This window comes from Camelus ferus, chromosome 19 (assembly GCF_009834535.1).
Source record: "Camelus ferus isolate YT-003-E chromosome 19, BCGSAC_Cfer_1.0, whole genome shotgun sequence".
NCBI classification, from domain to species: Eukaryota; Metazoa; Chordata; class Mammalia; order Artiodactyla; family Camelidae; genus Camelus; species Camelus ferus.
The window spans coordinates 35,246,743-35,307,227 of NC_045714.1; the positions used below are offsets into that span (position 1 = coordinate 35,246,743).

General features: G+C 43.9%; 4 protein-coding genes and 1 non-coding gene across 9 annotated transcripts; 3 read left to right on the forward strand and 2 right to left on the reverse strand.

Annotated features, from left to right (window-relative positions):
• Positions 1 to 11,487: 11,487 nt before the first annotated feature.
• On the reverse strand, positions 11,488 to 12,652 carry DEFB121 (defensin beta 121). Its single transcript, XM_032461191.1, has 2 exons — positions 12,595 to 12,652; positions 11,488 to 11,648 (listed from the first exon to the last, which is right to left on the reverse strand). Exons 1-2 carry the CDS (start codon positions 12,650 to 12,652, stop codon positions 11,488 to 11,490), a joined length of 219 nt encoding a protein of 72 aa, XP_032317082.1.
• Positions 12,653 to 28,749: 16,097 nt separating this feature from the next.
• DEFB123 (defensin beta 123) lies at positions 28,750 to 32,915 on the forward strand. Its single transcript, XM_032461192.1, has 2 exons — positions 28,750 to 28,865; positions 32,770 to 32,915. The coding sequence occupies exons 1-2, from the start codon at positions 28,808 to 28,810 to the stop codon at positions 32,913 to 32,915; spliced, it is 204 nt and encodes a 67-aa protein (XP_032317083.1). The 5' UTR covers positions 28,750 to 28,807.
• On the forward strand, positions 29,868 to 29,939 carry TRNAP-AGG. Its single transcript has one exon. It is a non-coding gene; the product is annotated as a tRNA-Pro (tRNA).
• An 11,053-nt stretch (positions 32,916 to 43,968) lies between the features above and the next one.
• DEFB124 (defensin beta 124) lies at positions 43,969 to 52,238 on the reverse strand. 3 transcript variants are annotated; one of them, XM_032462055.1, is made up of 3 exons: positions 52,181 to 52,238; positions 46,993 to 47,073; positions 43,969 to 45,162 (listed from the first exon to the last, which is right to left on the reverse strand). In XM_032462055.1, exons 2-3 carry the CDS (start codon positions 47,048 to 47,050, stop codon positions 45,014 to 45,016), a joined length of 207 nt encoding a protein of 68 aa, XP_032317946.1. In that variant the 5' UTR covers positions 47,051 to 47,073; positions 52,181 to 52,238; the 3' UTR covers positions 43,969 to 45,013. The 3 variants fall into 3 exon arrangements, with proteins under 3 accessions (XP_032317946.1, XP_032317945.1, XP_032317947.1); XM_032462054.1 differs by lacking the exon at positions 52,181 to 52,238 and adding an exon at positions 50,259 to 50,272; XM_032462056.1 differs by lacking the exon at positions 52,181 to 52,238 and adding an exon at positions 48,782 to 49,670.
• REM1 (RRAD and GEM like GTPase 1) lies at positions 49,807 to 57,874 on the forward strand. Of its 3 annotated transcripts, none has more exons than XM_032462052.1 (5): positions 49,807 to 49,945; positions 50,958 to 51,332; positions 52,384 to 52,466; positions 55,800 to 56,001; positions 57,264 to 57,874. In XM_032462052.1, the coding sequence occupies exons 2-5, from the start codon at positions 50,993 to 50,995 to the stop codon at positions 57,533 to 57,535; spliced, it is 897 nt and encodes a 298-aa protein (XP_032317943.1). In that variant the 5' UTR covers positions 49,807 to 49,945; positions 50,958 to 50,992; the 3' UTR covers positions 57,536 to 57,874. The 3 variants fall into 3 exon arrangements, with proteins under 3 accessions (XP_032317943.1, XP_032317944.1, XP_032317942.1); XM_032462053.1 differs by having other exon boundaries at positions 49,881 to 50,059; positions 52,387 to 52,466; XM_032462051.1 differs by having other exon boundaries at positions 49,884 to 50,059.
• Positions 57,875 to 60,485: the final 2,611 nt, after the last annotated feature.

Sequence of the window (60,485 nt, forward strand, 5' to 3'; positions counted from 1 at the left end):
GGGCTCAGCGTCAGGCAGAATTTAAGAGACTATGAGGGGAGACAGAGAGAGAAGAGAATTCCAGAATCTTAGACTACTGGAGTAAGGTAAACATTCTGATCCTCCTATGAAAAAATACCAATCATAATAGCTCCTGATTTAATTAAATGCAATAACTTTTGTAAACTATTTAGCAAAGGATCTGACACATAGTAGTGCTGAACCATGATTCACTATCATTATTATTATTTTTCATCACTGTTATTATTGTCATCCTCAGAACCAGCCTCAGAAGTGGAAGTCACACGCCTCCATCTCACGCGTGACAAGATTGAGACTTACGTGACGTGAACTGCTCAATGGCCTCCTGGATGGGGAGAAGAACGGAGAGCAGAAAGCAGATTTTTCAAAGAGGAATGTCAGGGGAGTGGTCGGCAGGCAGCTGTGGCTGTGAACGTTGGAGACAGACGGGGAGGTGAGGCAGATGCCAAATCATCCTATGGGGCCTTCGATGCCATGCTCAGGGCTTTGGAATCCATCTCTAAGCAATGGGAAATAGGAAGCTCTTTTAGAGAGAACCATGGTGGCATGGTCAGATTTCTTTTTACCCAGAAAAATCTGTCTTCAGCCTGTGTTGAAAATAATTGCCAGGGTGGAGGCAAGCAAGGGAAGATTAATAAGAAGGCTGTTGCTTCCCTAGGGAATTACAAGGTCTGCATCACAACTGAGAAAAATCAATGTAAAGGATGTGAGAGAAGAAAATCATCACTGTGAGCTGGAACCCACAGAGATGAACCTCTCCCCCATGCTGTGGGAGTAGCCACCATAACCCGCTCATGAGCACTGACTGTCTGTCAAGTTGGTGACAAGTCTTTCACAGGTCTAGTCTCACTTCATCCTCACAGCAGCCAGGTATGGTTTCCCCCCTATTGTACTGCTTTGAAATCAAAAGCTCAGAAGCATAAGCATTTTGCTCAACTGTCCAAATGGGAAATCCAGGATTTGAACCCATGTCTGACTGGCTTCTGTCCGCAACCTGGTCTCCCATTGTTTCTTCGGACTTGGCCTCACAGGGGTCCCAGCCAAGGGAGGAAGCCAGTCAGAAAGCAACCTCTAGTGATGCTTGCCTAGAAAATTTTGAGGAGTCTCTGCAGAAAGAAGATGCAGGTAAGATCAGAAAACTGAAGGTCACCTGTTTGTGACCTTTGTTATTTTATAACAGGTTTACTGAAGTATAATTTACATGTTATAAAATCCACTCATTACGTGTACAAGGCAGTGAATTTTAGTAAATTCACAGTACCACTATCACTACAATCCAATCTTGAATGTTTCCATCACCCCCAAAATATCCCTCCTACCCATTTGTTGTCATTACCCATTCCCACCCCCAGCCATGATGGAAATAATATTTATAATAATACCATCGACTATGTATTAAGCATCACCTGAGGTTAATCCTTACAAGGAGGGATGTCTGACCCAGGAGGAAGCCGTGGCTTAGAGAAATAAAATGACTGAACCAGGGCCACTGAGGGGATCAGGATTCAAACTCACAACTCTCTCCAAAAGAGCCCTGACCATGAGGAAGGTCCTGAGAAAATGTGTTTGTAAAGATGTGGGAGATACCACATTTTTTAAGCCAAGGGGAAATACACTGCATAATCAGATATAGGGGATATAAAAGAAAGAGGAGCTGGTCAGAGAAAAATTCAAGAGAAGCAGAAGGAGATGGAGTCAAAGAATTAATAGAAAACACAGGACCTCAACAGAGGGAGATCTCCTCTGAGAAGGGGGTTTATAGAGTGACTTTATAGCATTGCACTTAAAATCTCATACTTTTATGTCAAACAGACCTGAATTCAAATCTTACCTCAGAGACTTGCTATTTCTGTGGCTGCTGTAGATATCCATCTGTTTTGTTGTTTTGTTTTGCTTTTGTCTAACATCTGAATCTATCTTCCATTTGGAATAAATCCCCTCACCCTAGAGGTTTTGGGGACCTGCAGTGCCGCCTCCCATAATTCACTTGTGTTCCTGCCCCTCTGGGATGTGAGCACGTGGCCTAGGTTCAGCCAATCAGATGCCCCCTTTCTGTTCTTTGAATCAGGCGCTCGTAATTCCTGAAAGCAGGAACAGTGGAGGATTCATCTTAGCAAAAGAACCCACCCACAGTGCTAGCCAGTGTCCAGGGCAGCAGGGAAGCAGGGCAGGTAGGGGTGGAGCTCAGGGTCCCAAGCAGGGGGTTCAGTGGCAGCTGTGTCCTCACTGAACTGGGTCTGTAGGCTGACCCTTCACTCTGACTCTACCTACCCCATCGTTTTCTCAGCGTGACTCTCTATTCTTTCTCTGAGCTGCCCAACAGCCAAAGTTTTCCTTCGCTAAAAACCATAGTGGATACAGCAACCCTGGGCAAGTTGTTTAACCAATTTGGGGATAACAATCATAGCTCCCTGGTGGTTTGTTGTAACCTTTAAGTGATTAAAAAAAAAACAAAACTGTGTATCCAGTGTTCAGGACAGTGCCTGGCGGGTAGTAAGTAGTCAATACATTTTAGTTACAATTCTTTGTTTTTGAGGTGAGAGAGAAGGAGATGGGAACCCTGAGCAGATTTGGCCTCTGCTGCCTCAGTGAATGTGGAGTTAAGTTCCTCTGCTGGCTGGAGGGACTAGGGCTTGGAGAAAATGGACAGTCTAGAGAAGCCACAGTGGGTGACACAGGAGAACAACCAGAGAGCTGGGAGGGAAAAACCTGTGAGGGAATTTGGGCCAACAGGAAAACCCAGGCAGGCTCGGGACCCCCAGCAAAGCACAGGGCAAAAATAAAGTCAGAAAATCTGAAAACTCATTTTAATTTCAGCATGAAAAAAATGCTTTGTATCATTTCACGAAAGTACATTTTTATTTCAGATTGCGTGTTGCTTTATTACTTGGACAGCCCCGTGAACTTCTGTGTTGTTTAAGGTCAGTCACTGTGTTCTCCGGACCTGCACGGTGTACAGTAGAGCTGATCAAGATGAGGGAGTGTGGGGGGCACCATCCAGCCGTGTGATGGAGATGCCGGGGGGTTGGTTTGGTCCAGGACTGGGGGCTGAGCACCTTACCATGTGTCCTTGAGTATGTCACCCAGCATCTGCAGGACTCAGTATGGAATGAGACAACTTAGCAAAATGTTGACCAGCCTATATTCTGAAGTTAGTCTCCAGCTGTGTTACCTTGGAAATTTTAATTAACTCTGTACCATGTCCTCAGCGGGGTAATGATAGTATTTACTTCATAGGGTTATTAATGAGGATCAAATGAGTGAATACCCATAAAGCCCTTAGAATAATACCCAACACTTAGTGACAGTGATGTAAGTATCTGCTGGCATTACTGTAATAGACCAGAAGTTCCCAGCCTGGAGATGCCAGGCCCTTCCTGATTACAGCTCTTTGCAATATTTTATAAGCCCCTTATGAATCCTTTATACACAGATTACCTTAGAAGCCCTACTGTGATTCAGAGAAATGGCCTGGACTGAGACAAGGAGAAATTGAAAAAGATGGTTTAATTGCTATGGCGCATTTAACTTTAGGTGTCTGGGTTTATGTTTGTATTGCATTTTGGTTTTTTGTGCTTATGTTTATGTGTATAAATTTGAGCAGAGCAGTGTACGCTCAAATATTGTATATTTCATGTATATTTTGTGCACGTGTTATTTGTAAGTATTTTGTGTACATGAGTACTTGAGTGCATATGTGTATGTTTATATCTACATATAGTTTGTGTGTAGAGGTGTAATTAGTGTGTGTCAGGGGGGACGTCTGTGGATTTTTGAGTACCTATGTGCATGTGTGTTTGTTCTTCGATCATCAAATGCCATGACCCGAACTCTGTACAGCTCAGTCCCTTTCTTCCCCTCAAGCCCCTACATTCTATGACTCTGGAACATGACAGTTGCACGGTGATTTTTCTGTTAAGCTGGGAATTCTGGGCCAAAGCTAAGGGAAGAGGCTGAAAAGGGAGAGTAAGGAGCAGGGGCTTCCAAGGTGGCCAGTAAGCAGAAGCCACTGTGGGCGAAGCAGCCAGGAGACAGGGAAAGAGGCAGACTTTGGTCAGAGAGCCAACTCGGCCCCTGGTTATTGCATGGTATCACCTGGGACCCATCAAGACCAGAACAGACTGTAGCCTTGGCCTTTGTAGTGCTTCCCACATGGGTACAGCCTGGCCCAGTCAGTGGCTCTGAGACTGGCACCACCCACCCCTGAAATCTTTACAAGTTACACTCTGAAGTTCTTGAAGGGACTACCCATTTCTACAGCCTGAATCCCACAGTGCAGAGGAGGAGGGAAGTACTGATTACCAAGTTCTCAGGGTAGGGATTTGTACCTTATTTACTCCTCCCATCAACCTGTGAGGTAAAAACAGGGCAAGAAGGTAATAGAAAGGAGAACCATAAAATCAGTCTTTTGTAGGCATCTCTCACTCGCATGCATTCACGTCATTGCCTCACTTTCCCAGCAACGTGGGAAAAGTATCCAGGTGAGGGTCTGCGGCTCCAAGAAAGGTGATACAGGGGCCAAGGTCACATGAAAGATGAAAGTAGGGTGGGACAATTAAAGAGGGTCTGGATGGTAGAGAAACCCCTACACCAGGGTGTCCCCAGCTGTGCCTTGTTTCAAGCAATGTTCTGTGAAAGAAACAGATGCTAGTAAAAGTATTTCTTCTAAATCATTAAAATATTAATAGTGACATGCCAGTTATGAATGTCCCCACCACATTCAAGCCTCAGGAAATGCTAGATTTCTTTTCTTTTTTTATTTATCTCCAAGATACCGCTCTCAAAGTTGGTGAGATGTCCAGGGTCAGTTATTGCTGGGGTTTCCTGACTTTCTCCACTTGTTCCTTCTGGTTCTGGGAAATGAAGAAGGACCTGATGCTTATTCCATGATGATGATACTTATTTCTCTTGCTCCTTCCTCATGCTCAGGATACTGCCGATGGGCTTTGCTGGCCACTCACCTGGCAGTTCTGGGCAGCTGGAAAATCACTCCTCACCGTAGCTTTCTCCACCGACCACAAGCCCAGCCATAAAGGTCTTTGCTTTTCTCCCAGGACCACGGTCATAGTGGTTGTGTCCACGGTAGTTGCCTTCCATGCCTACAACCCCATCTGAGTACCTGTCACCCTGGGGGCTTTATCAAACGCTCTTGAAATCAAACCCCATCTCTTCTCCCAGTTGTGGAAATTCAAAACCCCCAAATACAAGGCTACTCCTCCTGTCTTGAACCTGAAGCAAAAAAACCTTCATCCCATTCCTGAGACAATCCAGTCTAACTGCCCTTCTTGTACCTGACCTCCCTAATGAAGATAAGGATGGGGGAGAGAAAGGATTGGCATCAGGGCACAAACTCTCTCTCTCTCTCTCTCTCTCTCTCACACACACACACACACACACACACACACACATTGTCAATTCCCCAGTGGAAAAGGGAGAATACAAAGTATCCTGGCCTTCCTTCCAATACCTAGGCAGAAAAAATTATCTTTTTTACTCTTTTTTGCTGATGCTTCTTCAAATAAAACAGAAAAAGAAATTATCAGATAATTACTACATTAAATTCATACTATATCAACAGTGCTTGTTTAAAAAATACTAAATACACTTGTATCACTGACTCATTAATATGCAATAATTTCACTCTTGGGGCAAGGCAGGATATCCTCAAGAACTCCAGATATTCAGAGATGACTTCGCCTGACTCACAAAAGCATGCCTTTCAGTCTCCTCAGCAGTAATGGAAGCGCTGACCAGTGCACCACAGTGATGGATGGTGTGACTGTCACCCATCCCTGCTAAGTGTCCTGTCTTATCATCTATAAATGTATTTTCAGTATCATCCCGTAGTTATTGAATATCAAACACTTACAATTTTCCAATGTGAATCAACCCCTGAAAGATGGAATTTTCTCGTGAGGCCATTTCTGCTGCCTATTTGAAGCCAAACATACAAGTCATTAAGTCAGACAATTGCTAAACTGATCTTGATTGAATCCCCAGTTTGTGCCAAATTCTGTTCTGGGATGCAGGAAATAAATCGGCCGTGGTCTCTGTCTTCGTGGAGATTACAGCCTATCACAAAGACAGACGTTTAACAAACGTACGTACAGGTGTGGTGGGTGCTACAAAGGGGAAATGCAGGATGCAGTTGGCAAGGTCAGGACTAGGGTGAGCGAAGGAGGTGCCTGGGGTTCAGCATTTAAGGAGACCCTTGCACAGTCTTGAGAGTGAGTGCCTCCTTATATGTTGCACCCTGGGCACCCCCACTTCCTCTTCCTCGTCCTGGCCATGGCAATCAGAAAGGTCGAAGTGGAAGGAGAAACACTCCAGGTGAAGACAAAGGCTTTAGCGTAATATTCCATGGTAGTGATTATTTGCTGCATCTTCGGCCACTCAGCATCTGAACCCCTTTCCATCTGGGAACCATTCTCCATTCTTTGGGTCTTGATGGAAAAGAGGGCTGACTTCCCACTGTAGAAAGCACTAAAGGCAAATATTTTGGGTGCCACCTTGGGTGTTAACAGGCAGGCACACAACCCAGACTCAGCCAACTGGGAGCTCAAAAAAAACTTTGAATAATAGAGGACTAAATCCAAACCACAGGGCAAGTGGAGAAAATACTCACACGGTGGCCCACAGACAGAGCCACCACAGGAGCAGTTCAGGCGAGAGTCCAGGTGTGGTGCTGGTGTCCAGTGCCAGGATGGCAGTGCTGGTGGTGGGATCCTGGTAGATTATTTCTGCTGCCCACTCCCCCTTAGTCCTTCCAAGTCCACTTGTCTAGACTTCCAGTCAGTTCTATGAGCTACATGTTATCCTTCCAAGAAATGCCCTTTCTGCTGAAGTTGGTCTCTGATGAATGCTAACCATTACATCCAGGAAAATTTAAGGTGTTTCATCGTCAAATATGTCGAGAAAAGCCACATTTTTTAAAGTTCATTTATTTTTAAATTTATTTGGGGGGGGAGGTAATTAGGTTTACTTGTTTATTTATTTTTAGAGGAGGTACTGCGGATTGAACCCAGGACCTTGTGTATGCTAAGCATACACTCTACCAATTGAGCTATACACTCCCTACAAGGGTAACATTTAAATTTAAAGCCTGAACACCTGTGGCCATTGGCATTGTTGGTGTGAGTGTTGACCTCAGTGATGAGTGATTAAGGAGGACCAGTACCTGCCCAAAGTTAAGGTCATGACTGGAGCAAGTATATTCCTGGTTCAGGCTTGGCCAGGGCTGGGGTGTGGGAGCTGGGGTTAATTGCAAATGAGTACAAAGGAAATATGGGGGACGATGGAAATGTTTTGAAACCAAAAATCAATGAACTGTATCGCTTAGCATGGGCATGGGTAAACTTTATATGAAATGTAAATATCAATAAAAGAATTTTTTTAACTATATACAAAAAGGAAAACTTGCTAGGGTGGAAAACAAAAAGTCTCGATCTTAGAGCTCTAATGAGTTCACCATGTCCCTGGCAAAAATTAATTTAATGTTACTCTGTCTTCAACTTGTCTTGGTAACAGTTTTATTTTTATGATAAAAGTTGTCTAAGAAATGTGATCTTATCCACCCAGGAAAAGAAAGCCAAACAGATTACTCACAAAGGAAGAGCAATCACACTGAACCCAAGCTTCCCCTGTGCAAAAGTAAATGTCATAATAATGAAAGGAAGAAATTTTTACAGAATTTCAATAGGTCAAATGGAGCTCTCAGAATTACATGCTAAGCTGTAGCTCTTATCAAGGCAATAGAAAAATAACCAAGAGTGCTTACTTGATGTAAAAAAAGAGGTAGTTGACAGTTGATTCCTCTGAATAGGAAACCACATGCGTTTCAGATGGAGTTTGATTTGTAAATGATACTTCCCCCCAGTACCTCATAGAAACACATCAATTGCAAATATGAAGCCTCAAGTTCACTTGCCTTCAGTGACTGGCAGGTCAGGCAAGTAACACAAATGAAGGCGGAAGGCCAGGTGTACTACCATGGTCTGCCACAGTCATCATTTGGGGGGTTTTAGTGCTGCTCCTGATACTGAACTTCTGCACCAGGAAAACTTTAGGGAGTGGTGAGGACTATGGCAAACTGGAGAAGGTTCCAGAAGATTGACACTTTTCAAGAATGAGTAACCGTGTTGCTGGGCCTTTTAATTTTTTTTTAATCAGATTACTTAGATTTTTATATTAAAAATCTTCAGTTTACTGATCTGAAAATAAAGAATTTGTCCAGGAAAAAAAATTTAAGGCCTGGAGGATGGGACAAAAACAACTACATAGATATCAGAGGAAGGGCTTTCTTAGGCGGAAGGAATGGCATTCACAAGGCCCTAAGGCAGGAAAGAGCTTGTTGACATGAAGGAACAGAAAGGAGGCTAGAGTGACCTGTGAGGATGAAGGAAGACGCCACAGAGGTGAGCAAAGCCAGGTCAGGCAAAGTCTCACAGGCCATGGAAGGGGGTCTGGATTTTACTGTTAGGGAAACGGGAAGCCATAGTTTGGTGTTAAACCAAGCAGTGACAGGACATGATTTACCTTTTGGCTGCTGTATTGAAAATTAGAGGATTAAACAAGAAACCAGTTAGGAGACTACTGTAGAAATTCAGATTAAGGTAACAGTGGCTTGAACTAGATGGAAAGGCATGGATGGTCTTGAGATATATTTTGAAGGTAGAGCCACAGGACTTGTTGATAAATTGAATGAAATGATGCCAAGTAAGGAACCAAGGATGACCTCTTGGTTTGGAGCAACTGGGTCTGTGTTGTTACTATTTACTGAAAAGGGAAATAAGAGGGTAGTTTGGCGAAGTGAGGTCCCCAACAATAGTCCCATTCTGGGTACTTTAGGCATCCAAATGGAGATGTCACTTGAGGAGGCGGATCTATCAGTCTAGAAGTTTGAGAAAGTCTGGGGTTGGAGATATGAATTTGGAAGTGATCTGCACATGGAAGGTATTCAAAGCACCCAGTGGGGGGAAAAATAGAGAGAAAAGAGCCCAGAAACAAGCCCTGGTGACCGGGAAGGAGGGAAGGAGGAGCCTATCTAGAAGACTGAAAAGAAATTGTCCAGCCAATTAAAGGAAAATTAAGAGTCTGGTAACTTAGAAGTCAAGAGAAGAAAGCATTTCAATATGACGTAGTGGCCCCTCTGTCAACTGCTCAGAAGTCAATGAAAAGAAAATCGGTGTGCCTCTACTGAGCTTGGCAACACTGGAGATAGTTAATGACCTTTACAAGATAGGTTTCAATGGCAAAGTTAAAGCCAAATTGAACTGAGTTGAAAACTGGATGGGAAATGAGAAACTAGAGAAGTGAAGGCAAACAACATTTTGAGAAATTTTTCTTTAAAGAATTGCAAAGAAATGGGGCATAGTCCAGAGAGGGAGGCGGGATTAAGGGATGTTTTGTTTTAAGATGGGAGGTACTAGAACTTTGTATAATGATAGAAATGGTCCAGTAGAGAGGGAGAGAGTGAAGAGAATAACTGAAGAAGAAGTCCCTGAGTAAGGGAGAAAGGAGGGATGTGGACAAGAGCAAGGGTTGGTCTCTCAGGAGTAGGCACCATTGTTCCATCATAAACCAAAGGAAGACAGGAGGTGTAGGACCAGGGGAAAGAATATGTAGACTTAGTAAAGAGAAGATGAAGGAATTGTTTCAGTTTTCTCAAAATATGAATCAAGGAGTAATATTTTAGAGAGAAGAATTAATCGAAAATTGAGGAGACAGGATAAAGCATGGAATAGTGACTTCAAAGAGTAAGAAATCAAGCTTCCTAGAAGAAACAAGAGATCAGGTGGAGAAATATTGAGGGCTATTTGAGGTTTGAGGCCCTGAGTTTCCCATGCAATCGATGAGGCCAGCTAGATAGTTTTCTCCTAGAAAAATCAGCTGCTAAAGCATACATATGGAGAAGCCAAGCAAGCGGTCGCATTCCACCAGATTGGGAATTTAACAGGCAGCTTGGAACATGGGCGTTGAGATTTTCTGCAGAAGAATTGTTACAGGGCTAAATCATGATATCCAGCCTGAGTACAGAGGGAAGTGGAGTCAGGAGGTTGAGATGAGAGGTTGAGTGAAAAAGTAATGAAATCAATGGCTTCATTTACTTTTAAGAGTGATTCAATCTGGCAAGTAGGAGTTGGGACAAATTGGGGAAGGAGGATCTATAATTTTTTACAGGCAGGGTATTTCTATACAGGGTCTAAAAGGAGAAAATTGGGGGGGGGGGTCAGATCAATCTAGATTCAACTCACATTTATTGGAATCAAATGTATGCTAGACTCTGTACTGGGCACTTTCCTGTTTCATTTAATTCTCATGATAACCCTGTACTTTGGGTAGGATAAGTCCTTGTTTTGGAGATGATAAAATAAAACAGAAGGGAATTAAATGGTTTGCCTAGGCTGAGGCCAGGTTCACTGTTCTCATATTGAAGGGACTAGATAGTAGACAGGTGACTCCAAACAGAACTTTCCAACTCAGGATAAAGAATCAAGTTCTCTTTGATTAGTCAGATAAGTAACAATGGGTTGGGAACACTTGGGGCTGTGACCCAAATCATGGAGCTGGATACAGTAAAACCCCTGTTGTCTCAGTTCAGGACCAGTCCTGGAAAAGTACCAACTAGCAGTTCAATATCATGCAGCCCTGACAAGGGGGAGAGAAAAGAGATGAAGCATGAATCTACACGGGGCCTGATACCAACTCTCTCCAGGGTGAATTCCACAATCCTGGAGTCTCTAACAGGACAAAACTCCAAGTGTTATCAGGGGAGAGTTGCAGCCTTTGGTGTGAAAGTAGAGAAGGAGAACCAGCAGGCTAAGAACAGATTCTTGCGTTCATCGCAGGTCCTTCCTTGCCTCCTTGACTTCCCCTAAAATACCCTAAGATGGAGCCCTAGGGCCTGCCTCAGCCTTACATCTCTAGACTGTAATGCTACACTGTCCAATATAGTGACCACTAGCCACATTAGCTATATAAATTTAAGTGTAGGTAAAATGAAAAATTCAGTTCCCCAGGCACACAAGCCACCCTTCAAGTGCTTAACAGCCAGAAGTGGCTAGTAGTTACTATATTGGACAACAAGATAGAACAATTCTACTGTCGCAAAAAGTTCTATTGGCAGTGCTGGCCTAGAAACAAAGATCAAATGGATAGAATGAACATTCCTTATTTACACCATCTGGGAGCAGCTGTGGGCCAGCAGACTAGGAGCTATGTATAAGACTGCAGTTATGACCACCTACTAGTCCATCCTGTTCTCCCTAATACCCATGTGCACCCTTCTTCCTTAATTATTTCTTATATTATTTATTTATTATATATATATATATAATATTTCTAAATATAATATAACTGGGTAGAACTGCCAGGCACAAACAGGGTAGAGTCAAGAATGATTTCACAGAACCATAGGGTCCAATGATGATAGACTCAACTTTGGATGAGGTGTCAGGCCACAGAAGTTTATGCCAATCTTCCAGATGCATTTGAGGATTTACCCTTTTTCTCAGGTACGTACTTGGGATCTACACAGCACATAGTCTCATCCCTGCATAATATATAGAACAGTTCATTCTCTTCACACTTTGTTCTGCAGCTTCCCAGCTTACTCCAACACTTCATGGCTGAAATTTAAAAAAAGAAGGAGAGGGCAGGTCAGTCTTGAAGTAAGCAGAGGGCTGGGGAAGGGGGAGGTCAAAGCCCCGTAGAAGAGACAGTAATATGGGAAATTAGGAGGCACATGAGAAGCCCCCACAAGACATCCTCCGGGTTTAAGGGAGATTATAGGCACTATCTTTTCTTTTCCCACTTGTGTCCCCAGGCACAATCCCGAAGTTCTCCCCACTCCATGGCCTGGGACCTGCTAGGCAGCTTCCCCTCCCTGGCCAGCTCCCTCTGGGCAGGCAAGAGGGGATCCTCTCTCCAGGGTTTCATCTCCCGCATATTATAAGGTACACAGGTGCTCAGGTATTAATCCTTTCCCTTTGCCTTTGGGAACCTTTTTCTGACCCTATCAACAAAAGAGGACAGGAATCTGAAATACACCCATCAGGACATCCTCAAGTCTTCTTGAGTATCTGTAAAACTCTTCTCCACAACATCCCAGGGCTTTTTACTGGTCTTCACAAGCCAAGATAATTAGGAATCATTGCTCTGGGGAACCTACAACCTAAAGTAGCACAGATACATTGAGAGTGGAATCCGAATCCTCAATCAGAAATTCAGGAACCATTTCTATAGAGGCAACAATCGATCAAAATTCAAATTCCCCCAAGGAATGTTCTTGGAAAAGCTCCCATTTCCCCTATAGTCTATGTCCAGGTCTGTCTTCTCCATGTACCCTCCTGCCACTCCATTATCATATTCAGCTTCACCAGAGCCAACCAGAAAGAGGTTAGAGTGGTCACCCAATGACACTAGAAAAATCAGTACTAGGGAATGCAAACGTCCCCTTGGCTGGAGAGCTATCCAAAGGCCATTCTCCCAGCCCAAGCTGTTAGAGCTCCCAGAGTTTCCTGAATATGCATCAGGTTCCCTGACCCACTCTCCCTTGGGAGAGATCCTGGTTACCTGGGGTGACCTGGGCCAGGAGCAGGGTAACAGTCAAAATCAGAAGAAGGAATTTCATGAATGATGAGGGCTCAGGTAGAGATAGGAGGCTTCTAGGCTGGCAAGACAGACAGAGGTCTCCATTCTGGGCAGTCCAGACTGGTATTTATTGCCCCAGGGAGCGTGGCAGAGCCATGATCAGTGAACCAGCAAGGGAACAGTCATCTACAATTAGGTAGACAAGTAATCAACCACACTGGTTGAATGGCTGTTGGACACACCACCCTCCTCTGCGCTTCCAGGGGAGGCCAGGAGATGGGGAAGAGAAGTTAAAGAGAAGACACAGTCTTGCCTTTGAAGTTTTATAATGTAACTGGGGAGCCAAGAAGGGGGAAATGCTTTTACTATTTTTTAATTTTTTTAAGTTTTATTTTTCATACAATTTTAAAAGGTTACCTTCCATTTACAGTTATTACAGAATGTTGGCTATATTCCCAGTGTTGTACAATACAGCCTTGAGCCTGTCTTATACCCAGTAGTCTGTGCCTCCACTCCCCCACCCCTATATTGCTCCTCCCCACCCTCCCCACCTGTAAACATTAGCTTGTTCTCTGTATCTCTGAGTCTGCTTCTTTTTTGTTATAGTTACTAGTTTGCTGTATTTTTTTAGATTCTACATATAAGTGATATCATGCAGTAAGTGTCTTTCCATGTCTGATTTATTTCATTTAGTATAATGCCCTCCTAGTCCATCCATGTTGCTACAAATAGCAAATTTTCATTCTTTTTTACGGCTGAGTGGTATTTAGTGTGTACACACACTGCCTCTTTTTTTATCCATTCACCTGTGATAGATGCTTAGGTTGCTTGCATATCTTGGCAATTGTAAATAATGCTGCTATGAACATTGGGGTGCATAGATTTTTTTGAATTAATATTTTTGGTTTTTTTCAGATGTATAGCCAGGAGTGGAATTGCTAGGTCATATGGTAGGTGATTTTTTTTTTACTTTATTATTATTTTTTTAATTGGGGGAAGGTAATTAGGTTTGTTTATTTTTTTTTAATGGAGGTACTGGGGATTGAACCCAGGACCCTGTGCATGCTAGGCATGCACTCTACCACTGAGCTGTACCCTCCCACTGTGGTAGTTCTGTTTTTAATTTTTTGAGACAATTCGTAGTGTTTTCTACAGTAGCCGCACCAATTTACATTCCCACCACCAGTGTACAAGGGCTCCCTTTTCTCTACATCCTTGCCAACATTTGTTATTTATGTTCTTTTTGATGATAGCCATTCTGACAGGTGTGAGGTGTTATCCCATGGCTTTAATTTGCATTTCCCTGATGATTAGTGATGCTGAGCATCTTTTCCTGTGCCTGTTGGCCATCTATATGTCTTCTTTGGAGAAATGTCTATTTAGATCTTCTGCCCATGTTTTTGCCTGGGTTATTTGGTTTGTTTGTTTGTTTTTATTGAATTGTATGAGCTGTTGTATATTCTAAAAATTAAGCCTTTGTCAGTCTCACTGTTTACATTTTCTCCCAATCTGTAAGTCGTCTTTTCATTTCGTTTAGCTTCACAAGCTAAAAAGGAACTCCCCCACACCTGAGCCATAGACAGTCATCTCCATCTCTGGGGTGTCCGCCATTCTTAAGCTTCAGCATCTCCACTTCCTCATTTCTGCTGAAACCAACTATTTTGCCGTGGCTCTCATTCAAAGCTCTCCAAGTAAATAATCTGACTGGGGAAAAAGGATCTGATTCATTAGCTAATAGAGAGAAACCACTGTAAAACGATAGGAAACAATATAACTACCTCCCTTGCTGATATCTACAAATCTGAGCTTTTCTGTTTTGCCAAGCGTGAAGTCACATACACTTGATGAGTGAGGTGAATGCCTATAAAGTAAGAAAAGAAAAGGAGCAAAGAAAATTATGCAAGCAGAGCGGGGGTGGGGGGGAAATGAGTAGATTAGAGATAATCTCTGTGGGAATGTGTGCTTTCCAGACAAGGTTGCAGGAAGTCCACTGATGAATGGATTTTGCTGTGAAATATGCAGGAGCCCAAAGTCCCCATACTGAAGGTGTAATCAGAAACCTGGCCCTGAGGCCAATCCGATGTGCTTGATCCCTTTAAAAAGGCTCCTGCAGTGCTGCGGTCCTTCACTCCACACTATTTACCTCTCCCTGAGCCTGAAGTGGGTCCTACTGCTTTCTCTAGCCTCGTGCAAGACAAGGTGGTGTCTGAGATTCAGAAAACTCTGCATCTGTCTCCTGCCTGGCCGTTGACTCTTGTTTTGACCCAGTGTGGACCATAAGCCTCCCCAGTAGGAGTGTGCCTAGCCTAGAAAACGAACTTCCTTATGCATCCAGTGGAGTCATTACATCTTGCCTGGGACCCTTCCCATTCCTTTTTCAGATTTCTGCCACCAACCCCTGGTTTTTCCCTGCTTCTTGCATCAAAGGAAAGTGAATACCTCTATATTTCACTTCTTTATAGTTTTTAGGGGCGGGAGATATTGGAGGGAAGTGGGGAAAGAAAATGATACTAACTGATTCAAATAAGGCTTGGAGATTTACTGACTTTCTATTACATTCCAACTCTGGCTTCTGGTGCTAAATGTGATTAGCAATGGCAATGGGTGAGCTGGGTTTTTTTGGGGTTTTTTGAAGTTACTAGAAGTGATGTTTGACAGTCTCTCATCAGAGGCTGTGTGGGGTAATGAAAACATAAGCTTTGAAGACACACATATCTGGGTTCAAATTTTGCCACTTATTAGCCATGTGACTTTGAACAAGCCAATTAATGTCTCTGAACCTCAGTTTTGTCCTCTCTAATAAGGAGATAATATTACTGACCTCAGAGGTTTACCATGAAGATTAAATGAGGTAATACTTGTAAAGCACACAGAGCAGTGCCTGGCCTGCAGGAAGCCCCTGATGTTATTAACTATGAATTTTCACCTTCCTTGATTTCTTGGAGCATTTGACAGTTAACTTCTTGCCTCCCTAAATCTCCCCTGGCTCTCCTTCCTTGTCAACATAGTCAATATTCAATTTTTTAAAAAAAAAAAAAAGGACAAGGATTGTCAGTGATTCAGAGATCTCTCTGCTTACTATGCTTTTTCAAATCAAGGTTGAAGTTTTCAAAACTTTGGGTCTCAGGTCTAAGACTCAGATTGCTTACTCAGAATCCAAGCTCAAGGACAGATCTCACCCTCTGTGTCTGGAGTGTATACAATGTAATTCTGTTCGAGCTCTAGTGAAAGATGGTAAGGAAGGTTCCCAGCATTTTATCAGGGAGTGTTTCCAAGCTTATCCCTGCTCCTAGCACTCATTGTTCCACCCAGGATGTCTTCCCTAGCTTCTTATCTTTACTGTTACCTAAACTTTTCAAGACGTTGCTCTTTCTTTCAATACTTCATTTCATTGTCTTCTTTCCCAGGAACCAACCACTGATCTCACCATGTCAGGTGATGTTTTCATCCCTCCTAGAATGTTCTCGTTTAATTGCCCCCATCTGAAACTACTCAGGCCATCTTGAGTTTCTTGTGGACTGCAGACTGAGGTGCTAGGGAGGTAGTGGAGGAAGAAATGTCTAAGAGGGTTCCCGTCCTCCTGTCTTCAGGAAAAGGAAAGCAAGCGTTTATAAATGAACTCCATGTCCTTTCAAAACCACTCAAGAAATGTTTGCGAAATAAATTGAATCTTGATTAAGCATATACTACATATTGGGCTTTCTACTGAGCATAAGAAATATGGAGCAGTATAGGATACTGTCCCTAACAGCCAAGTATATTAGGATAAAGTAGGTTATGATGCAATAACCAAAAAAAGAATCTTGGTGGCTTATAAGAACAAAAGTTTAGAGGAAGGAGTCAAGACGGTGGAGTAGAAAGACTCACAGCTCACCCTCTCCCACAAATACACCGAGAATTACATCTACAAACCCACTGAATTGCACAGAACACCTACTGAACTCTGGCAGAACGTCTCTAGCTTCGAAATACAGGAGGATATTCACAAAATCCGATAAACAACAAGTTTATACTGTACAGCACAGGGAACTATATTCAATATCTCATAGCAACTTGTGTTTAAAAAGAATTTGAAACAAATATATGTATGTTCCTATATGGCTGAAGTATTGTGCTGTACACCAGAAACTGACACATTGTAAACTGACTATACCTCAACAAAAATATTTTTTAAAAAAAGAACAAAGGTTTAATTTACACTGATGCTGCATATCCATTGCTGGTTTGTTAGAGACGCTGCTCCATATCTTCTCACTGTGGATCACAGACTGATTCGCTAGCCACCAGTTGTTGCTAATCACCATGGCAGAGAGAATGAGAGCTGTGGACGGCCTTGAAGTGGTTGTTATATGCCCTGACCTTGGAAGTAATGTATAGTTCATAACTCACTGCCTACAATGGTGGCATGGCCCCATCCAACCACAAGAAGACCAAGAAGTGAATCCTACCATGAGCCTAGAATGCAGAAAGCCAGAAACATGGGGGCAGTCAACAAAGGGCAGGATGGTTAGGGAAGTCTTCATGAAGCTCTTTCTCCAAGTCGTGAAGGAAGATAGATTTCAGGGGAACGGTGAAAAAGAGGAGGGCATGAGACAGTATTCCAGGTAGGGGAGCCGTGCTAACAGAGGAATGGTGGCAGGAATGCTTGTGAGCCACTTGGAGACAATGAAAATACTGCATGGTTATAGCTACGGCCAGGAGTTCATGCACCATGTAATGTTGGAGAATTGCATAGTGATAAGATTTTTAAAGTCCTTGAGTGCAAATCTAAAATACTTAGACTGGGTTTTCAAGTCAAAATCAGAGAACTGAGAGGCTAAGAAGGTAGGGATCTGGTCTCTTCCTTCTCAGTTTCCACTTCAAGCTGAGCAGCTTCATTTTGATCTGTTTGATATATTGAGTTCCATCTAGGTTTTTGTTTTTAAAATCTTTCTACAAGTTGTTAAGACAGTAAATCTTAAAAGTTCTCATCAAAAATTACAGGCCAACATCTTTGATGGATATAGATGCAAAAATCCTCAACAAAATATTAGCAAACTGCATTCAACAGTATATATAAAAAGTATATATGATAAAGTGGGGTTGCAAGGATGATTCAATATCTCCATATCAATCAGTGTGATAACACTACATTAACAAAACAAAGAAAAAAATCACATGATCATCTCAATAGATGCAGAAAAACTATTTGACAAAATTCAACATCCATTCACGATAAAAATTCTCACCAAAATTTATATAGAGGGAACATATCTCAACATAATAAAGCCCATTTATGACAAACCCACAGCTAACATCATACTCAATGGTGAAAAGCTGAAAGATTTTCCTCTAAAATCAGAAACAAGACAAGGAGGTCCACTCTCACCACTTCTATTTATTATAATGTTGGAAGCCCTAGCCACAGCACCCAGACAAGAAAGATAAAAGGCATCCAAATTGGAGGGGAAGAAGTAAAATTGTCACTACTTGCAGATGACATGATATTATATATAGAAAACCCTAAAGTCTCCACCAAAAAACTATTAGAACTAATAATGAATTAGACAAAGTTGCAGGATATAAGATTAATATACAGAATAATATCTGTTACTTTTCTATACACTAATAATGAATTATCAGAAAGAAAAAGCAAGAAAACAATCCTACTTAAAATCACATCAAAAGAACAAAATATCTAGGAATAAACTTAACCAAGGAGCTGAAAGGCCAATGCCTGAAAACTATAAAACATTAATGAAGGATATTGAAGGTGAGACAAAGAAATCAAAAGCTATCCTGTGTTCATGGATTGGAAGAAATAATATTGTTAAAATGTTACCTAGCACATAGTAGGTCCAGTTTCCTCTCCAATATATACTTCCTTGCCCACGCCTTTCACTGGAGTTTGATTGGGTATACTAAGAGACAAACACAGAAGTCAGCCAAAGGTGTTTTAATAAAACTGAGGAATCTGCTGAGGTCAAGCTCAGGGCAGGGTTATCTTCATTTTTGTGTCCTCGGGCTTCAAGTATGAATTGGCTTTGGTGATACATTTGGCAGGAACTTGGGCTTCACACAGCACAGTTTACCACTCATGCAGAAAACATAGACTTTTTCATTCTTGGAACATTTCTCACGACAGGAGCCATGAAGATTCCAGCATTTTTCAGTGCTGCCTAATACAAAGAGAAAAAAAAAAGAAGAAGAAGAAGAAGAAGGGAGTCGGCATCAGTTCTATGGGGAAATAAGTCCTGGCTTGAGAGGACCAACAGCCAAGCAAAAAAAAAAAAAAAAACTGTTGAAACTGGGAGAGTCATCTCTAGATTTATAGAACAGTGATATGATACAGTCTCACATCATTTCTGGACACCTCATCCTAATCCCAGCCCTTCTAGAATGTTCTTTCTCACAAGTTCAGTGGGTTATGATGGTTAGGAACATGGACTGTTGGAACTCATAAAGCTGGATTTGAAATCTGTCTACCAAATGAAATCAAGCCAAATGGAAGACCTCTAGCAGATTACTTCCCTTCTCAGATCATCAATTTTCTCTTTCCTAAAAAGAAGATACAGCGCTTGCTTCAGAGACTTCTTGTCGGGATTAAATGAAATAGTGTTTAAAAACCACAAGCATTAAATAAATTCAGATATGACATGACAGGTCCTCAGAATTATAAATTTTAAAAAATCATTTCATAAGTAAAGATTAAACTAGAAGGAAGACATGATCAAATAAATGCAACAGATAATGGCTTAAAAGAAATATACAGAGTGATAAAGAGAATGTTTTAATCAAAAGGAAAGAGAGAAAAAGGAATCAATAGAAAGTTACAAATATTCATGACAGGTAAAAGAAATCCAACACACAAATAATAGGAACTACGAAAGATGAAAACAAAAGCAAGGGAACAGAACAAATACTACAAAGTATGTTCAATAAATTTTCCTAAAATAGAAAAAGATTTGAAACATGTATGGCAAGAGTATACAACATACCTGAAAATATTCATCCAAGACAAGACATATTCTAGTAAAATTATTGAACATCAAAGAGAAAAAATGCTTTGGGCATTTAGGTCCAAAAAATACAAGGTGATATAAAGGAAAGAAAATTAAACCATACTTAGATTTTTTTGAAGTATTGTTGATTTACAATGTTTCACATGTACAGCAAAGTGATTCAGGTAGATAGGTAGATGATAGATAGATAGATAGATAGATAGATAGATAGATAGATAGACAGACAGACAGACAGACACAGATATTCTTTTTTAGATTCTTTTCCATTATAAGTTATTACAAGATATTGAATATAGTTCCCTGTGCTGTACAGTAGGTAGGTCCTTGTTTATTATACTTAGACTTTTTGATAGCATTGCTTTATGTCAGGAAAAAAATGGTGCCACATATTTAAGATACTCAAGGAAAGAAAAAGTAAGCAAACAATGTTACATCCAGCAAAACTGACTCCCCCCCCCCAAAAAAAGGACAAAACCAAACTGGTATCCACATACTGAAACGTAAGAAATATTGTTCCCGTGAGCCTCCTTAAGAATCTAATAGGAAAAGTGCTTTAGACAACAAAATTAGAGGGGCATTGACACAGGACTAATAATGATCATTACTTACAGAATTATAATTAAATCAGGTTTAAAAGGAGGGAGCAGAGAATGTAATGGCTATATTTTCTGAAATAGAGATACAGTACAATGAAAAATGGGAGAATGTTTAAAGCATATGTGGAAATTTTAACTAGTTTGAGTAATCATGTTATTTTGGTGGTATTGGTATTATTTTACTAAAGCTATTGTGTATGTGATGAGGGAGAAATCAAATGAGTAATTGTGGGATATTCTAATTCTATCATCTGATGAACCTAAAAACATTCTGTCATAATAGGAGCTAAACTGAAGAGATTCCCATTGGTCAAGAATAGGAAAATTTGTGCTTCAGTGGGGATATTTCAATAGATTGGACTTGTGGCTTAGAATCATGAGTTCAAGATAATACTTGAGAAAAGCTAATTGCCCAGCCTCAGAGGCTGCCGGAAAATGAATTCATTGTCTCGCAAACTGATGAGCAAAGATAGAGTCCAGCATTTTCCCTGCCCCTCCTCTCTGAACCCTCTAAACCCCAAGGTAACCAAATAGTAGATGAAGAGAAGCATCTCTTTTATAAGTAGTTCAGCCAATAAATGAATGTTCTTCCCAACATACCTGCACAGCTACCCCTTCACTTTTTTCCAGCCTTTGTTCAAATGTCAGCTTTTCAGTGACCATTCCCTTACATCTTTTATCAAATTGCACATCCACATCCCCCTAATGCTTGTTAGCCCCTTCCCTGCTTACTCTACTCATTGCCTCCTCCCAGAGAGTGTAAGTTCCAAGAGGACAGAGGTCTTGGTTGGTTGTTTGGTTGATTGGTTGGTTGGACAGCCCTCTATCTCCAGCACCTATCGCAAGGCCTGACACATGGAATACACTCAACAACATTTATTGAATAAATGAATTATTTAACTAAGTAATGACATATCCACATGCCCCTAAATCCAGCTGCCATCATGGGAAGGAGAAGGGGAGAGGATGAAAGGAGAAACACTGAAAGACTAAACAATTGCTCAAGGCAGAATGAATCAATCTATTTTAAACCAGAAAAGGTGGATACAATTATTTCCTGAGTTAATGTACAGTCCCTCTGCCCCTTCCAGCCTCTGACTTTCTTACCAGCAGGATGAAAGTCCCTGGGAAAGCTCCAATGAGTTACAAAAAGCAGAGAAGCTCATTTGTTGCACACTAACATTTCAGTGTAGTCAATGTTGACCCCTCAACCTAAGATATTATTTCAAAATGAAAAGTGAGTAAATTGGAACTCAGAGCAGCCAAGCGGCTTGCTGGGGTTCACAGAGCTATTATGTGATGGAGTAGGTTCTCACCCAGGATTGAGAGGTTCTTCCCTCCTCCCCAGCTGAATGGTGTTTCATGCATGTGTCTACCATGAGCTGACACAAGGTATGAGTCCAGAGTATTCTCAATCCCCACCCCCACGTCCCGACCCCATGGAAAGGTTAGAGAGATGTCTAGAGGGTGGAGGGGGTGGAAGCTTCTGTCAGATGAGAAGGAGGATGGTGCTAGCACCTTGAGCTGGGCAAATCTGATGAAGGCCCTTCTCTCCTTAAAAATTTCTATGGCTCCGGCATAGGGGTTGACAGAGATCGGCAGCACTCATTCTGAGATTCTGTCTCACTTAAGACAGATGTGAATAGTGCAAAATCCAAGTGATTTCAGGGACATTGTGAGAAAAGCTCACTATTGCCTCCCTTCTTTCCTGCTTCCCATCCCTCCCCATACTCCTCCTCACACACCAGACCTCCTACCCTTGACCCCTACAGCTGACAAAAGAAACGAAGTCTGGGGGCACTGAGGGGAAAGTCTGGAGGTTACACCTGCTGCCTAAGATCTGGCACCTGCTATTGGCGAAGATGAATGTTTGGCAGTTCCCCTTTTATGGGGGTTTAAAAGACAACAAGGCTACATTTGCTGCACACCAAAATTTCAGTGTGTTTAATGTTGATCTCTCAACTTGATTTATTATTTAAAATTGATAAATCAATCAGCTGAAATTCAGAGGAGCCAAGTAGTTTGCTAGGAAGGCTACAGAGCTAGTAAATGGTGGGACAGGGTCTAGCCCAGGATTTGGGGGCTTATATTTCTTGCTCACATGGTGTTGCACATTGCCGCCTGCCAGACTATCCTCCCAATCCCTGGAGAGCCCCCAACCAAGATCTACTCTCCATCCCTCCAACGCTCCCCTGAAAAGGTCTAGGTTACCTGGAATGACCTGGGACAAGAGCACCAGCGCAGCCAAAGTTAGCAAGAATGGCTTCATGACTTCAGGTAGCCCAAGGACTCTCAGCTCTAGCGAGGTGATAAGCAAATGAAGAAGAGCTCTGGACTCTCTGCTCCCTCTTATCAACTGGGACACATGTCACTTAGATGTGCTCTCAGCTGCCCACGGGTACAGTGGGCCCTGGAACAGCCTGCCTCCCTCAGCCTTCTCAGTTACTATCCCGATGTCCCCACATCCACAGTTGGATCATGCATCCCTGAACCGATAAGCCTCCCTTCAGCTCCCTCCACCTTTTAGGAAACAGTGGAGAGAAATCATACAAGCTAGAGGGATTTTTTTTTAAATAGATGACCTTGTCATAACTCAATCTAAAACCCTCCAAGACTCCACATTCCACACTAAAAAAACCATATGGCCTTTACTATGTCCTATAAAGCCCTACATCATCTGTTCTAGAGATTCACTCTTACCGTGGTTTTAATGTAAGTTGAGCAAACTCCTTTCTTCAAATGTAATTTTCCAATCTGGAAGTGGAGGAGTAGAGAAGGGAAAATATTCATTCAGACCTTGGAAAGAGCCTGTCTAATTATTATTATTACTTTGAGACAAATGAAAACAAAAACACAACTTTCCAAAATCTCTGGGAAGCAGCAAAAGCACTTCTAAGAGGGAAGTTTATTTGTATTGATACTAACCTACCTCAAGAAATAAGAAAAATAACAAATAAAAAACCTAACCTACAATCTAAAGGAAGTAGGAAAAGAAGAACAAAGCCCAAATCAGCAGACTTAAAGAAATAATACAGATCAGAGATATAAACAGAGACAAAAAATGATAGACAAGATCAATGAAATCAAGAGGTTTGTTTTTTTTTTAAGCAAGAAGCAAAATTGGTAAGCATTAGCTAGGCTCATTAAGGAAAAAAAGAAAAGAAAAGAAAAGAGAGGACCCAAATAAACAAAATAAGAAATGAAAGAGGGGAAACAACAACCAATATCACAGAGATACAAAAATCATAAGAAAACACTACAAACAGTTATATGGTAACAAACTGGACAGCCTAGAAGAAATGGACAAATTTGCAGAAAGAGAAAACTTACCAAGACTGAGTCAAGAATAGATAATTTGAACAGACTGATGACTAGTAATGAATTTGAATTCATGATAAAAATACTCTTAGCAAACAAAAGTCCAGGACTTGACAGCTTCACAAGGAAATTCTACCAAACATATAAGGAAGAGCTAATGCAAATGAGAACTACAATGAGGTATCACCTCACACCAGTCAAAATGACCATCATTAAGAAGTCCACAAATAATAAATGCTGGAGAGGGGTGAAGAAAAGGGAATCCCCCTACATTGTTGAAGGGAATGTAGTTTGGTGCAGCCACTATGGAAAACATCATGGAAATTCCTTAAAGAACTAAAGATAGATTTACCATATGGTCCAGCCATCCCACTCCTGGGCATATATCTAAAGAAAACTCTAATTCAAAAAGATACATGCACCCTAATGTCATAGCAACACTATTTACAATAGTGAAGACATGGAAGCAACCTAAATGTCCATCCACAGATGATTGAATAAAGAAGTTGTGGTATATATACATATATACAATGGAATACTACTCGGCCATAAAAAATAATGAAATAATGCCATTTGCAACAACATGGAAGGACTAGAGATGACCATATTAAGTGAAGTTAGGTCAGACAGAGAAAGACAAGTATTATATGGTAGCACTTATATGTGAAATCTTAAAAAATGATACAAATGAACTTATTTGCAAAACAGAAACAGACTCACAGACTTAGAAAACAAACTTACAGTTACCAAAGGGGAAAAGGAGGGAGGAAGGATAAATTAGAAGTCTGGGATTAGCAGATACAAACTACTATATATAAAACAGATAAGCAACAAGGTTACTACATTCAATATCTTGTATAATGTTCTATATAATATTCTATAATGAAATATATATATATATATATATATGTGTATAACTTATACACTATGCTGTACACCAGAAACTAACACTTTGTTGGTCACCTGTGCTTCAATAAAAGAAAAAGAGCTAATATCTATCCTTCTCAAACTATTCCCAAAAAAATCGAAGAGAAGGGAGCACTCTCAAATTCATTCCATGAGGTCACCATTACCCTGATACCAAAAATAAACAAAGACACAACAAAAGAAGAAAATTACAGGTCAATATCTTTGATCACTATAGATGCAAAAATTCTCAACAAATATTAGCAAAATGAGTTCAACAATACGTAAAAAGGATCATACACATGATCAAGGGGGGCTAATTCCAGGGATGCAAGAATGGTTCAATATTCACAAATCAATTAATATGATATTCCACACTTGCAAAAGGAAGGATAAAAGTCACATGATAATCTCAATAAATGCAGAAAGAGTATCTGAAAAAGTTTAACATCAGTTCATGAGAAAAATTCTCATCAAAGTTGGTATAGAGGGAACATATCTCAACATAATTAAGGCCATTTATGACAAACCCACAGCTAACATTATACTTAATGGTGAAAAGCTTTTTCTCTAAAATCAGAAACAAGACAAGAAAGCCCACTCTCACCACGTCTATTTATTATAGTGCTGGAAGTCCCAGCCACAGCACTCAGACAAGAAGAAGAGATAAAAAGCATCCAGATTGGAAGGGAAGAAGTAAAATTGTTACTATTTGCAGATGACATGATACTATATATAGAAAGCCCAAAAGTTTTTATTCTTGCTGTATGAAACCAGAGTGATTTGTAGCCCTATGTAAATACCAAGGATTTTTCCCTTTTAAATGGCCCGGGATTGGGTGGTTTTCTAATACATACCATGGTAATTATTGAGCTGAAGTCTTGAGGATCCTTTGCAGGTGTCTGGAGGGCTCTCTCTGAGCACCTCTACCTTCTCTAATGTTGTGATCCGCTTTGATCTCACTGGATTCCCCGTTCTGTTCTCTACAACACTGGGAGATGTTAGAGAACATCTAGAGATGATCATACTAAGTGAAGTAAGTTAGTCAGCGTGTGATCTATCCTGGAGAACAGTCCATGGGCACTTGAGAAGAATGTGTATTCTGCTATTTTGGAATTGAATGTTCTATAGATATCTATTAAGTCCAACAGGTCTAATATATCATTTAAAACTACTGTTTCCTGTTGATTGTCTATCTGGATGACCTGTCCATTGATGTAAGCGGGGCACTAAACTCTCTTACTGTTATTGTATTATTTTCAAGCTCTCCCTTTGTGTCTGCTAATATTTGCTTTATATATTCAGGTGCTCCTATATTAGGTGCATATATTTTAATAAATGTTATATCCTCTTCTTGTATTGATGCCTTTATCATTGTATAATGCCCTTCTACCAAGTCCTGGAATTGAAGTTGCTGGATAGCAGGACATGCACAGTTTAAAGACTTTGGGTATTGGCAAACACACTCCAAAAGAGGTTGCACCAGCTTGCATTTCCATGATCAAGACCTTACTCTTTCCCTATATCCTACAAATTCTGGAATTATTAATGGAACAGTATTCTTGCCAATTTGGAGAAATGATACCTCACTGTCATTTGAATTCTTTTTTTTTTTTTGGATTCCTGGTTCAATTGGGAAGTTGGCCCTCCTGACTCACCACGGACAGGCTATGATGTCTGAGGTGTGCTCAGAGGTGCACACGTTCCAGAATCTTCCCCAGCTCCCCTGTCCCCTGTAACTAAGACAGCTTATGTGGTTACACCTATTCTGGGGTCTTCAGGAGGATAACAAAGGCTTTAAAACCAGAGCAAAGCACACCTGAAACTAACATCATCAATCAACTACACTTCAATAAAAAAATAAGAGTAAAAAAAATTACCACAAAGTTGGTGGCTTAAAAGCAAAATTAGTACACTGATTATGCAAGGAGCTGGCCCAGAGACAGACTGTGATTTTGCAAGAGCCACACAGTGTATTCGGGAATTGGGGTCAAGGGATAGGACCTCCGACCTAACTGTTTCAAAGACTTGGTGACAGAAGAAGTCAACCCAGACAACCCTCAGGTGCAAATCCAATTACCTTGCCCTGTTTCGATGTTTAAAACATAAACTGCTTCATTCTTTCACTTTTTATGTCATTTCAGCACCTAGAGAACTATATATGATACATTCCCTACTGCCCGTCTGCCCCAAATACTGATTGAAGAGATGGAGGCCCAGGGGAAAAAGTGATTCTCCCAAAATCACACAGAATGTTAGTCGCAGAGTCAGGACAAGATATGTTCAGCTCTGCCTCTCCCACCCTCAATACCCAAATCCTCTGTATATCCTGGCATTTTAAACAGTAGGGTCTCTTCTCTAAGGGAGGAATGAATCCAACAGTTACATTTCTGCCATATTCTCTAGCCACTAGAATGGAAAATCACATTTTGCAATTTCTTTACAGCTTTGTTGAAGTATGATCGGTATACAAAAAAACTGTATATACTTAACGCATACAATTCTATGAGTTTGAACTTATGTATTTGATGATGTTTTTGTAGCTAGCCTGGCAGGTACTCAGACAGCCCAAGCAAGGATGAAATTACATTTTGCAATTCCTTTCCCTGTGTGGAATCGAGTTAGGATTTGCCACAAACTTGCTTGCTTGCTTGCTTGCTTGCTTGCTTGCTTGCTTGCTTTTTCATGAGATCTGGGAGATGGGGATGAAGCAGCATCACCGTGCTCTGAAGGTTGTCATTGGTCAGAGCTGGTGAGGGACAGAATCACAGAGGTTTGTAGGTTTCAGTCTGTCCTCGCTGTTCCCTGCTACACGTCAGCTCTCCTTCCCAACTGCCAGCCCTGCTGACCAAAGTGACCCTGGGCCCAGGCCCACCGCTCAACACGCCTCTATGAACTCAAACAGGCAGTTGCTTTGAAGAACAAATGACCTTTCACAGACTTCTACGCCAGCTCCCTTAGTGATCCCACTACCCCCAGCACAGATCTTTCTTCCCAGCTTCTCCCACAATTGAATAGTGTCTCATCGTTATAATAAAATCCTTATTACCGAATGCTGATGGCATTCTGCTGCTTCCCTGAATGAGCCTTAACTAATACATATTTGAAAAATGAACCTCCTTAGAAATGAACACAGACAATGGTGGATTTCTAGTCATTGGGCACTGAGTCCCTTCCTAGCTTCTGTCTCCTCTTGTAAAGGTTTTAATTTAATGTTAAGGGGACTGGTTAGGGTTTTTTTTTTTTTTTAATTTATTTGTTTATTTTAATGGAGGTACTGAGGTTTGAACCCAGGACTTTGTGCTAAGGATGCACTCTACCGCTGGAGCTATTCCCCGCCCCCGGTAAAGATTTTAGGAGTTGTTTACACCTACTGACCTCACTCTTTCACTTACCTTTCATTCTTCATCATCCTTGATATGTTTTCTGCCCCTATGGAAATGGTTTTTCAGTGTTATTTTGTCTTGTAAATCCTACATATGCTTTTCCACCCTTGACTGCTGTATCAAGTAGGGTTCAGCTGGGAAACGGAAGCCACATAGGGTATTTCATATAAGGAATTGGCTGCACGGTTGTTGGAAGGCTGAAAATGAGCAAACCGAAGACCCTGCGGAAACAGTAACCACCCCCGCCCCCCGCCCCGGGCTGTGGGAACTGAGGGAAGAGGACGGATTTTCAAAACTTGAGTGTTCAGAGGGACCCAATAACTGGTTCTTGGATCTCTGAGGAAGGGGCACAGCCTGGCGCCCAGAAGGTCTGGCTCTGTGGGTAAGGTCCACTGCCTGGTCAGCCCTCGGGTGGCTGGGCGCTGCGGCTACTGGTACTGAGACGGCACAGCCAGGCTGGTGCGGGAGCTTCATCTCTTACTACCATTCTCCTGCCAGTTTCTGCCCCAGTTACCTCCTATTTCTCATATTCCACACCAACAGAAACCTTGGTACAGACTTCCCTTCGCCTAGAACCTCATTTCAGCTCATCGCCTGGCGCTTTGGTATTTATGCCTCCAAACACGGTTCATTGCCATTTTCCCTGCGAAGTCGGCCTCGACCTTCTGGAGTCCTTGTGCGTGGCGCCCCCTTGTGGTCCGTTGGTGCCGGCGGTTTAGAGCCGGGTGGAAGGATGCGTACGAGGTCTTGGATGTGGGACCTTGTTGCTTGACCTAAATGACGAAGGAAGCGTGCCAGCTCAGGGCGTGTGGCTGCACACTGCGGGCTCACGGGGCGAGGGGGCCGTGCCCGTGGTCAGCTGAGGGCACGTGCGGGTGACATCTGTTCCGGTTGGACCAAGGGAGGGGAAGCCAGAGAGGCCAGAGCTCTCCCCCAATTAGCTTTGCCAGCACATCGGACTTGCAGCTTCACTTGGCCACTTCCAGCCATGAAGCTCCTTTTGCTGACTCTGGCTGCACTGCTGCTCTTGTCCCAGCTCACTCCAGGTAACCTGGACCTCTTCAGGGAAGGGGCAGGGTGTGGAGAGTGAGACCTGGTCACAGAATCCCACGGATGGGGAGGATGGGATGCCCGGCCTCTGTAGGTCACCTCACGGAGTCACATGGAGGAGGAGCCCGCACCGGCGGCAGGCGCCAGATCTTAGGCATCAACTACACCTAGAGCTTCTGGCTCAGCCACCCCAACCCACTCTCCCAGGGAGCATGCCCGGGTGGCCCCACGTGTGAGGAAGAACGGAAGAGGTGGGCGGGAGGAGCAGGGAGAGGATGGGATAGTAGTGGCCCTTTCACAAAATTGTCCCCAGAATGATCTAGGCTTCGTAAAGACTGCAGCCACCTTAAGGAGAGAGGAGAGCTCATATTTATTTGTTGCTGTCTCTGTGCCTAGCTCTGGTGTTGGGAGCTAGGACCACAGAGATCAGTGACATGGCCTGGGAGGAACTCACTGCGAGAGACGTGAAATAGCATTTCAACCCAGAGTGCCAGAGGGGATCCAGGGTCCTGGGGTGCCCATGGTCAGCCCAGAATTTCAATTTCCTCATTTCTCAAACTGCTATAACAGAGCCATGCATATAGCCATCTAGGGTTGAGGGAACAACATTGAACACACTGAAACTTTGGTGTGCAAAAAAAAAAAATGTAGCCTCTTCATTTTCTATAACTCACCTAGATTTTCCCAGGAACTTCCATCCTGCTGCCAGGACAGTGGTGGAGGGCACTTAGCAATTAAATGTTCATCTGTTCTGACTTAAAACAGTTTCGAGTTAATTCCGTCTCTTTGGAATAAATACTCCATCTTTGAGCATTTCTCCTTCTCCAAGATTACACCTGGATTTAGGAGAAAGTAACTTGATATGTCATGATTTAGTCAATCAGTTCATTCAATAAACGTGATTGAATGGATTTCATGTTCCAGGCACTGTGGTAGGTACAGGAGGTAGAGCAGTGAACAAAACAGAACAAAACAAGGTAAGAAAAGCCTTCAAGGGGGAGGGTATAGCTCAGTGGTAGAGTGTGTACTTAGGATGCACAGGGTTCTGGGTTCAATCCCCAGTACCTCCATAAAAATATTAGTAAATAAATAAAAATAAAACCTAATTATCTCCCTCCCTCCCCCCCCCCCAAAAAAAAGAAAAGCAAGAATACTTCAGGCTCTTGGAGCTTACATTCTATTGAGGGAGGCAGAAAAAAATTTTTAAGAAAGTGAAACATACAGAATGTCAGATTGTGAGTATAAAGAACAAAACAGGCAGGAAAGGGGACAAAGATTACCAGCAGAATATGGATTTGCCATTTGAAAGGAGTATTCGTGGAATGGCTCACTGTGACCTGAGGGAGGATAAGGGGTGGGTCATGTGGATTTGTGGGGAAGGTATTTCAAATACAAAGCTTCTGACAGGATTGATTTGAGAAAACAGGGTTTCTCAGCACTTTGTCCTTTTGTTCATTAACAAAAGAAGTTTCACTGGTTCACAATTAGTTATCTGGTGTGACAAGATATACTGGGCTCATCGTGAACAATTCCTGCGCCAGACCTTGAACTAGCCATTTCTTCAAGAAGCCCTAATTTTTTTTAGTAAGAAAATGGCATTTCAGAACTGTGATCTAGATGCCAGCAATATTCAACGCTACTAAACTGGTTCTTCTCTCTACATCTTTACAGTAGATAGAACAGGTAGCAAAATCAACACATTGAATACACATGAAATACCTCATGAATTCATATTGATAATTCCTATTCAAAGTGAGGACTACAGGTTTTGTACTCAGACTATTCCGTATTACTTCAGTATGTTCTTTCTTCCACACCAATATTCTCAGATAAGCTGTGTACTCCTTCAGCATTTTCAAGTCACCTTTTGTTTAAAGAACGTTCTCTTGAATTATAGTTTGTAGTATTTCTTCTGACTTCTTGCTCTGATTTTATTTCTCAAGGTCTCATCTTGTCTCTGTATTGAATCTCCTCTGCCTATCTTTAATATTTGTTGCTTTCTATTGAACTTTTTTCTTATCGTTTTTATCAGTTTTATTAAATTATCATTTGTGTAAGATTAAATGTCCACATTTTAAGTATACAACACGAGTTTCAACAAATTTATACACTCACATAACCACCACTGCAATTGTGGTTTAATACATTTCCATTACCCTGAAAAAAGCTCTCATTCCCCTTTGCTATCAGTCACCTCTTGGGTCCCTCAGCCACCAGCTATGACTAATCTATATTCTGTCACTTTAGTTTGGCCTTTTGAAATTATACAACATGAAGACTTTTGTGCCCGGCTTCTTTAACTTAGCATAATGCTTTTGTGATTCAACCATGTTCGTGTGTCAGTAGCTTGTTTCTTTGTGTTGGTGAGTAGTAGTCCATTGTATGAACATAAACTACAATTTGTTTATCAATTAACTAATTGTTAGATGTTTGGGCAGTTTCCAGTTTTTCGCTGTTGTAAATAGAGCTATTCTGAAAGGGTCAATGCAAGTCTTTATTTCTCTAAATACCTAAGGGTGGAGTTCCTGGGTTGTATGATTAAGGTTATGATAAACTTTATAAAAAACTGCAAACCGTTTTCCAAAGTGGCTGTACCATTTTGCATTCCTACTAACGATACGAGATTTACAGTTGCTCCGCATCTTTGTCAACACATGGATTGTCTGTCTTTCCATTTTAACCATTCTAGTGGGCATGTAGTTTTCATTGTTTTACTGATAGCTAAAATACTTAATGACTAATCATATGAAACATTTTGTTGTGTTTATTTGCCATTTATGTCTTCTTTGGTGTAATGCCCACTTTTAATCAGGTTTTTTGTGTGTTGTATGTATTCTAGGTAAACTTTCTTTGTAAGATATACCCTTTGTAAATACTTTCTTCTAGACTATAAATTGCCTTTTGATTTACTTAACAAGTGTCTTTTGAAAAGCAAGAACTTTTAGTTTTGAAGAAGTCCAAAGTATTCGAACATTTTCTCCTATGGTTTCTTCCAGATGCTGTATTGTTTTAGCTCTTACATTTAGGTCCATAATTCATTTCAAGGTAATTTTTGTGTATAGTGTGAGATAAAGGTTGAGGTTCACTTATTTGCACATGGATATGCTAACATCGTTTAATGAAAAGGATTTCTGTTTCCCTCTTTGAATTACCTTGACATCTTTGTTGAAAATCAATTGACCATATAGGTTGGGATCAACTTATGGACTCTCTCTGCCATTCCACTGATCTATATGTCTGTCCTTATGCCAATACCATGTTGTCTTGGTTACTCCGGCTTTGTAGTAAAGCTTGAAATCAGGTAGTGTAAGTCCTCAAACTTTGTTGTTTTAAAAATCGTTTTAGCTGTTTCAGGTCCTTTGCATTTTCACATAAATTTTAGACTCAGCTTTTCAATTCTACAAAATAGCCTGCTGGAATTTTTCTTGGGACTGTGTTGATTAATTTAAGGAGAATTGAGATCTTATCAAAATTAAGTCTTTGAATCCATGAACATGGTGGCTCTCTTCATTTCTTTATGTCTTCCTTTCTTTCTCTGAAATGTGTTATGGTTTTTATCTTTTGCGTAATGTAGTGGGCTAAATAATGACTCCCCAAAGCTTTCCAAGCCCTAATCCCCAGAACCTATGAATATATTACCTTACATGGTAAAGGAGATTTTGCAGGTGTGATTAAGTTAAGGATCTTGAGATGGGGAGATTATCTTGGCATTTCTGGGTGCACTCAGTGTAATCACAAGAGACCTAATAAAGGGGAAGCAAGAGATACAGATGGAAGCCAGAGGAAACTGAGCACCCTCTATCACATCTGTTTTAACCCTTTTAAGATCTTCCAAACCCAGAACCTACCTCTTCTTAGAACTGACACCATCTCCATTCTTCTTTCTTTTTTGTGTGTCAGGTGGCACCCAAAAATGCTGGAATCTTCGTGGCAGATGCCGTCAGAGATGCTTCAAGAAGGAAAGCGTCTATGTTTACTGCACAAATAATAAAATGTGCTGTGTGAAGCCCAAGTACCAGCCAAGAGAAACGTTAAGGAGATTTTAAGTTCTTTGAAGCCTAAAGCCATCAAAATGCAGATGAAGCTACCCTGAGTCTGACCCCGATGGATGCCCGAGCTCTGTCAATAAACATCTCTGGCTGACCTTTGTGTTTGCCTGTTAGTCTACATAGCTGTTCTCAGAAGGTCCTCTTTCAGGTGGTCCATTAAGTCAAAACTATTCTCATCATAATAATCATTCTTTGCCTTTTTCAATCTCACTCTCACAAGTGTGCAGTGGAATTTTCTGGAATCTATGCAACATGTGATAATATCATTCTGGCAGCTAATGAAAAGTGTGCTTATGTATCCTTATGTTTCTAGAATTTTTAAGGTAAAGGCTTTAGGTATAAATGTGTTCATTTTCAGAGATTAACTCAGGTTGTTCTCAGTAATTCCATGGTGCTCTTACCGGCTGTCTTTAGCTATAATATTCATCTCTGTGACCTCATTATCATCTCATAAATCATTACTCTGAAATTCCAAACTTTTCTTTTTACCTACGTGGTAACGCAACAAGAACTAAAAACATTTTGTTGTCTTGGTTTGCAGAAGTGTGTTAACAACCAGAACCAATTAGCTAACAGAAGAAAGGATATGCTCTCCTTGAGTAAAAAAAAAAAAAAAAAAAAACTTATTCTAGTCTCTATAGTTCTTTTGAATACAATTTCTGGCACAGAATATTTCAAAGTTAAAAGACATGTTCAGAAGAAGGAAAATATGACACAATCAAGAATCAAAGTAATCAATAGAAGCAGACCCAAAGATGGCGCAGTTGTTGGAATTAACAGACAACTTCTTTCTTCTGGTTTGATTAAGATATAATTGGCATATAGCACTATATGTCACCTGATATATGTTTAACTTATACACTATATACATTTAAGGTGCACAGCATAATGATTTGACTTACATACATCATGAAGTGATTATCACGATAAGTTTAGTGAACTTCCCTCATCTCACATAGATACAAAGTTAAAGCACTAGAAAAAAAATTTGTCTTATGATGAGAACTCTCAGGATTTACTCTCTTAACAACTTTCATATATAATATACAGCAGTGTTAATTATACTTATCATGTTGTACATCACATCCCTAGTACTTATGTATCTTATAACTGGCAGTTTGTGCCTTTTGACAGCTTTCATCCAACTTCTCTCCCTCTACCTTACCTCTAGGAATCACAAATTTGATCTCTCTTTCTATTCTTAGAGAATTTCCTTTAATATTTATTGTAAAGCTGGTTTGGTGAAGCTGAACTCTTTTAGCTTTCGTCTGTAAAGCTTTCAATCTCTCCATCAAATCTGAATGAAAACCTTGCCAGGTAGAGTATTCCTGATTGTAGGTTTTTCCCTTTCATCGCTTTCAACATATCATGCTATTCCCTTCTGGCCCGCAGAGTTTCTGCTGAAAGTCAGCTGATAGCCTTATGGGAGTTCCTTTGTACATAACTTGTTGCTTATCCCTGGCTGCTTTTAATATTCTTTCTTTAATTTTTGCCATTTTTATTACAATGTCTGGTGGTGTGATCCTCTTTGGGACTCTGTGCTTCCCAGACCCGAATGTCTGTTTCCTTTCCCAGGTTAGGGACATTTTCAGCTTTATGTCTTCAAGTATATTCTCTGCCCCTTTCTCTCTCTCTTCTCATCCTGGGACCCCTATAATGTGAATATTAGTACACTTGATGTCGTCCCAGAGGTCTCTCAAACTGTCCTCATTTTTTTTTTCTTCTTTATTTTTTCTGTTCAGCTTCAGTGATTTCCACTTCTCTGTCTTGCAGCTCATTGGTTCATTCCTCTGTATCATTTAATCTACTATTGATTTCCTCTAGTATATTTGTCATGTCAGTTACTGTATTATTTGTCTCTGTTGGGTTCTTCTTTATATTTTCTAACTCTTTGTTAAAAACTTCTAACTTCTCTCTCTGTTCATTCAATCTTCTCCCAAGTTCTTTGAACATCTTCAGGATAATTACCTTGAACTCTCTGTAGGGTAGATTGCCTACCTCCCCTTTACTGAGTTCTTCTGGGGTTTTATCTTGTTCCTTCATTTGAAACATATTCCTCTGTTGCCTCATTTTGCCTAATTTGTTGGGGGTTTTTTCTATGTATCTGGTAGTTTGGTTCTATTTCCCAGCCTCGGAGAGGTGGCCTTTTGTAGGAGACGTCCTATGTATCCCAGTAGTGCACCCACCTCCAGTCACCAGAGCTCTATGCTCGAGGGGTGCCCTCTATGTGGGCTGCGTGAGTCCTCCTGTTGTTGCAGGCTGACGACTGTGGGGGGTCTAGTAAGCATAGCTGGCCCCCAGTCCAGTTGGTTGCCAGGCCCTGACTCATGCTGAGGCTGCCAGCCACTGTTTGGCAGGGCTGGGTAATGAGGCTGCTGGCTGTAGAGTTGGTCCTGGGACTAGTGCTGGCCCACTGGTGGGCAGAGCCAGGTCCTGGAGTGAGAGGTTGTGGGGCCAGGGGTCCAGATCTAGTATTGGCCTGCTGATGGGTGAACAGGGTCTTGGAATGAGAGGCTGCAGGGTTGCAGTGTTCGTGGGGCTGTTAACCACCTTCTGGTGGGTGGGGACAGGACTCAGGGGATCCCAAGGCTGGTGCTCACCCATTGGTGGATAAAGGCCTGTTGTGGGACCTAGGGTCTCTGGCTGTAGGACCCAAGGGTCCTGGGGTTGGTGTTGGCAGACTGGTGCGTGGAGCTGGGGCCAAGGGGGTCCTGGGGCTAGCGCCCACTCACCAGGTAGACCAGGGTCCTAGGGTCTCTGGCTGCAGGGTCCTTGGGGTCCAGGGCTAGTGCTAGTGTGCTGGTGTGCAGGGCTGGGTCCTGGGCTCTCTAGTGGCAGAGCCAGGACAAGGGCAGCTGTGGGCTCCAGGGGGTCTTAGGGCAGTAGGCCTGCCGGTAGTGGGGCTTGTGTCCCTGCCCAGCTTGTTGCTTGGCCTGGGGTGTCCCAGTACTAGTGCCAAAAGGTTAGTGGGTGGAATCAGTTGCCCCAGAACTAATAAGCTAGAGGGAGGATTCCAAAATGGCACTCGCCAGCATCAGTGTCCACATGGCAGGATAAACTCCCCAAAACGGCTGCCACCAGGGTCTGTGTCCCCGAGGTGAGCTCCAGTTGCCTCCTGCCTCTCCAAGAGGCTCTCCAAGATTAGCAAGTATCTCTGACCCAGGCTCTTTTCAAATGACGGCTTCTGCCCTGGGTCCCGGAGTATGTGAGATTTGGTGTGCGCCTTTTAAGAGTGGAGTCTTTCCCACAGCCCTCTGGCTGTCCTGAAAGTAAGCCCCGCTGGCCTTCAAAGCCAAACATTCGGGAGGTTCATCTTCCTGGTGCAGGACCCCTAGGCTGGCAGCCTGATGCGAGACTCAGACCCCTTGCTCCTCAGGGAGACCCTCAACTGCAATTGCTCTCCCTTTTGTGGGGATGCGGGTCTTGACTATACCATGACGCCACCCCTCCTGCCCATCTCGTTGTGGTTCCTTCTTTGTATCTTTAGTTGTAGAAGCAATAGACAACTTTAAAATAACTATTATAAATATGTTAAGAAAATGGGAATTCTGAGAAATAGTGAATAGTTGTTATTTTAATCCACTAGGTTTTAGAGTGGTTTGTAATGCAGTGATAGAAAACCGATACACTGTTTTTCTGTGTGTGAGTTTAGATTATCCTTTCAATCAATCTTTCCCTCTAATTTCCTTTCCCATTTGGTTACTGGGCACCATCTAACTGGAAGACTCCTGGAATCACTACTGATATCCTGGAAGTTTCATCCAGTCCTTCCCTCCCACTCCCCACCACTCAGGATCCTCACCATCAATATTTAAACATGGCATTTTGGGTCCCTAGTTATTAGTGTCAACTCAAAAATAGCATTGCCTTTCCCAAGTGTATAATCACCGTGGTAAATGGCCACAGTCGCCTTAGCCTGAAGGAAAATTTTCAGTATATACTTGCAACATTGTTATAGAGTCCTCCCTCCCTCTAAGGGACCGGCCTCTAAGTCAGTCAAGGGCCTCTTGGTCTGTGAATTTAAATGAGAAGCCATGATTCTCTATTGAGGCAACTCAGTAAGGGGTTTTTCCATGATGTGTTCTAGCAGGACATTTTAATTTTGTTTGCAAAATGGGCCAATACTTCATTTTCCAGAACAGTCACACATGTTGCATGCCATCTAGCTTCCCAGGTCCCCTATCTACAAATTCCAGGAAGGGTACCATTAATTTTGAAGAGTAAAAAAATGCCCCTAGTAAATTCCCCAAGTAACCTCTAGATGGCAGTATCTCTCCTTTGAGAATCTGATCTAGCTATTAACAGTCCTCTCAAACCTCATCTTGTATCCCTCTCCCCTTGCGTACCGTTAGCCACAAAACCATTCTCCCAGTTTCAGGAACAAGCCACCCTTCCCCTCAACGTCCTACACACATGCTGCTCTATCTGAAATACTCATCTGCAAACCCCCTCCCAATTCTTTGCAAGCACGATTTCTCATCCTACAGATCCCAGGTTACTCAGGTACCCAGGTAATCCCAGAGAGGTTACTCTGATAGCTCATGAGGTCCACCTCCCTCCAGACATCCCTCCCTTATTCTCAGTCACTGTTCTCTTCATGGCCTTTGCCACCATGGGTAATTTCAATTTATTTCTTGTTTAATGTCTTTTTCTTCCACAGGTTGTAGACTCCATGATGGCAAAACCTCTGTTTGTTCTATTTACTGTTGTATCACTAGAGAACAGCACAGTGTTTGTTTTTCTTTATAAGACAAATGGATTTGGATCATAAGCAAGATAACTTACCCAAATTCAACTACACGTGCTCAAAGAGAGAGAGAGAAATAAGGGGTTTTTTGTTTTTTATTTAACTTACTTTCTTACTTCTTAAATCAATTCAGTTTTGCCTTTTTTTTTTTCTTTGTCTATCTGACTATTCAAACTGGATTTTTTTGAAGTATAATTGATTTAAAATATTGTGTTGGTTTCAGGTGTACAACATAGTGATTCAGTATTTCTGCAGATTATATTCCATTATAGGTATTACAAGATAATGGGTATAATTCCCTCTGTTTTACAGTAAATCTGTGTTGCTTATCTATTTTATATAAAGTAGTTCATATCTGTCAATGCTATACCTCTAATTTGTTCTTTCCCCCTTCCCCTTCCCTTTGGTAACTACAAATTTGTTTTCTATGTCTGTGAGTCTACTTTTGTTTTGTATATATATTCATTTGTATTAATTTTTAGATTCCACATATAAGTGATATCATATAGTATTTGTTTTTCTCTGTCTGACTTATTTCACTAAGCATAATATTCTCTAGGTCTAGGAATGGTAGTATTTATTCTTTTTCATGGTTGAGTAATATTCCATTATATATATCACATCTTCCTAATCCGATTATTTATTGATGGGCATTTGGGGGTTTTTGCCTTTTTGAAAATTCACATAAATGGAATTGCTTAGGACATACACATTTGTATCTGGCTTCTTTTGCTTAACATAATGTTTTTGAGATTAATTCATGTTCTCTGAATCAGTATATTGTTACTGTTTTTTATTGAATATTATTGTACTATATGAAAGTAACTCAATTTATCCATTCACTTGCTGGACACTTGGGTTGTTTCCATTTATGAGATATTATAAATAAAACTGCTACAAACATTAGGGAAGTCTTTGAATATACATATTTCTATTTATATAAGTAACTCTGCAACTGTTTTTCCAAAGTGGTTGTCCATGTTACTTTCCCACCAGCAATATATTAGCATTCCAGTTGCTCTATAGCCTCACCAACACTCACTACTACGGTCTGTCTTTTTCATGTTAATCATTCTGGTGGTGCACAGTGGTATCCCATTGTCAATTTAATTTGCATTGCTCTGATGCTTAATGACTTTGAGCATCTTTTCATGGGCTTATGGGCCACTTGTGTATCTTCTTTTATAAAATGTCTGTTTAAATATTTGCCTACTCTATTATTAGATTGTCTTTTTCTTATTGATCTATAGGCATCATTTATATATTCTGGAAATGAGTACTTTGTCGGATATGTTTTGCAAACATGAGCAATAGCAGTCCAAGTAAGCCAGGAGAATCCCTCTGTTGAGCCAGTGGCTGCATGAGTAGAAGAAGGGAATTGTCTCGCTCCCCATGTGCGGAAAGTACCTGGCAATGAGGACATCACTCTGCATTGTTTATTTTTCATAAAAATGGCCCCTCAGTATAAACAATCACTTCCTTTGGTGCATCACCAGAGAAACACGATGTGCTCCATCAACAGAGGAAAGGCTTGCTATCTCTGTAAGTCCCCAGAACAACACCTTCCTGAGCTGTTTTCATAATTGGGCCATTTGACTGTTGCCTGGCTCTCAGACTTAAATGTAGCCTTGGCACAATAAACAGTTCCACTCAACACTCTGCCCTCAAAAACCCAGGTGGGAGATGCGGTGGGGAATCTCCACATCCTACCCTGAACCCCCTACAGTACCCATCATTGTATGGTTGTTCTTTTCCTTTCTTTTAAACCCAAAGGATCCACCTGATCAGCAGTATGAGAAACTCCTCTAACCTCCATTCTATTTAAAGAAACTTGATGCATGTAAAAATACATTGTATATATGAATATTATATATTTTTTATTTTTTATTGAAGTATAGTCAGTTTGCAATGTTGTGTCAATTTCTGGTGTACGTATATTTTATATATGAGTACTATACATATATATACACACACTGGTTTGTAACTTTATAAAATACATGTATAACTCTTTAAAGTTATTTAAAAATGTATATATCCATTTTGACAAAATATGTAACAAAAGCTAGCAGGGATTATGAAAGCATGGTGAATGTTTTGAAGCTCATCTATTTTTATTTTCCCACAATGCGTTCTAAGTATACTACTCAAGTTATAAAAATGAGAAATTTTTAAAGAAATTTCAGGAGGCATCCCAGTGCTAAAAATGTTGTTTTGGAAGACTAAGCACATATGGAAATGTTCATGATACACTGACATGTTAAAAAAAAAAAAAAAACCAGGACATACACAAGAATATGTATAGTTTGATTCCATTTTATTTGTAAGTCACATTTTACACATTTTTTTTAATTTGTGGGTATTCACGTACAGTGAAAATGATGGACTTCTGCTTTCTTTCTTGTTTGTGCTGCTCTGTTTTCCAAGTTTTCTCCAAGCATGTATTACTTTTATAATTAGGGGGAAAAAAGTGTTATTTTAAAAGTATAAGAGGGATGAGTGTGGAAGACAAAATCAAGTGCCAGAGGATGAGGTGGAGTCCTGGCTCCACCACTTACTGGGTGTACGGCCTGGGCAAGCTGCTTAACGAAGACCTTCAGTTGCCTTCTAGAACAAGGGAGGATAATAATACCAAATGACTGACAGAATGAAGTGAGATGACCTATGGAAAGCATTTGGCACTTACTAAAGGCTGATACGATTATCATCATCAGCTCAGCCATTCGGTGACTCTCTGGGGAAATGCCCGTGTTCTGAGTAGTACTTCCCAGCACCTATGCAGAGCAAAAATTCCTTCTCTAGCATCCCTCGCCCCCATGACTGGCCCTGCCTTCCTCCAGGGCTGGGGAGCTCCCTTCCTCCCAAAGCTTCCCCTTCAAACTGACCTGTCCTACCAACATGTGGCTCTTCCTCTACTTTGGAAATAGCCTTGACTTGAGAGCTAAAGATTTAAGACTAAGTCCTGGCTCTGTGCTGTGGGAGCTGTGTGGCCTTGGACAAGTCACTTTCCCTCTCTGGGCTTAGAAGCCCCATCTGTAAAGTATCTTGGGGAATCTTCTATCCTAGAATTATCTTGTCTCCTTGGTTTGTTAGGTGCATCTTCAGGATTTAAGAGGTTGGATGTACGCTTAGCTGAGGGTCGTTAGGACACTGGGTGGGAAACAGCCCTGCACACGTGAGGTTTAAGATTCAGAAAACCACCTCATCTGTTTTGTCTTGTTTCCGCCCTCAGAAGGACAACGGCTGCCTCTGACATGATGCGCTGAGAGAAACATGGCATCACTTCTGTAGAATTCCGACCAAAAACTGGAGCCAATCATGAAGAAATGCCAGACAAACTGAGAGTACACAAGGCAACCGGCCTGGTCGCCTAAAAACCGTCAATGCCATGGAAGATGGAAAGAACTGCTCCAGGTGAAAGGAAATCAAAGAAACATGACAACTGAATGGATTGTGTGATTCAGGGATTTCCTTTAGCTAATCTGAAGATTAGACAATAGAATTTTGTCAAAGTAATGTCTTGATTTTTATAAATGTACTATAGTTACCTCAGAAAATGCCTTTGGTTTTTTGGGAAAATCCAGTGAAATTTTTGTTTGTTTGGGGTTTTTTGGAGGGAGGTAGGTGTTAGGTTTATTTTGTTTGTTTGTTTAATTTTTTATTTTTTATTATTTTTTGTGAGGGGGAGGTAACTAGGTTTATTATTTTATCATTTCTTAGTGGAAGTATTGGGGATTGAACCCAGGACCTCGAGCATGCTAAGCAGGCACTCTACCACTGAGCTATACCCTCCCCCCAATTTTGTTTGTTTTTTTAAAGGAGGTAGTAGAGGTTGAACCCAGGACCTCATGCGTACTAAATACGCACTCTACCACTGAGCTATACCCTCCCCTGCTCCAGTAAAATACTTAGGTATAAAAAAGTATCATATCTGCTATATATATACACATATATCTACATTTATATATAATTATATGTGTGTGTGTGTGTAGAGAGAGAGAGGAAATGATAAGGTTAAAGTGGTAAAATGTTAATATTTGGGAAAACTGGGTGAAAGATCTCTGGGAATTCTTTGTACTATTCTTGTAGATTTTCAGAAGGTCTGAAACTCCATGGAGAAGTCTCAGCAGAAGTGCTAGCGTTTGCAGTCGCTTTCATTTACTGAGCCCTGATAAAGGGCCAGATGTTCCCATCTGAGCCCACAGCCACCCCGTAAAGAGCTAAAGAGCTGTCACTATGCCCATTTTGCAGACGACGACAGACAGGGGAAGTGACTTGCCCCGGTCACCCGGCCTGTGGCCTGTACGCGGCAGAGTGTGAACTTGCGTCTGTCTGACTCCTCAGTTCCGGAAATCATCCCCATCTTCTCGGCTAAAAGATAACGAATTCCCCTGAACTAGGTCTGAGAGCGTGCAAAGAAAGCACACTTTCTTCATTCTTTGTGAAACAGCTGAGGGGGGGAGGGGTCTGAGCACAGAACTAAATTTAGTTCAATCCAGTTTAATTCAACAATTTAAAGAGTCTCTTGAGGTTTCTCGAATTCTGAGGGACTTGGTCTCTTTGGCATCATTACTCCTCTCCCTGCTCCTCCCAGATATGGCGGCCGCTGGGGGAAGAGCGAGGCGGTTCAGTGGCCTGGGGCTGGCTGGCATCTGCTGGGGTCTGGGTAGCTTGGGACTGTCCTTGAGAACAACCACTGCTTCCAGCTAAGGCCAAGCTGCTGGTGAACTGGTCCGGCCTCCCTCAGACACACTGAGGCCTCGTGGGATACAGGGCTGCCACGTCACTTCCTGTCGGCTCTCCGTGGTTCTATGGCCGTGTCTGGGATTCTTGTCCTCTTTCTAGGCTCCAGACACCAAGCCCACATCAGCCCCACCACTTTGGGTCCTAAAACAGGCCCACTGGCAATCAGTTCAACATCTAGACCACAGAAACTCAGGCAGGACTGATTCTCCTGTGGTATGCTTTGTTATTAAATAATACAATGCTTCCTTCCTGGTTGGTAAAAGCTGCTACCCCAGCCCCTGGGCTCTCCTCCTCCTCGCCCGCCCAGCCGCCTTGGGCAGGCCTATCCCCAGATCCCTCTCGTGCCAGGAACTAAAGGTTTAATGCTTGGCACAGCAGGTCGCTTCCAAGACCACGCTCCAGCCCAGGCTCAGCCTCCCTTCAGAGGGTAAGCATTTTGACCTTCACCGCTCCTTTCTTAGCCGGTCCACACAAGGTCCATTCTCTTATTCCAAGGCTACACTGACCTTCTCCAAAAACTCAGAGGACAGTAGGCAAGAGCCCTGCTGCCTTTGGCCTTGCCTTCAATTTATCCAACAGGCCTGCCCTTTTCTGGGCTCAATCCCAGGGAGAAGGTGGACCAACACTTGCTGCTTCCAGCATAGCTCGGGACTGTGTCTGAGGACGGGCAACACAAGATTTAAGAAACAAAGAGATAAAGTGAAGAGCAAAGATGGGACCAGGGGACTCAAGATCTCGTGGATAGAGAGCGCCGAAAACCGGGTTGACATCATATTTATTAGGAGTATACAGCTCAGAAAAAAATGTGATCAGAGAGGTGGGGCTTTAGATATTTCATGAGATAAGCACTAAATTCTGCTTGCTGGTTAACTGATTAATTTCAGGCCTATCCCTTCCAGGAACAATCATCCTCCTGGGAGTATGCAAAATTTCTGAGTCTATCCTGTTATTGCCTCAGGGACATCTCGAGATAGCAAATATTTCCCCTGGGTAAACCACATGCTTTCATGCCAGAACAAAGTTCTGTTAATGGATGATCTGGCTTTCCAGGACCGTCTATTGTTTTACACTAAGGAAATATCTGCCCTCCTTCGTGCCATTATGGTCAATCTCAGGATTTCTCCTTACAAATTGTCTTTAGCATGATACGTGTTATAGGTCATCTGCTGTGTAGAACATTAAAACAAAGCAAGCATGTGCATTTTAAGCACATTTTAAGCAAGTAAGTCTGAATATAATATTTTAAGCTTATGGAAATCTAGGTGTGGCTTGTTTTCTAGCTGCTTGTTGTCCAGTGGCTTGTTTTCCAGCAGACACTGAGGGTCTTCTGCCAAGTTCAACCATAGAGGCTACGACAGCTACACACTTTCTTCCCAGCCTCCCTTATATCTAGAGTGGCCATGTGACACAGCTCTGGCCCCTGAGAAGTCAGCAGAAGTCTGCTCGGGTGGGTTCCAGGGAAAGTTTTTGCTTTCCTGGTACTAGTGAGAGACCAGCCCACAACAAGCCTCCTCTGCTTTCTGCTTTGAACAATGACATTGTGCCTTGGGTGTTCGGGAAGTCATCTGTGACCCAAGAGGATCCCAGAAGCTGCTTGCCCTGTTGTGGTTGCTGCCTACTCCTAGATTTCTTTATATGTGAGAAAAATAAGCCCCTAAAAGTTGACATTCCTATTTTTACAGCCAAACACAGTCCTGATACAGGGTAATTAGAACACGTCTGTCTGTCTGTCTCCCCGGACTCTGCTCACATTTTCTCCCTGCCTTGCTGTCCCCACAGTTTCCTACTCCAAAGAGAAGCAAACTTTTCCTCTATCCCCGCTCCCTGCTTATGTGAAAATTTTGCTTTCATAAAGTCCTCCTGGTCCTTTCCACCTGGACAGCCTCTTGAAATACTAAAATAGAAGATAAAGGAACAGCAAAAGTTCCTTTTACTCTCACCAGGCCCTGTCTTTCAAGCCAAATGCACCATCTCATGCTGTTATTTTTTTTTTAGTTAACGCAACTATATTTTTTTAATTTTATTTTTAATGGGGGTACTGGGGATAGAACCCAGGACCTCGTGCATGATAAGCATGTTCTCTACCAATGAGCTATTACCCCACCCTGCACCATCTCATTCTGAATGCCAGAAGCTTATTATAAACTCAATCATTACTAGTTATTACTATAATTAATTCATTATTTTTCTCTCATTATCATTACTATTGACTCTTACCATTAACTCTTTGTTTTGTTTTTGGGTTTTGTTTTTTTTTTTTTTTTGGCATTCCTATAAACTCCTAATCTCCTGATATTATAATTATCCCCATTTTATGGATGAGCAGACTGGAAAGGCTTACGGAAGTTGAGTAATTTTTCCAGAGTTGGACAGAATCAAAATGATACAGGCTGGACCGGAACCATTAACAATGGTCATTAATGCCCACTCTCCTCAGGCACCTCACTTCCCTCCACCAACCATCCCTCCGTCCCTCTCGCACTCAGTCCCTCCCCAACCCCTCACCCCACCCCCGGGGGTGGTGAAGCAGTGACAAGAGGAGACAGCTGACAGCTTGTGTTTTATTGTAGAGCAAGGGTGCCAGCCCCAGAACCAGTTAAACATTTTAAGTCTTGGAGGCCGCCACAGGCTTGATTCCATAGGCGAGACAGCAGAGGGAGGCATCCGGGCACAGGTGCATGTAGGTTTCGTACTTCGTGCAGTAAGGCCGGCAGGCCCCTTGGCCCATCCAGCATCTTTTGAATTCACTTCTCCCTATACAGGGGAGGACCCCGGGTCATAGAGTCACCCAGGGGTTGCAGGTTAGATTACTGGTCACAGATTTCACCACAGATCAAGGGTTAGGCCACAGACCACAAGTTGTCACAGGGCCCAGGTTAGATCACAAGTCACCACCTAGCTCTCTAGTCATCTGTTCAGTAAACTCTAGTCAGAGAGCAGTCCTCATGTCATAAGTTCAGCCACAGAACAAGAGTTCTGACCACAGGTCAAGGGTTAGACTAGAGGTAACAGGCTAGACCACTAGTCATAAATAAGACAACCAGTTACAATGTAGACCACAGATCTCAGTCCAGTTTAGCCCACACATCACAAGCTAGACCACTGGTTACAAGTCAGAGACTAATTCCTTGTCCAAGTGAACCAACCCATACCCTAGATTCACTCTAAGCGCTTTTCATAACAACAGTATACAATTTTAATTGGGCTTATAACCCCAGTATATGGGCAAAGAAACCAAGGCACAGAAAAGTTAACAACTTTGCCCAAGATCACACAGCCACTAAGGGAGGGAGGTGAAGTCAAAGATCTGAGGAGGTGACAGCAGATCATGTAGAAGAAAATTACAACTTCTGCATCTCAGGGTTGTTAGAAGGGTGAGCTCTGATGATGTGTTAAGAATCATTGTTATAGGAACTGCCATCACTTGGGAGTCAAGGTCTTGGGTTCTGGTTCCAGAACCACTACTTACTGGTTAGGAGAAATTGGTCAAGTTCCTTCCCTTCTTTATCTGGAAAATGAGAGGGCTGGCTTCAAGGAAGCCCTCATTGCTCCAACTCTCTAAGCTGTCACTCTTTCTGATAACCTCGCCTCCCATTTATTATTACTACGCATCAGGCACTGCACTTGGGCTCCCTCTCCAGCCTCCCTGGCCTCCTCCCTGTTCCCAGACACACCTGTCACCCTCCTGCCTCCCTGGCCCTTGCTGCTTCCTCTGCCTGCAATGAGCCCCTCTGTATTCTCACTGTATTCACATCGCTGCTCAAACTCACATCGCTGCTCAAACTCACCTCACGTAAATGAGATGTTTGAGATTTACTTCAAAATAGTTCACTGGGGAGGAGGAGGGGCAGGTGAGTAACAAAACAGAGTTGGTTCAAGTTGTCACTGTTGAAGCTGAGTAATGAACACCATGGGTTTTTTTAATACTATTTTTGATTTATGTTTGAGCCTTTCTGAAATGAAAAGGGGTCTTTTAAAAGCTGACATCATTACATTGCTCTCTCTGTTTGCATAAGTCTAAATTTTTCCCTAACAAAAAGTTCATTTTAACTTGCCTTGTTCCTTATATTATTCTCTCTACTTTCTTGTACATTTGAAATGTTCCAAAATAAAAACATTTTTTTAAAAAAGGATCAGAGGTCTTTCTTGACCATCCCCCCATCAGTTCTCCCATCACCTGCCACGTGCCCTTGACACACTAACCCCTTGTCTTGCTTTTATTCTTCCTAACACTTCTCTCCACATATGATTATCTGGTTATTTTCTGTCTCTCCTGACTGAAATATCAGCTCCATGAAAGCAAGAACCTTGTGTGCTTTCACAGTTTGATCCCCAGAAATTTTAATAGTGCCTGGCACACAGTAGATATTTTTCTAATGAATATTTGTTGAGTGAGTCTCATTTTAAAGATGAGGAAACTGAGGTGCTGGCTGATTTAGCAACTTGCTCTAGGCTGCCCAGCAAGCCAGTAGTGAGGCCAGAACGCTGGTCTAGGCCTCCTCTGTCCCCCAGAAGCTCAGAACCTACCCCTCATTTACACACACACACACACACACACACACACACACACACAGGTGATGTTACCTGGCGGCACATGACCCAGGACCAGGAGAGCCACAATAAGCAGGAGCAGCTGTGTCATGGCCACAGGGCTCTGGGGGGACACTGAGGAGAACACAAGAGGAGAGGAACCAAGCATGCTGAGCCCTGCTGCCGGGGGCCCAGCCTTTATTGGGCTGCAGATCAAGGCAGGAGCGTGGGCAGCAGGAGACCTAAGTGGGAGTCCGAGGCTCTGTGGTCCCAAGGGCGTAGCTGGAATCTAGCCAGCTGTGTGGGAAACTGATCAACCGCACTATCATATCCGGAGGATGCTGAGCTCTGAAGCTGGGGACAGAATTTTGTGAAGCAATGCCTGGGGTCAGAAACTGGACATCTGCCCCACCTGAGAGAGTGAAGAAAGCCTTGGCTTCAGAGAGACCTGGTTCAATGACCAGCATCTCCCTCTAATCTCTGTGATACCTTGGACAAGTCACTTAGCCTCTCTGAGTCCCAAGCTGTCATCTAGGAAATGATGACAAGCCCTCCTTGCAAGACTAGAATACATGGAGGGTCCCTTCCAATGCCAAGGACATCAGACCAGAACCCACTGATGCATTCAAACAAGCATGTACAGGTAACCCCTGAACAATGCAGGGGTTATGGGTGCCTACCCTCCCCAGCAGTAAAAAATCCACTACAGCAGTAAAAAATCTGACCGTTTAACAAGTTCCCCAAACGGTTTTTATGAGGGCTATACAGGGTATAGCTCAGCGGTAGATTGCATGCTTAGCGTGCACAAGGTCCTGGGTTTAATCTTCATTAAAAAGTCCACAAACAATAAATGCTGGAGAGGTTGTGGAGAAAAGGAAACCCTCCTTGGTGGGAATGCAATTCCCACTATGGAAAACAGCATGGAGATATGGTGATTCCCTAAAAAATTAAGAATAGACTGATTACACGATCCAGAAATCCCACTCCTGGCATATATCTTGAGGAAACTCTAATTCAAAAAGATACATGCACCCCAATGTTCATAGCAGCACTGTTTACAATAGCCAAGACATGGAAACAACCTAAATGTTCATTAACATACATATATATACACATATATAATGGAATACTACTCAGACATAAAAAAGGAGTGAAATAATGCCTTTTGCAGCAACATGGATGGACCTAGAAATGATCATACTGAGTGAAACACATCAGATAGAGAAAGACAAATATCATGTGATATCACTTATACGTATAATCTGAAAGAATGAGACAAATGAACTTATTTACAAAACAGAAACAGACTCACAGACATAGGAAACAAACATATGGTTACCAGGGGGGAAAGGGGAAGAGGGATAAACTAGGAGTTTGGGATTTGCAGATAAAAACTACCATATATAAAATAGATAAACAACAAGGTCCAACTGTTTAGCACAGGGAACTATATTCAATATCTTGTAATAACCTTAATGATAAAGAATATGAAAAAGAATATGTATGTATAACTGAATCACTATGCTGTACACCAGAAACTGACACATTATAAATCAATTATACTTCAATTTTAAAAAAAACCCACAAAGTTGTCTCACTTCTAGGCAATGCTACACCACTCACAGCCCATCTTGTAGGCAGCAAAGGGAAGCTTAGAGGGCCAAGCCACAGAAGGAAGCCAGGTGTAAGGGGGTTCAGCGTCTGCCCAAAGCCCTGCAGGAGTTCAGCGAGTCTACCATTTTGCTGGGGGAGTTGCTCCGAGCTGGACACCTGGACCCCTCAGCCATGACTATGAGCCCCACCCACAGATACAGCCTGCTCCCCCAGGGGCCCACATACATACCTGCCCCAGTCCTTCACCACCTAAAAGGAAGCACCCTTGATCAAAGACCCATAGATGGCCAAAATCAGGACCTTAAACCCAGGACCTTGTGCACGCTAAGCATGCAGTCTACCGCTGAGCTATATCCTCCCCGCCTGTGGTGGATTTTTGACAGCCGCGGAGTCCCCTACAGCCACTTCTCTCCTATACCAAGTTCACAGTGTCTCTTTCCTCCTCCTACAGGCCTGGGAAGATAAGGGGAAAAGGAAAAAACAAAACAAAAAACAAAAAAAGCACAGTTTATAATAGAAAGGAGCAGAAGGCAGAGACCTGAGTCCCAGGCCCGGGGAGGCCACGGTTTGCTCATCCTCTTAGCGTGGTATCAGAATCAAATGAGCCAGAAACCCAGGCAAAGTGCTCAAACCATATCAGGCACAGCACAAGAGTTCAGTAAATATTCATCAAGGAGGAGACAGCCATTCTCCTAGGCACAGGACAGCCCTAGCTGCATAAGGGGCGCTCACCCTAGAATTTGGTGAACGAATGAAATGACTGCTGCCAAAACAAGCATTCAGAACTCTTTAGTGCAGGCTCCCTGAGCTCCCTTCTCCCCTGAAGCCACCTCCCCAAATTAATTCTCCACCCAAGCAGAGTTTCTCAAAGTGCGGTCTATGAACCCTGCATCAGGATCACTTGGACACTTGTTTGAAACGCGGATTCCCAGATCCCTCTGCCGGGACTGCTGAATCTGCCTCTCTTGCAGGGTGGGGCCTGGGATCTGACCGTTTAACAAGTTCCCCAAACGGTTTTTATGAGGGCTAAAGTTGGTGCGTCTCATTGCTGGGGTGGATGGTTGCGGATGCTGAGGGGATGCAGACCCAGGAATTCAGAATCCCCATCCCTCCCCTCTCTCGCCTCCACCCCGACCCCCACGCCCTACGAAGGACTTGAAGTGGCAGGTCAGCTGAGCTCTATGAAAAGTCTTTTCAGCGGCCAAGGCGGTGAGGCCGAGACCCCGGGGCTGCCCTAATGGGGCGGGGCTGGACGGGGCGGGGTCGCGGCTCCTCCCCCGGCCGGGCCGGCGGGGGCGGGACCAGCCTGAGGGGCTGCTCGCAGAGGCGGTGGTACCGACTGGAGCTCCCGGCAGCTGCGGCGGCCGGACCCTGGACCCCTCCCCACGCCGAGGTAAAGGCCTGCGCAGCCCGCCACCAACTTAGTCAAGTTGGAGCGGAGTTCGTCAGGAGCCTATAGGGGGATTCTGCGGCGCAGGCAGGGGCAAGGAGGAACCCGCATCCCGAGGTGAGGGCCCCCCGACCTGGGGCCGGGAGGAGGGTTGGGTAGCCTCGGACAAGGAACCCTCCCGGGATCCGGGGACTCACACCGAGGACCACGGGCTGGGGAAGCTCGGACTCACTCCAGGGATGGCATGCCCTCCTGGGCCCTGTAGGTCCCGTCTCCACCCACCCAGCTCCATCAGGCCCCCTTCCTGTCACCAAACCTGGGGACCGGCAGCCTCGAAGCCCCTGCCCGCAAAGAGCAGCTGGAGGCTGTTGCGCCAGCCGCTCCTGAATTTTTCACGGAGGGGGCGGGCCGGACACGCCGTTACCATGGCAGCAGGGTGCTCGGGTTTCAGTCGAAGGGAACCCCCAGACCCCCTCGCCTTTCTGAGTAGCAAGCTGCCCCTCCTGCCTCTTCCTTGGACCTCTTGGGATCGGGCAGCGGAAATGAATCCCCCCAGGGGCCCTCAACTCTCCTCTGTACCCCTCAACCTCGAACCGAACTGTGGGGAAGAGAACTGTGGGGTAGAGGAGGACGGGGCAATTCACGTGTCTTTCACGAACGTGGGTCTCATGTTCTGAACGGGAGGAGCAGCTCTGTGTGCACGCCTGTGTGGACAGTCCCACCTCGCTGCCGCCCCTCTGCCCGGCTGTGTGTCATGGGTCATCCTCAACGCATAGAAAATGGGCTCTGGGTGTGCATGTATATGTGCGCTCATGAGCACACATCCCTCCCAGCCTGACCCACGTTTACTCTGGGCCGGACGCCAGAAAGCCCCCAACCAATGGATCTGAGGCGCCTCCTCCTCCCATTTGAACAAAAGGGGGGTTGGGAGGAAGCCGTCTCAACAGTTAATCAGGACCCTACAGAAGAGGTTCAAAGCATCTGGCTTACCACCCACTCCCCCTTCTTGCCCAAGGAACAAAGGAAGGAAGGAAGCCCCCCTTCCCAAGGATGACACTAAACACTCAGCAGCAAGCAAAGACCCCCCTATGTCGGCGAGCCAGCACTCCACTGCCCCTGTCCCCCTGGGGCCACCAGCCTGGCCTCCTGGGCACAGCACCTTCTTCACAATCCCAGCATCCCCGACTGGGCCAGTCAGCCTCCCTCAACCCTCCCACCCGGCAACCTTCACCTGCCCCCAATGGTTGGTCCTCTGAATCCAGCGACTCTGAAGGTTCCTGGGAAGCCCTCTACCGCGTGGTACTGCTTGGAGATCCTGGCGTAGGGAAGACCAGCCTGGCCAACCTCTTTGCAGGAAAGCAAGAGCGGGACCTCCATGAACAGCTGGGAGGTAGGGACCCTGTGGGCTGGGCTGGGATGTGGTCAAAGGAATGGAATCCCTATCATCTGGGGCACAAGACTGCCAAGAACAGTTGTAAAACTCTTGCACTGCTCAACTCTAAGGGATATCATTCAGGTAGATGATGAAGTGAATGGTGCCCCCTAGAGTTGTGCAGGGCACAGCCTGCCAAAGGATCTACAGGAGGGAAATTCCTTGAGTAAGTGAGAATTGGGCCAATTTCTCATGGAGGAGAAGTGTGTGATTCATTTCCATGTTATAAGGGAAGCAGTTCTGGGTGCCATGAGTCTCAGGTGTAAAGAAACGGTGGGCTTCTACCCAGCTATCAGACCCTCCCAGCCCCACGGACATCCATCCATGCCCACCACGACCTGCAGCCAAACTAAGATCCTAACCAAAATGGAGACTTCCAGACTCTAAGTTCTGGGCTCTGGGTTCCTTATTACCAAGAGATGCAGCGAGCTGAGAGGGTCGGGGGCTCCAGAATGATGGGGAACAGGGACAGACAGGACAGAGGAAATGAAGTGGGTCCCTGCAGCACTGGCTGAGAGGACCAAGGGGGAGTGGTGGGGGGAGGGGTGGTTAAAGGCAGAGGGAAGGTGGGGACACTCTGACCAGGCCCCTTCTCCAGCCTTGACCTAAGAGTGAGAGGCCATATGAACACATGTACACCTGTGTGTATGACAGAGGGGGAGATTGCAGTCCAGAGGGTAACATGACCTTCCTGAAGCATGCACCAGGGACAGACCAGCACTGGAAGAATCCCCAGCCCAACTTCCACCACACCACTCCACCCTCATTCAATCAGCCAAACCAACAAAAGCTTTCTCAGTACCTACCATGTGCGCCCAATACTGTGATGGCAGCTGGGGAGACAGGGGCTCCTCATGACGTTTCTTGACCTACCAGGAGAGACAGACATCAAATAAGTGTGGTGAGCACTTGAAGGAGAAGTGGAGGGGATGATATGACTGGAAAGGGGAGCTAGGGAGACCTCTACCCTCCCCCAGCCTGCATCTCCTGGCTTTTTCCTCTGTTGCAGAAGATGTGTACGAGAGGACCCTCACGGTGGATGGAGAAGACACCACGCTGCTGGTCATGGACACTTGGGAGGCTGAGAAACTGGTATGGCCCAGCAAGCAGGATCTGGGGGGAGGGGTGCTGAATCTAGTACCAGATTCCTGTTCCCTCCTAGAACATAACAGAGCAGGGACAGGGCAGGGCCCATCCTTAGCACCCCTGAAAACCCACCCGCTCCATCCGCTCCTTACAGCCATCCCAGGATGCGCTTCTCCCCCTGCAAACCTCCCTCTCTTATAAGCATCGTCAGTCCACTCCCCCACCCACATTGTGCAGAGGAAGGAACACTGGGTTTAGCCTGAGGTTGAACCCCCAGCCCCCTTCTTTGTCTTACCAACTGGCTTTGTGTAGTTGACTTCCCACTCTGAGCTTCAGTTTTCTCACCTGATTAATGGGTCAATCATTCCTGCCTTCCTTACCAGCTGGTTTTTTCAAGTTCTTACACAATTTCACAGAGGTAAATGCAGCCTAGAGCATGAAAAAAATGCTGACCATGAGTGAAGAATTGTAAATAATGATAACTCTTTTGAATCATAACTTGGTAGCTAGTTAAAAAAATAAAAAGGAAATCAAAGGATGTCCTTCCCTAGTCCACTCCAAAGCAGGAAGAGAGCTACGGGCAGGGACATGTCCCCATTATGGTTATCTTATCTTGTTGGAGTTGTCTTTTTTCTTGCTATGCAGGTAATATATGATCATTATAGAACTTTGAAGACATACAACTAAGAAAAGAGAAAGATCTAAAAATCGCCTGGGACCTCATCTCCCTAAGGGGTAGGCCCTTCCCCTAACATTCAGGGAGGCCCTGCCCACAGCATGGAGCTTAGGAGGGCAGTGTTGGGTGATTGACAAGAATGGCTGACAGCTCCAGTGATAGGACCAAAGCCTAGGGAGGAAGGAGCTATGGGACCAATTCCTTTGAATCAGCATAACAGGAAACTCAGGTCCAAAGGAGCATCATAATAATGATGATGATTCTTCTAAAAGCAGCTGACATATATGGAGCACCTTCTTCCTAAGTGTCAGCCCCTGTGCTAAGCACTAGACATATGACATGCAGTCAAGGCAAAAACTATACAGCGAACGTACTTCTGATTCTCATTCTACTGAGGAAATCAAAGCTCGGAGGTTAAGTAATGTGTCCAAACTTCTCAGCTAGCAAGTGGGATTCAACCCCAGATCTCTAAGACCACAAAGCTTGTACTCTTATGCACAAGGACTGCCCCCTCCACCCACACTGGGAGCATCACCTTCTGAACCTCCAGCTGAGGTTCCAACTCCTTTACTCATTTGTTTTTTAAGAAATATATCATGGATCAGGACACTGGGGACCCAGCAGTGAATAGGCAGTCATGCCCTCTGGCCTCATGGAGCTCACAGACTGGTGAGGGAGGGTCTGCTTTTTGGATGTAGTTGAGAATCCTAGGGGGCAGAGTCCAGTGAATTAAGAAGAGTGATCTGACTGGGAGTCCCATTTAGGGGATGGGGAGGAAGAAGATGGAACATGAAAGCAGGAATTGGAACTCTGTGCCCAGCTGCTGTGTGGCCTTGAGAAAGTTTTCTCTTCTCTGGCCCTTGGTTTCCCTACAGTTTCCCTGGCCTGTGTCTGTGAAGGCAGTTCCCAAAGAGGGTCCACACAGTAGCAGCCTTACTGGAATAAGCATCCATTCTTTCCATCCTTGGGCTGGATGGTATTTTTTGACTCAGAGAGGCAAAATCTGACAGAACTGGGAGGACCGTTGGTGCATCCAGGAGTACCCTAGCATGACTGACCATCAAGGTCACCTGGAGAGGATTAAAAATCAAATTCTCAGGCCTCAGCCCAGGCCTAATGAACTAGAACCTATGAAAGTGGGGTTCTGGAACCCATTTTTTAATCACTCCCAAGGGGTTCTTACCCACCAATCTATGTACCAACCGGCTTTTGTGATCCTAACACATAGCAAATCCTCCATAAATATCTGTGCAATGAATGAAGGAATGGTCAAGACCCACCCTCTCATCCCGCAGGTGAGAAAACTGAGACTCAGAGGGAGGAAGGAACCTGTCCATAGTCAAGGCTGAGAACCCAGAATGAGAACCCTCATCTGTCTGACTCAGTTCAGGATTATGTGGGCTGGGGAAGGAGCAGTATGGCTGTTGAGAACTAACTCCCTTTGACAGTGATGACCATGGATCTGATGCTTCCCTACTTATCTTTCTTATTTGGCCATCCGAAAACTTTCTGGGCTTCTTTTCCCCGCACAAACAATGCTTCCACCACACTTGGCATTTCCCACTCCTGGCCCACTCTCTTCCCTCCTGCTCAGCCTACTCATCCTATCGACTCCATTCACCAGTCCACTGTGAAGCCCTCCCACACTCTGGCTAGTTGAGTTCTTCTGGCCTGCCCCCACCCCAACCCCCATGGCTCCTCCAGGCACCTGCATATGCCCCCCCCCCTTTTTTTTTTGCAATTAAGAAACGTTTTACTCTTTTGGAGAATGCTTAACGTCCTGAGACACTAAATCTGTTGGCTCTTTTTTATTTTAATTGAAGTACAGTCAATTACAATGTGTCAATTTCTGGTGTACGGCACAATGTCCCAGTCCTGCGTATACATACATGCATATGCCCCTCTTAATGGTATTATCACACTGCATTATAACTCTCCATTTTTATAGCATCTCTTCTCAACTATGAGTTTTTGGAGGGCAGAAACTGTCTCATTAAGCCCTTAGAAAGTTGTTACCCAGATGGTTCAGTCTCAGACTGCTGCCCGGGACAAAAGACCATCATCCAAAACAATATCAAAATTACTCCAGTTCTTTCCTTTCCTTGTCAAACATCTTGAAAGGACTCCACTTCTTAAAATGCTTCTTGCCTCTCCCATCCCCTTCCCTTACACCCCACAGTTGCTCCTTCAACTCTGTCTTCAAGACTATCCAGAAAAATGCCCCCCTGGAAGTCTGCCTCCTGTCCCCACTTCTCTCCCTTCCTTTTTTCCCTGAATTCTGGACTGCAAAAGGCCAAAAGAACTGTCTATCAACTCCAAACCCTCCTTAAACCAGACAAAGAGCTCAACCAGCAAAGCCAGAACCCTCCTTAGCAGGACCAGGAACCAAATGAATTTTTTGTCCCCAGTGTCCATCTGGCCTGAGTGAGAGAATGGACTGAGGTAGTGCCACTAGCCCAATTCTTCAAGCAGAGAAATTAAGGCTCAGAAAGGATTGGTGCTTTCCCAAGGTGACTCAGAGAATTACGGCAGAATTTGCCCCCCAAACCTGTCTTAAGTATAAACCTCAGCCCCATCCTGCCCGTTAGACCATCGCAGCCCCACCTTGCTCAGCCAGGCCCTAGGTACCCTCTCAGGATGGACCTGGGCTCTCTGCCCTCCAGGATGAAAGCTGGAGCCAGGAGTCGTGCCTGCAGGTGGGCAGCGCCTACGTCATCGTGTACTCCATCGCAGACAGGGGCAGCTTCGAGAGTGCCTCTGAGCTCCGCATTCAGCTGCGGCGCACACATCAGGCAGACCACGTGCCCATCATCCTGGTGGGCAATAAGGCAGACCTGGCCCGCTGCCGGGAAGTCTCCGTGGAAGGTGAGCCCTCATCCTCCGTCATTCCCCGAGCCCCACTGTCACTGCTTCTCTTCATCTCAGGGACTGTCGTGCCCCACCACCACCCTGGCTGTCTCCATCCTGCACCTATGTGCCTAAGCCTGTAAGCTAGAAACCATGCTTGCCTCCTCTCTCACTCCCAAACCGTCCCCAAATCCTATCAGATTCACCTCCCTTAACCTCACATTCCCTCCTCCCTCCTGCCCATGCCCACAGTCTCTGCCCCATCCTGGCACCTCCATTTTAGCCTTGGCCAGCCACCATACTTCTCTACCCCGACTCAACCAGTTCTCCTCACCAGCTGCCAGAGTTTCCAGAACCAGAGCTGACCTTGTCACTTCTTTGCTTAAAAATGTCCCTATGGCTCCCAAATGCCTTTAGTCAGAGACACCAGCCATGATAGGCCCAGTGCCTACCAGCTTTTCAAGGGCTTACATCTGAGACTGGAAAAAGACAATTATTGGCTCCCAAATACAGTGAGGAAATTATAAATTCAAATTTCACAGAGCTTTAATGGTCTACAAAACATAATAATGTGACAGTCAGCAACTGAAAACCAAAATGTTTTAAGTTATATATATATAAACTGTATTTAAAGTGGGATGGGAATATTTTCATATGTTTGATGTATCAGGTGGGACCCATAAAGATTTCAAAATGGCCCTACTCACAGAGCAAAATCTAAAAAATATGGAAACTGAGACCCAAAGCAGAGAAGCCAGTTCCAAAGGGTCACCAGCCACCGAGGACTAGAACCCAGGCCCTTGCCTCCAGTTCAGTGGCATCCTGGAGATGAAAAACCATACGATTTATTAGCAGACATCCCAAAAATCCACAACATGATCCCCAGGAGATTTTGTTAAATTGTAAGTTCCTGGGCCTCACCCCAAGCCTACCAAATCAGAATCTCCGTGGGTGAGCTCAAGAATCTTCATTTTAACAAGTTCCTCCAGATAATTCTGATACACAGAGTAGACCCCTTAACTGGCATTCAAGACCCTCCCCTAGCTGATCTCAGCCTCCCTGACTTCCCAACCTCATTCTGCTACCAGTATCAGTCACTAGCTTGTGAACTAACTCCTCAAAGCCAGGTCTGATTTATCTCTGAGTCCCCTGGCACGCAGCACAAGGTATAGGGAAAGAAAAATTGTACTTCTGGTTGAGATTGAATACACCTCTTGCTACCTTTATGTCCTTTCTTCCGGTTGTGGCTCCGCCCCGCTTGGCTGACCCCGCCCCCTCAGAGGGCCGCGCCTGCGCTGTGGTATTCGACTGCAAGTTCATCGAGACGTCCGCCACCCTGCAGCACAACGTGGCGGAGCTCTTCGAAGGCGTGGTGCGCCAGCTGCGCTTGCGCCGCCGGGACTGCGCAGCCCGGGAGCCGCCCGCGCCGCGACGGCGGGCGAGCCTCGGTCAGCACGCTCGGCGCTTCCTGGCACGCCTGACGGCGCGCAGCGCCCGCCGCCGGGCGCTCAAGGCCCGCTCCAAGTCTTGCCACAACCTAGCCGTCCTCTGAAGCCGCCAGCCCTCCCAAGGGTTATTGGACACTGGGATGCATTCGGGGCTGTACCAACGCCACCGAGGGGCAGCGTCGCAGTGGCTCGGAGTCCGCATTGTGGGCCTTGCCGGCTCGCTGCCCCAACGGATGGAGAATCTCCCCGAGCCTCAGCTTCAGGGACCCCTCTGCCCTCGGGAAACAATGGACAGACTGTGGGACCGAAGCCCAAATTGGGCACAGAATAGTTTTTTATGCGATGCGTGTCTTTTTGTAAAAAAAAAAAAAAAAATCTTTCTTGTCCTTGAGCTCTGGCCAACCCTCAGAACCAACCCCCCAATAAACCAGACCAGAAGGATATCCTGTCTGAGTGCCGGACCCCTTCTTTTGGGCTCTTCCAGGCGATTACACCTTCCGCTCTCCCATCTACACGGGCTGCAGAATGGGTTAACACGCTGACCTGGGTGTCAGGGTCAAATAAATAAAATCACTGGGCCAATTGTGTTGAGGCCCTTTTCCCAACTACTGGGCACAGCTCCTGCTTCTGCATCTTTAGGGGAGACCCAGTAAGCACAATAACAGTCAGTGTGTTGATCTCCCATTTTCTCAATCCATTTTTTAGATTGTAGATTCATCAAAACTTCTCTGAAAGGAATCTCAGCACTCATTCTGGCAACATAATAGCTGGTGTTTGCCGGGAGCTGACAGGGTGCTAAACTGTCACAACTATTAATTAATCTTCACAACCATGTTTTACTAACTAGAAAACTGAACAGTGAGGCTTATGCTCCAGATCATACAGGTACTGTAAGTGAAGTTGCCAGGATCCCAACCCAGGCTTGTGAGACTAGAGTCTGTGCCCAACTTATCCAGAGTTCGCTTGGAGAACGTGATGAAAAACTATAGACTCCCAAGGAAAAGGGCTTTCAAACACAATTCTGTGTACAGTTTAAAAGGGATGGGGGTTGGACTCCATGAAACTCAACCCATTAATCCCCAGGATGGACCCCAAATTTAACTCCATTCATTCATTTTTCCAGCTGTGGAAACTGAAGCCCAGAGAGGGGAAGTGAGTGCCCCAGAGTCATCCAGCTAGTGAGGGTAAGGACTGGACCTCAGGGCTCAGCCTCCTCCTCCGCTGTCTGTGTGGGAAGTAGGAGGTAGTGAGACATCCCGCCTGGCTGGGGATGGGCCTTGGGGGTCAGGTCAGGAGTTTCCAGCCTAAGGGGAAATGGTGTCACTCCTCTGAGAGGAGAACAAGATGCAAACGTTTTGGACCATTATGTCCCTGATGCCTGACACCCCTGCCCCCAACCAGCTGCCGGCCCAGTTGCCTCAGCCCCCGACGTGGGCCATGACCCAGCTGCCGAGAAACACCAAAGTGCAGGCAGGGGAGCCACCGTGTCCTCCAGCTGTGACCCCCTAGTCTTGCCAGCGGGGCACTGATGGCACTTATTTTCCCATCCTAACTCCAGCCTGGGGGGAGGGAAAAGGAGGAAGGTCTTCCCCCACCCCAAGCTGTCTCCAGTTTGCAGTCGCGGGGAGGGGCTACAGTTGTGGAAAGTTGGCAGAGGCAGCCAGCAGCAGCCGGGAGAGTGGAAAAAATGATATCAAACCCGGAAAAATGCAGACCGGATGGAGGGCCTGAGCCGGCCCTGGGAGGTGAGAGGGAGCAGGGGAGGGAGGAGGAGGCCCCACTGGCTGAAAAGAGAAGAGGGGCCAGGGAGAGAGCGCAGGCACTGGTTTGGAAAAGCCTGAGGACAATCACCATGATTCCTTCCTTTCTTCATCCACAGATATTTATTGAGGGCCTACTAAGTGCAGGTCACAGTGCCAGGTTCCCGGGAGGTAGTGGTGGACATAAGTAGGGTTTTGCTCCCTGGAGCTCACAGTTTAGTAGGAAAGACAGGCTAGAAAACAAGAACATGAATAAAATCGTTGCAAACTGATAAGGAGCTAATCAGGGCATCAAGGAAAGCCCAGACAGTAATCCAATCCTCTTAGTTCACAGATGGGGAAACTGAGTGCAGGAAGGGGAGAGGGCTTACCTGAGGCTACTCAGAGCATGGAAGAAATTGTTGAGACCAGAATTTTTGGGGTACAAGGGGAGGGAAGAAAGAAAGAAATAGTACAGACTGGTTGGGGGTGGGGGGATAAGCATGCAGCCAACAGAGCAAGAGAGCACGGTGGTGGCCCTAAACCAAGGGGTCTGTGTTCAACCCCTGCTCCCCACCTCTATGCGCCTTAGTTTCCACATCTATAAAATGAGATTCATGACCATTCCCTCCCTCAGGATTGATGTGAGGATTAAATGACTTAAGCTGTGTAAAGTACTTCTAACAGTTCCTGTGTCGGGGAAGATTCAGTAAACGTTGGTTCCTGCTGTCATATCTTCCGACCTTAGGGAAACCAGGGTTTATTTTGAGACTGAAAACTTGCTCGGGAGTCTTTGCCCTGCTCTGACACTGGAGGACTTCGGGAAAAAATCTCTTTCCTTCTCAGGCCTCACTTTCCTCATCTGTAAAATAAAGGGATTGAATCTGAACTTGTAGCATATATTCATGTACTCCCACATCTGCTGTCTGCCTCCCCCACAGAAATGAGAGGCCCACAAGGGCAGGACCCTCGATGCTGGACTCTTTCCTTAACACCTGCATCACGACCTGGCTCACATTAGGTGATCAGTAAATATTTGTGGAATGGTTTAATTAACGGATATGTAAAATGGCCTTTCCTAATCCTGACCTCTCTGATTCTAGGCGTCTGCGAACAAGGCATGGCTGGGAAAGCATGTGAGAAAACCACAATACTCCTCCCAGGGACGTGGCCTATTATAGTTTAGAAAGTTCTTTCTCATCCACAAAAACAAACCAAAAAAAAAAAAAAAAAAAAAAAGCTAACTCTGTTTTAGCTCTTTCTGTGTGGTAGGCGCTATGCTCCATGCTTGGTACGTGTTTTCTCACTTCATCAT

What these genes read in the sequence shown, in the direction of transcription:
- DEFB121 (XM_032461191.1), bottom strand. Translation starts at nt 12,652, where the DNA reads ATGAAATTCCTTCTTCTGATTTTGACTGTTACCCTGCTCCTGGCCCAG. An exon ending in CCTGGCCCAGGTCACCCCAG is followed by an intron (nt 11,649 to 12,594) that starts GTAACCAGGATC and finishes TTTAAATTTCAG; the next exon opens with CCATGAAGTGTTGGAGTAAG.
- DEFB123 (XM_032461192.1), top strand. Translation starts at nt 28,808, where the DNA reads ATGAAGCTCCTTTTGCTGACTCTGGCTGCACTGCTGCTCTTGTCCCAG. An exon ending in CTTGTCCCAGCTCACTCCAG is followed by an intron (nt 28,866 to 32,769) that starts GTAACCTGGACC and finishes TTTGTGTGTCAG; the next exon opens with GTGGCACCCAAAAATGCTGG.
- DEFB124 (XM_032462055.1), bottom strand. Translation starts at nt 47,050, where the DNA reads ATGACACAGCTGCTCCTGCTTATTGTGGCTCTCCTGGTCCTGGGTCAT. An exon ending in CCTGGGTCATGTGCCGCCAG is followed by an intron (nt 45,163 to 46,992) that starts GTAACATCACCT and finishes TCCCCTGTATAG; the next exon opens with GGAGAAGTGAATTCAAAAGA.
- REM1 (XM_032462052.1), top strand. Translation starts at nt 50,993, where the DNA reads ATGACACTAAACACTCAGCAGCAAGCAAAGACCCCCCTATGTCGGCGA. An exon ending in CTTGGGAGGCTGAGAAACTG is followed by an intron (nt 52,467 to 55,799) that starts GTATGGCCCAGC and finishes TCTGCCCTCCAG; the next exon opens with GATGAAAGCTGGAGCCAGGA. An exon ending in CCGGGAAGTCTCCGTGGAAG is followed by an intron (nt 56,002 to 57,263) that starts GTGAGCCCTCAT and finishes CCGCCCCCTCAG; the next exon opens with AGGGCCGCGCCTGCGCTGTG.